This window comes from Gossypium hirsutum, chromosome A10, assembly GCF_007990345.1.
Source record: "Gossypium hirsutum isolate 1008001.06 chromosome A10, Gossypium_hirsutum_v2.1, whole genome shotgun sequence".
NCBI lineage: Eukaryota > Viridiplantae > Streptophyta > Magnoliopsida > Malvales > Malvaceae > Gossypium > Gossypium hirsutum.
In genome coordinates this window covers 107,612,990-107,685,078 of record NC_053433.1, presented here as the reverse complement: position 1 = coordinate 107,685,078, position 72,089 = coordinate 107,612,990, and the positions used below count along the sequence as shown (strand labels likewise).

The 72,089-nt window shown below is 34.7% G+C and overlaps 1 protein-coding gene, 1 long non-coding RNA gene and 1 other non-coding gene across 3 annotated transcripts; 1 reads left to right on the top strand and 2 right to left on the bottom strand.

Annotated features, from left to right (window-relative positions):
• Nucleotides 1–36,988: 36,988 nt before the first annotated feature.
• Nucleotides 36,989–39,662, top strand: LOC121207643 (uncharacterized). Its single transcript, XR_005902730.1, has 3 exons — nucleotides 36,989–37,249; nucleotides 37,368–37,463; nucleotides 39,580–39,662. It is a non-coding gene; the product is annotated as an uncharacterized lncRNA (long non-coding RNA).
• Nucleotides 39,663–52,168: 12,506 nt separating this feature from the next.
• Nucleotides 52,169–54,091, bottom strand: LOC107895385 (caffeic acid 3-O-methyltransferase). The gene is made up of 4 exons (XM_041078003.1): nucleotides 53,638–54,091; nucleotides 52,781–53,091; nucleotides 52,639–52,703; nucleotides 52,169–52,553 (listed from the first exon to the last, which is right to left on the bottom strand). The coding sequence occupies exons 1-4, from the start codon at nucleotides 54,063–54,065 to the stop codon at nucleotides 52,257–52,259; spliced, it is 1,101 nt and encodes a 366-aa protein (XP_040933937.1). The 5' UTR covers nucleotides 54,066–54,091; the 3' UTR covers nucleotides 52,169–52,256.
• A 4,941-nt stretch (nucleotides 54,092–59,032) lies between these two features.
• Nucleotides 59,033–59,139, bottom strand: LOC121209050 (small nucleolar RNA R71). Its single transcript, XR_005904168.1, has one exon. It is a non-coding gene; the product is annotated as a small nucleolar RNA R71 (small nucleolar RNA).
• Between the last annotated feature and the right edge of the window lie 12,950 nt (nucleotides 59,140–72,089).

The following is a 72,089-nucleotide window of genomic DNA, read 5'->3' as shown; positions in this document are numbered from 1 at the left end:
AGAGAATATGAATAGTTATAAGCATTATGTAAAAAAAAATGATCAAAACATATAATGAGATTGTTCAAAAAAATTTAATAAAAAAATCTAAAATATTAAATATAAAAATAAAAATAATATATTTTAAAAAATAAAATGAACACAACTAAAATGAATTTGAACTAATTATTTACAAATATATATAGACTTATACAAAATTTTAAACTCATAATTTAAACTAAATTAAACACTAAATAAATATAAAACACAGACTAATGTTATACAACTATTCGAACCGGATATATGAACACCTTGATTTCAGCGAGGGCTTTGAAGATGCATGGGGTGGTACTAATTCGAACAAAATCAGCCCGACATTTGCTGGAAGGGTCTTACCTCATCTTTAAATTTCACTCCATCAAAAGAATCTTCATCTTCTTTAGACCAGCAGTGGCCGGCATTAACTTCCTGACTTGCTTATGGTTAGATTTTGGTCCGATTTGGTAGTCAAGACGGTACCAGTTGGCATATCGTTTTTATCTTTGTATTGTTATGTATTTGTATAGTATATTTTGATATATTATTTAGGGTTTATTAATATTTTTAAATATTCTTTTTATATATATATTTAGGGTCTATTTTTTAGTTTATTGATCAATTATATATACATTTAATTTTTTTACGTATATATTTAATCTAAATTTTATTTTTATATATACATAAAAATGTATCTCAATTATATCTATAAATATATGTGTAAATATAAGTCTTAAAATTATTAATTAGGTCTAGTAGTTTAATTTAATAAGTATTAATTTTAAACTTAATTTTGGCAACCAAAACAAACAGTTATGCACTCACGCAAATTGATATTAACTGAAACGAGCTGAAACATACTGAAATAGTCAAAACTCCCACCCCATTATATCACTCACTCCTCTTGCATGTCATGTGCTCACTAAATATTAGGGTAAACCTTCTTATTAATTATCCGATTATTAACGTGTTTTTTTTATTTTAATCATCCAATTATAATAATTTATCGAAGTTATTTTTTGAGTCATTACTTTGTTAACTCTTTAATGGTGTGGTATTTTCTAATTAGTATAATAATAAATATGACATTAACGTTTACACTTTTTTTTTATTAATTTGACTTGATTGAAATTAAAACTTATAAAAAGTTTTAGAAAATAAAAAAATATAGAAAAAAGTTCAAATGCATTGTAAAGAGGTTTTTACCAAAATTTTCCTATTTTCCATATAATATTTTTTGTTTTCAAATTTGCAATTCTTCTTCCCTCAGTTATAAGTCTGCCTCTTTTTTTTTTCTTTTTTTTTAATTTCCAGCAAAGCTATATATATATTTATATTTATTAACATTTTTATTCACCCCGAAAATACAAAAAGATGCCTTAAAAAAAGAAAATTCTAAAAGATTTTTGAAAAGAAAAAGAACTTTGACGGAAAATAGAGCCTTCACCTTTGCAGCCCAAAGACACAAAACTCAATTAATCAAACCATCCACCAATTTTTATTGCTGAAAAAAACAGAGACAGAATTAACAAAATTGTTTCTTTTGACCAAAAAATTAATATTTGAAGACATACAATATTCCTTGACTCAAAATAATTAAATTGACAAAATATGTAACCTCTTCAACTTGGCTTGGATGTCAGGCCCAAAGCTAAAAGATTATATTAGCCACTAAAATGGCTCATATTTCAATATACTAAAAAAATGAATTAAATGTCATGCATACTTATATATAAAAAAAATTCAAAACCTTATTCTCATGCCAATTCAAAATAAAAATAAAAAAACCACAATCTCTGAATAATAAAAATATCAAGTAATAAATTTAAAATATTTTAATAAACAAAAACGAGTTGAGACCCTCCGGATGTCGTGTCCGTGTCCTAACTTGGTGAGTTATCTGTAGAGATGGAAATAAAAGGGAAGTGGGCTATGAAGCTCAGTGTGAGTTTTATCACAAGAAAATCAGTGTGGCATAATAAACCAAACATACATATTAACAATTTCCAGTACAATAGCATTCGTATAGTATAATATGTTTATGAGTGTCGATGCAATGCAATTTCAATTTTAATTTAACAGTAAAAGGTACTACACCCCAAACTCGGCCTAGACATTTTGATCGAATCTTGAGGAATTACATTAACTTGTTTAAAATTTTTTAATTTAATCAACTTAGTTGTGCATTTTGAAAACATAAAATTTGGCAGAACTCCCACAAATGTTTAGAAAACCTTTAGTCCAAAAACAATTATTTCGAACCTAGAATTGAAATCAAATTCATTTGCTTTGAAAGTATCAATTTTGGGCAAATCAATTTTAGTTAATGCTAATATTTGTTAAAAATTATTTATTTATTTATAGAAAAACACCTAGGTGATTATTTATTTATACAACGGAAAACTTTCAAAGTTATAGTTTTGAAATCCAAATTTTAATTTGTTAACCTGTGCAACTTTTTTTTCCCAGTTTTTACATTTGAAAATATCAAATCTCGATGAACAAAATAAAAACTAAATCAAAGCCCAAAAATAAATTACAATTAAAAAAGTCTAAAAAAATTACTAATATAAATTAGTCTATTTAATTAGTCGAGAAAACAATCCGAACACAATTAGCACGACATTTGCTCGAAGGGTCGTACCTCATCTTTAAATTTCATTCCATCAAAAGGATCTTCATAATGGCCGGCATTAACTTCCTTACATGCTTATGGTTAGATTTTGGGTATATCGCTTTTATCAATGCATTGTTATGTATTTGTATCGGTATGTTTTGAGATATTATTTAGGGTTTATCAATATTTTTAAATTTTTTTTTCACATATATATTTAAGTCTAATTTTTAGTTTATTAATCAATTATATATACATTTAAATATTTTTTTACTTGTATATTTAATTTAATTTTTAGTTTCTTAATAAATTATATATTTTTTAAAAAATTATATATTATATATACATGCAAACATATCTCAATTACATCTATAAATATATATGTGTAAATATAAGTTTTAAAATTAGGGTTTATTTGACTCACTTGAACTAACCCAATTCATGGAATATGTGGAGAATCCTATCTACTTAAAGCCTTGGTGGCCCAATGAAGCACTTAAGAAAAATTAGGGCTATTTTTATAAATATGAAAATTAATCTTATAAGATTTGTAATATGATAAGATTTGATTTTGTAATTGAAGACTTTATCAATCCCTTAAAAATCTCAAATTATAAATTGACTTAATCTCGATCGTTGAGATACAGTAAAGTATACCGTGGAGCTCAAAAATATATAGTGGCATTCCACTCATTTGTAATCATTGCATACTTGGGTAATAGAACATTTTGAGAGCATTTATTCAAACAGTTTGCGTGCTTTGGCTTTATTACGGTTTGTTTGTTCTTTTTTTCTTATTTTATCTTTGCGTTGCTTTTATTTATTTTCAGTACTTTGGATAATATCTATTGTGAAATTTCACTTTACGAAGTCTAGGTCGACTTAGACGAATTTAAAACCAAAATTTTTGCGTCAACACTTACATCTTATTGTAAATTGCGTCTGGAGGCTTAGAGATAGGGTACATATTGTTGGAAGAACTGGTAATTTCTCTACCTTGCAGTTTAAGGATCTAAATGATAGGAATTATGTACTGGATGAAGGTCTTTGGTCTTTGGAGGGTGAATTTTTCATGGTCCATTCATGGAGGCCTAATAAAAAGTTGAGTAATAATATGTTTGTTTGAGTCACTATTTGGATACAACTTTGGGGACTACGCTTAGAATACCAATGTCCTTTTTGTGGCTGCTAGAATGGTACGGGTTGTAGGGGGATCCTGGAGATCGATTGGCAAGATGTTGACTCCCAGAAATATCTGCTTTATGCGAGTGCGTGTGGAGGTATGTCCATGGTGTTCGTTATTACCTGGCTGTGCATTGCAAATGGATAATGGAGTGACAATTTGGGTCACTTTTAGGTACGAGCCGGTCTGCACGTTGTGCATGCATTGTGGGATTATAGGGCACTCGAGATTTAATTGTTCATATCAATATTAGGAGGTGGAAAGAATGGTGTCAAACCAAATGGAGGATATTAATTCTCAATGTGGCTATGAATTGGGGTTTCATAATCAAGAGACCCATTTTCATTGCACTATGTGCGAATCAAGTATTAGAGGACAACTGTGTTCCACTTATATTGATTATACTCCCAAGTATCAAGCTCGTACATCATCGTCGAATCCATTTATGGACCTTCAATATAGCTTTTAGTAGGAACAGAACATGGAAACAGGTGAAGTTCAAAGCCCATTACATCAAGCAGACTCGGAGCTAGGCCACTATATCTTCCCATCCGAGTTTTCAAAATATTCAAGAAAAATCCAATGGAAGGTGTCGTAACCATTTTTTTTGAAAAAACGGGAATCGACTTAGATTTTTGGAAATGAAAACGAATAGAGGAGTCGCCACCAATCTTTTTTGATGAGGTGTGATCGGATCACCTTAAATTAATCATTTTAATAAAAGTTAAGATTTACTAAAACGATAATTTTTGGTCTACGAAAATCAGAAAATGAGTTCGGGAGTTGGTTACGCACGAGGAAGGATTAGCACCCTCGATACGCCCAAAATTGGTACCTAGTTGATTAATTAGTGTCTTAGTGTCGAAAATTTGAAAACTTGAAAGAATTTAAAATACGATCCCTCTTTGTAAAGAGAATGCTCAAATGTTAAAGACCTTCTCGTCTCACAATATAAAATGTCACATCCAGTAAGTTAGGACACGACATCTTGAATTTTCGAGAGCGAGCTTTCCGTTTATATAAAAATTCATGTATTTCAAAAGGTTATTCAGTTAGTTAAGGTGAACGAGGAAAATTGAAACCCAGTAAGTTAGGGCACGTTTCCTCGAATTTCCAAACACCGAATATTGCCTTTACTTGCAAAAATCTTATTTCGAGGTAACAAAATGCCATACCCGGTAAGTTAGGGCACAACACCTCGTATCTCCGAGAATAAGCATTTTTCAAAACTCATGTCGCGATTTAAAAGAGTATTCCGTTATTTAGGTTAAAGGAGAAAAATCGAAACCCAGTAAGTTAGGGCACGATTGTCTCAAATTACCAAATACGAAATATTACTTTTATGAAAGAATTATTATTGGGTTGGATATAATGATAATAATAATAATATTAAAGCAAAGTAAATAATAATACTATATATATAAATATATATATATGTATATAATAGAAATACACACTACTATATAATAATAATAAATATAGAAATATAAAAAGGCAAATATAATAAAATATTAAATTAAAGTAATAAAAAACAATACTATATATAAATATATATATACATAAAAATATACACTAATATATAATAATAATAGTAATAGCAAAAATAATGAAAATATGAGCAATATTAATAATATATTAGAATACAAAAGTAAAGTAATAACAATAGGGGTGATAATAATAATAATAATAATAATACAAACAATAATACATATATATATATAATAATATTAGTCAGAAATAAAAAATAATAGAAGTAACAATAATGATAGTAATAATATAAATAAATATGGAGAGGGTATATATAATACAATAATAATATAAATAATAATATATACATGAGAAATAATAATAATAATAATAATAATATAAATAATAGTAATAATAATAAAATAAAAAAAATAAAACAAAGCTCTCAACTCTCTCCCTCCTTCTCCATTCAGGCCATGGTCCAGTCAGTACCCAGGCGCCGGACCGGCACCGTCTTTGCCGCCGTCGCCAGCCACCGTGTGCGGTGGCCAGAATTTAAAAAATGTATTATTTTTTGTTTTCTTTTTTATTTCTATATCTAAATATATGTATACTATTTTTGAAAGAAAAGAAAAAAAGAAAAAATGTTTATATGTACAAAAAAAGTGAAAATAAAAAGGAAAAAAGAAATAAAAACCTTAACGCGTTTGAATCTTTTCTTCTTCAATACTCGCTTTTTTTTCAGATTTGCTTGTAAACCTTTTGCTTTTACATTCTTCTCTTTTTTTGTATCAAAAAAACCTTTCAAAAATAAAATTCTTTCCTCCTCTTTTTTTCTTACAATGGACTTTTGGTTTTGCTTTTATAGCCATCTTACATACATTTCTTATCATTCTATGTCTCTTCTCCATTTGATGGTGTGGGGGCAAGTGGGAGACAAGGTGGTGGAGTAGGTGCAAGTGGGAGGCAAGGTGGTGGAGTAGGTGCAAGTGGGAGGCAAGGTGGCTAGGGTTTTGTCTTTTTTTTAAAAAAACAGTTTAGGTTGTATTGGGCTAGGGTTTTTATTATTTGGGCTTAGTTTTGGGTCTGATTTTGTAATTGGGTTTGTGAATTGGGTAGGATTTAGGTTTGATTTTAATTTGTTGGGCCGGGAAAATTTGAGCCTCTACAGCTGCCCCTCTTTGCTCATTGTCGTGTAACGAGAATGGAGCAAAGACTTAAAAAGGGCCAAATTTACCTGGTCTCACCCGGTCTCGACTTCTTCTGTGCTTTATTTCTTCATGTAGCCTCACTTCAGTCTATTACATCTTGATGCTCCGATCCATTCCACTGTAACTTCAGAAAAATAAGTCTTGTGACTTCAATCTTCTCTGCCGAAACTTCAAGGAGATCTGCTGTGGCTTTTAATAGCTCCAAGCCATTTCAAGGAGAAGAGATCCGCTGAAACTTCAAGGAGGTACGAATAGTGGCTTCGACCCTCTCCAGTGCCATTTCAGGGAGAAGAAAGTTGTAATTTTCAGCTTGGTACCCTATTGCTTAGGGGTTTAAGGCCCATCGTCTTCGATCTGTTTCCCTACTGCTTAGGGTGTTAAGATCTGTAAATTTAGCCTGTTACCCTACTGTTTAGGGGTTAAGGCTTGTCACCTTCGATCTATTTCCCTACTGGTTAGGGGGTTAAGATCTGTAAATTGAACTTGTTACCCTACTGCTTAGGGGTTTAAGGCCCATCATCTTCGATCAGTTTCCCTACTACTTAGGGGGTTAAGATCTGTAAATTTAGCCTGCTACCCTACTGCTTAGGGGGTTAAGGCCATCGCCTTCGATCTGCTCCACTACTGCTTAGGGGGTTAAGATCTGCAAATTCAACCTGTTACCCTACTGCTTAGGGGTTTAAGGCCCATCATCTTCGATCTGTTTCCCTACTGCTTAGGGGGTTAATATCTGTAAATTTAGCCTGCTACTCTATTGCTTAGGGGGTTAAGGCCATCGCCTTCGATCTGCTCCACTACTACTTAGGGGGATAAGATCTGTAAATTCAGCCTGTTACCCTACTGCTTAGGGGTTTAAGACCCTTCGTCTTCGATCTGCTCCACTACTACTTAGGGAGATAAGATCTGCAATTTGGTATGTTACCTTACTGCTTAGGGGTTTAAGACCCTTCGTCTTCGATCTGTTTCTCTACTGCTTAGGGGGTTAAGATCTGGAAATTCAGCCTGTTACCCTACTGCTTAGGGGGTTAAGGTCCATCGCATTCGATCTATTTCCCTACTGCTTAGGGGGTTAAGATCTGTAAATTCAGTCTGCTCCACTACAACTTCAGGGAGATGAGACTTGCTGGATTTGATTTGTTCCACTGCAACTTCAAGGAGACAAGATCTGTAATTTTTGGGCTATTACCCTACTACTTAGGGGGTTAAGGCTCGTCTTTGATTTGCTCCACTACTGCTTAGGGAGACAAGATCTGTGAATTCACTGATTTTAGAGACATGACCTGTAGAATCAGTTCCATGTATTTATGCTTATGTCAAAGAATTAGGATGCTATGATCAAAATGAATCAAATGTTCCTAATTAGATGCATTATGAATGATCTATGAATGTATGGATGCAACATGTTGTGAGCGTGAGTCCCTTTTAGGTTGCTATTGCTCTTTGTTCATCAAGGTTCTTTCACTAAAATGGTACACTGTCTTCTTATTCAGCTCAAATTTTGAACAGAAAACCTGAAGACGTAGTCCCAATTTAAACTTTTTCTTCTCAGATGCTTCCAATCTTTAAGTTTGGTTAGTTCTAAATAATAGTCCTGTTTCAGGTTCTTGTACTATTTAGAAACTTTCAGAGTAATATGCAGAACTCTTTTTACGAAAATGGCTTTAGTCTATTAATCATCATTTCAATGCAAAATGCTTGAAAAGGATCATAATAATGACAAACTAAAAAACATTTGAATGGAATATATTAATCACAGTCAACAAACATTGTTGGAATACAAAATGAATAAAAGGGAATAGGTGCCCCAGATATCGCAGCATGAGCTTCTCTGTACTGACTTCTTGAGGACTCCTTTTTGCCCAATATGTGTTTAGGGGATCTAGAGTACTTTTGCAGATGCCCCAAAAATGTAACATCTCTCCTCCTTGTTAATTTAGGTATCATAAGACCATCGCATGGCCCACCTTTGATCAAAATTTGAATTGCCCTTTACGGGTTTTCAATTCAAAATCCCTTTGGTCTCAATGTGCTCTTTGCGAGTTTTCACCCTGGCCTCTCCCTTTTTTTTTTAGGCGAAGTATTTTTTAACCGAACTGAATTCACAGGATTGGGTAAAATCTTGCCATCCATTTCAGCCAATATCGCCAGAAAAGGCTTTCTTCACCACATAAGGCCCTTCCCAATTCGGCCTCCATTTTCGTCTGAAGTCCTTTTGTATGGGCAGGATCTTTTTCAGTACTAGGTCTCCCTCGTGGAACTCTCTGGGACAAACCTTTTTGTTGTAAGCTCGCATCATTCGCTTTTGGTACATTTGACCATGGCAAATAGCCCGTAGCCTCTTTTCTTCAATCAAATTCAACTGATTGTATCGGGACTGGATCCATTCTGCTTCATCCAACTTTACTTCTGACAAACTCTGAGGGAAGGAATCTCGACCTCAATAGGTAAAACTGCCTCCATTCCACAGACTAATGAGAAAGGCGTTACCCCAGTAGAAGTTCTGATAGACGTTTGATAAGCATACAGGGCGAATGGTAGCTTCTCATGCCAATCTTTATAAGTTTCTGTCATCTTTCCTACAATCTTCTTGATGTTCTTATTGGCTGCTTCGACTGCACCGTTCATCTTCGGGCGATACGGTGACGAGTTGTGGTGTCTGATCTTGAACTGACTGCAGACATCCGCTATCATGCTGTTGTTTGAATTCAATGCGTTGTCAGATATGATCCTTTCTGGCATTCCATATCGACAGATGATTTCCTTTTTCAAGAACTTGCTAACTGCTGATTTAGTGACATTGGCATATGAAGCGGCCTCCACCCATTTGGTGAAATAATCGATGACCACAAAGATGAAATGATGCCCATTTGAAGCTTTTGGTGAAATTGGCCCAATCACATCCATGCCCCACATCGAGAAAGGCCATGGAAAAGTCATGACATGCAGAGGTGAGGGAGGTACATTAATCTTGTCTCCATAGATTTAGCACTTATGATATCTTTTGGCATAGTTAATACAGTCTCCTTCCATGGTGGACCAAAAATAACCGAACCTCATAATTTGCCTGGCCATTGTAAAACCATTAGCATGTGTCCCGCAGACGCCCTCATGGACTTCTTCCAAGATTTTCTTAGCCTCAATGGCGTCTACACATCTTAATAGTATCTGATCCTTCCTTCTTTTGTATAGGATCTCCCCATCTAAGACATAGTCACTGGCCAGTCTTCTCAACGTTCTCTTGTCGTTCTCAGTAGCTTGGTCGGGGTACTCACGATTCTTCACATATCGTAGGATATCGTGGTACCAAGGGTGATCATCATTTTCCTCTTCTTCTTCAAGGTTGTAATAATGAGCCGGGGCCTCGTAAATGCTCATTTGGATTGGTTTCACATCCTCTGGTTGGTTCACCTTAATCATAGAAGCTAAAGTTGCTAAGGCGTCAACCATCTAATTTTCTTCTCGTGGGAGGTAGTAGAAGACAATATCATCAAACTCTTTAATTAACTCAAGGATCAACCTCCGGTAATTGATCAATTTGGGGTTTCTTGTCTCCCATTCACCTTTGAGTTGATAAATCACTAGGGCAGAATCTCTATATACTTCTAACACCTTGATTTTACGTTCTATGGCCGCACGTATTCCCATGATGCATGCTTCGTATTCTGCCATATTGTTCGTGCAGTCAAAATCCAATTTACTAGTGAAGGGATAATGATCTCCGTTTGGGGAGACCAGGACTGCCCTGATTCCATTGCCTACGGCATTTGATGCTCCGTCAAAGTTTAACTTCCAAGGATGACCTTCTTGAGGGTCTTCTTCAGTGGTTTCTATGTACATTAGATCTTCATTTGGGAAGTTAAAGTTTAGAGGCTCGTAGTCCTCTAGGGCTCTGCTGGCTAGAAAATCTGCTATCGTACTCCCTTTTACGGCCTTTTGGTTCACATAGACTATATCGAATTTAGAAAGTAGAATTTGCCATCGGGCCATTCTCCCGTTCAAGGCAGTCGACTCCATCAAGAACTTCAGAGGGTCCATTTTAGAGATTAGCCAAGTTATGTGATACAACATGTATTGTCTCAGTCTTCGAGTTGTCTAGATTAAGGCACAACACAACTTTTCAATGAACGAGTATCTCGTCTCGCACTCAGTGAACTTTTTACTGAGGTAATATATCACTCTTTCTTTCCTTCCCGATTCATCGTGTTGGCCAAGCACGCATCCCATAGAATTTTCAAATACCGTCAAATACAGTATCAGTGGCTTATCTGGACTAGGTGGTGTCAACACTGGGGCATTAGACAAATACTGCTTAACTTTATCGAAAGTTTTCTGGCATTCCTCGTCTTAAACACTAGGGTTGTGTTTCTTAAGGAGACGAAATATAGGGTCACATTTCTCGGTTAGTTGTGAAATAAACCGAGCGATGTAATTTAGTCTTCCTAGGAATCCCCGAACTTCCTTCTGAGTACGTGGTGGAGCTAACTCTTGTATGGCTTTGACTTTATCTGGGTCAATCTCAATCTCTTTTTCACTGACCACGAATCCTAACAGTTTTCCTGACCTAGCCCCGAAGGTACATTTTGCTGGATTAAGTTTCAACTGGAATTTTTTCAATCTCAAAAATAATTTCCTCAAGACTTGCACATGCTCTTCTTTAGTCTGAGATTTGGCGATCATGTCGTCGACGTAGACTTCAATTTCTTTATGCATCATATCATGGAATAGGGTTACCATGGCTCTCTGATATGTTGCTCCCGCATTTTTCAATTCGAACGGCATCACCTTATAGCAAAAGGTTCCCCACATGGTCACGAATGTGGTTTTATTAATGTCTTCAGGATGCATCTTGATCTGATTGTACCCCGAGAAACCATCCATGAAGGAGAAGAGTGAGTAGCCTGCCATGTTATCCACTAAGGTGTCAATATGAGGCAACGGAAAATTATCCTTCGGGTTGGCTTTGTTTAAGTCTCTATAGTCTACACACATTCGTACTTTTCCATCTTTTTTAGGGACGGGGATGATGTTGGCTACCCATTCCGAGTATTTAACTACTTGTAAGAAACCAGCATCAAATTGCTTCTTAACCTCCTCCTTTATTTTCAACAAAATATCTGGCTGCATTCTTCGAAGCTTTTGCTAAACTGGCTTGCATTCTTCTTTAATGGGGAGCCTATGTACCACAATGTCAGTACTTAGCCCAGGCATATCCTGATATGACCATGCAAAGACATCATTGAACTCTTGAAGTAACTCAATAAGGCCCCGTTTTGTCTCTGTGGTAATGCAAGCTCCGATCTTTACTTCTTTCCTTCCTAGTTCATCTCCCAAGTTCACGTCTTCTACGGTCTCTTTGTGGGGTAGAATCTATTTCTCCTTGTGTTCTACCATCCTTAACAAATCAGGGGATAAGTTACAGTCTTCGTCATCTTCAAAGTCCTGAGATCCCTCTAGGCACATATCTCGCTCGAAAGGAGACTCTGAATTAGTAGCAACGTCACTCATATCATTGATATCTGGAGACCTATTGTAGGTGCGAAGGAAGATACAAAGAACAAGAGAATCTAAGAACAATGATATGTATGGTATGATCATGAATGAAAGAGTCAAAAAGATGCATTTTATTGAAATAAGGATTTCGAACATAAGCCTATTTCACAAAAGGACACTTGTTACTCCTAGGCCTAGAGCAATAAGTGTGTTTTGGACATTACTCTGAGTTAGTTCTAAAGACTACAAGAATGTCTTCCACAGTCCAATTATTAAGAACGCTTCCCGGCTCATAGGGGCAAATGCCCGACAAATTCTCTACCCCAGTTCCTTCTTCATATGTGGCGTTGATGTCCAAACTCTCCATTATTCCTTCGACGATTTCCTTTCCCGACGTCTTCCGCTCGGAGTGAATGACCCCTCCAGACACAACAGTCTTCGATATATGGGGGAAGATCATTGGTTCCCATTCGATTTCTCCCCCGCTCAATCGCGCTCTCCTTCTTTCTTACTTCTTCTCAAGTTCCTTCTTTCTTTGTTTCATGTTCGGCTTAAACCCTAACCCAAAACAGTCTTGTTTGTCCTTCATCACTGGTACATTAATCATTCCCTGGAGGTATCTCCCGAGTCCTCTTCCGGGTAGAGTCCCTTTTTCAACAATTAGCCGTAGTCCCATTCTTGTAGTCTCAGATAACCTAAGCATTGGAATCTTATTTCCTTCGGTGATGAACATCGCGTTCACAAACTCTAAAGATCGAAAAGAGCACTCGATTGCTTCATTATTTGCCTCCAGATATGGGGCGTCACTGGTTATTGCTGCGATGATGTCCTCTTCAGCATTGATCGTTACTAACCGACCTTCAGTCACTAATTTCAACTTCTGATGTAGCAATGAAGGGACTGCCCCTATTGAGTGTATCCATGGCCTCCCCAATAGGCAATTATACGAAGGCTTAATGTCCATGACCAGGAAATCTACTTTGTACGTGCTCAGCCCGATTAAGAGGGGTACTTCAATTCTCCCAATTACCTTCCTTTCCGTGCCATCAAATGCTCTCACTACACTTTGGCATGTCTTCATATGAGAACTATCCACTGGCAACCTACTCAGCGTAGACAGGGGTAGGACATTCAGTGCAGACCCATTGTCAATCAATATCCCCGGTAATGTGTATCCTTTACAGCGAGTCGTGATATGCAAAGCTTTAGTCGATCCTCGGCCCCCTGGCAGAACCTCATCGTCATTGAAGAATATGAAGTTTTCGGCACTTATATTATTGACTAAGTGGTCCAGTTTGTTTACAGAGATATCGTTAGCAACATAAGTTTCATTTAGCACCTTCATCAATGCGCTGCGATGGGTTTCAGAGCTTAAAAGTAAGGCCAGTACTGATATACGCGCTGGCTGTTTGTGCAACTGTTCTACGACACTATATTCGCTGTGCTTTAGAAATTTTAAGAATTCCTTGGCTTCTTTTTCAGTCACTGATTCATTAACAGTTGGTTCAGACCCCGCCGGCTTCTCTTTCTTTTGATCAATTGCTAATGATTTTTCTTTAACCTGCTCGACTTTTGTATTTGAGGTATAACGCCTTCCGCTGCACGTATAAAAACCTTCGTCTTGAACTTCCTCTGATGCATTAATCGGGGTCTCCTCTCTCGGGAATGTCACATTGCAGCTATAGTTCCACGGTACCATTTTGCTATCTTTATAAGGAAAAGCAATGGGCTTTTAGATCACGACCTTTGGCGCAACTCGTGCCCCGGCTTCATTCATTCTCGGACGTGATATGATAACCACTGGGTGGTTGACTTTGTAAACATCCTTCATCGATCCCTCTTCGGAGGCATACACATCTGTTTCTTCTGGGCTCCCGACATATTCGAAGAATTCCAGCTCCTTATTATCCACCAATCCTTGTATTAAAGCCCTGAATTCGCTGCATTTCTGAATGATCATTTTGATCATAGAACTCGCAATAATTCTTCGCTTCTTGAGGTCTGACCCTTGAATTCTGTGCTATCAACCCTCTTTCCACCATTTTCTTCCATAGTTCTTTCAACGGGGTATTCACTTCGACAACATTTGCCTTAATTTCTTTCCCCGAACTCTCGGTTGCTGCATTAATTCCCTTATCCCCATGGTTAGGTAATGGATTCTCTGTACTGGATGTATCATCAAATTTTACAATCCCCATGTTGATGAGTCTTTCAACCAATTTCTTGAAAGTGGTGCAGTTTTCTATCGAGTGTCCTGTGGCTCCCGCATGGTATTCGCATTGGGCATTTGCGTCATACCATTTGGGGTATGGAGGTTGCATTGGCTTTAGATAGAAGGGAGACACGGCATGTGCATTAAATAAACTTTGGTATAACTCCTTGTACGTCATTGGAATGGGCGTAAATTAGAGTTTCTCCCTATTTTGTTTTGTGTTAGGCTCTTGTCTGGGTGGGCCCTACTGTCCAGTAGTTGTCGACCTTGGTTGGCTTACGGTGATCGATTTCGAATATGAGCTCACATTATTCACCTCGTGCTCTTTCTTTCTCGGCGCTGACCTCTTAGCGTTTTCCCCAGCCTCTATTTTCCCACATCTTATGGCATTTTCTATCATTTCTTCAGACATTACTATGTCCGAAAAACTCTTGGTTGCGCTAGCCAGCATGTGGTTAATAAAAGGTGCCTTCAGGGTATTGATGAAGAGCATAGTACTTTTCTTTTCCAACAGAGGGGGTTGGACTTATGTGGCCACCTCTCTCCATTGCTCGGCATACTACCTAAAGCTCTCATTATGTTTTTTCTCCATATTCTGTAAAGTGATTCTATCAGGGGCTATGTCTACCACATGACTATACTGCTTCATGAAGGGTTGTGCTAAATCTTTCCATGAACTGATCTGGGCGCGACTCAGTTGGTTGTACCATCTAGAAGCGGCCCCAACCAGACTTTCTTTGAAGCAGTGAATTAATAGTTGGTCATTATTGACATGGCCTGCCATTCGTCTGCAGAACATAGTGATGTGAGCTTCGGGACAGCTAGTCCCATTGTATTTCTCAAATTCCGGAGTTTTGAACTTGGGAGGGAGTACCAGGTCTGGAACCAAACTTAATTCCTTAGCGTCGATTCCACCACAATAATCGGTGCTTTCCATTTCTTTAAATTTTTCTTCCAACCATCTACACCTTTCTTCAAGCTCTCTCGGGAGTTCTACCCTTGTCTTTTTAGCTTCTGTTACTTCATTGAGATTGAGGACCACAGGGTTGGTTGGGTTGTCCCCCGGATTAGAGCCTGAGCCGTCCTGATAATTCATCGGTGCCGAAACACCAGCCTGAAATGGTTGGGGCCTAATTGTGACCGATGGCCTTCTTGGGTACATATCAGGTTGTGCCTGAACGTCCGCTGGGGCAAAACCCGGAGGGTAGGTAGGATCTTCATTATCATCTCCCGCATTGATCAATGGGCTTTTTTCTTTTTCTAACCCGCCAGCCAATAAACGCGTTAGTTGGTCCATCATGCTTTTCTGGGACTCCAACATCTGGTCCCTCATATCTTGCTAGATTTTGGCAAGCTGTTCTTGTATACGTGTTTGTAATTGATCATTCATCTCTTTTTGCATTTGTTCCAATCTCTCTAACCTTTGATCCATTGCTCTTGTTCTTCCCATTGTACCGTAACGATGTTCCAGGGCAACTGCCATGATTTTTAGGGTTTTTTTAGGAAAAGCCTAATGCAAATAATGCAATGCAATGCAAATGCATGAAATGAATGCAAAAGAAAGGAAGGCATTGATTCTGAATTCAATGTCATTAGAACAGCTTTTCTAGAAAACAAATTCCTTTACATAAAACGAACTACATATACGGCCTTTCTCTCATATTCCAAGCGAAGACACCTATCTTCCTCTTCACATCCGGATCTTATGGTCGAGTCTTGCAAATTCCCTAAGAGATGTCTATATTAACTCCTTTTTGCTTGATCTAGGCCGCGACTCATTGATCACTTGTCTCTGTGATACTCGTCAGCTCTTTTAAGACGTGACGACTCTTGAACAATCTTTGACAGCTTGTATCCTCAGGCAATGAAGCAAAGTCTTGTATTTCTTCACGAACTATCAGCCTTCTTTCATTGTGTTTACTTGGACCATACTTAGATAACCATGTTATAATCCACTTTATTAAAAAAATTCGTTTTCTTATGACAAACTGTTCTATTTAGCAATTAAATATGAATCAACACCTCCTTCCTATAATGATGTAATGCAATGCAATTGTAAAACAAAACAAAAATAAAACACGTTAGTACAGGATAAATAAATAACAAATAAAGCAATTGGGGTGACCACTAGGGGTTTGGAGTGGCTTTACCTAGGGTTGGCTCCTAGGTCTCTCTATATGTGGTTTGGTTCTAGAGTAAGGGTACCTGAACCAGTAGATTCTTTGATCCTCACCCATTATAGGTTCTTATGGACCGAGTTCAGTTCAGGGGAATACATTTCTTTATGGCTGCACGAAGATGAAAATCTCACGAAAACATAGGTACGGATGTATCCCGAAAGTGATCTGCTATCCTGCACGGAGGTGAAAACCTCTCGAAGGAATAGTTTCTCACTCCCACTTAAAGAGTGTGACCACAACGGTCATGCAATGCAATGTGCGAGGATATATGCATAAAAACTTGAAGCGATTAAAGAAAATGAGAATAAAATGATGAAAACCGTACGGAAAACGGGTGAAATACAATGAAGGGATCATATATCAAAACCAAATTCTCAATTTTCGACAACAAGACAAAAGTTAATCAACTTGTGGCTTGACTCTCATATTTGGTGTCCCCAGTGGAGTCGCCAAGCTGTCGTAACCATTTTTTAAAAAAAACGGGAATCAACTTAGATTTTTGGAAATGAAAACGAATAGAGGAGTCGCCACCAATCTTTTTTGATGAGGTGTGATTGGATCACCTTAAATTAATTATTTTAATAAAAGTTAAGATTTACTAAAACGATAATTTTTGGTCTACGAAAATCAGAAAATGAGTTCGGGAGTTGGTTACGCACGAGGAAGGATTACCACTCTCAATACACCCAAAATTGGTACCTAGTTGATTAATTAGTGTCTTAGTGTCGAAAATTTGAAAACTTGAACGAATTTAAAATACGATCCCTCTTTGTAAAGAGAATGCTCAAATGTTAAAGACCTTCTCGTCTCACAATATAAAATGTCACATCCAGCAAGTTAGGACACGACATCTTGAATTTTCGAGAGCGAGCTTTCCTTTTATATAAAAATTCGTGTATTTCAAAAGGTTATTCAGTTAGTTAAGGTGAACGAGGAAAATCGAAACCCAGTAAGTTAGGGCACGTTTTCTCGAATTTCCGAACACCGAATATTGCCTTTACTTGCAAAAATCTTATTTCGAGGTAACAAAATGCCATACCCGGTAAGTTAGGGCACAACACCTCGTATCTCTGAGAATAAACATTTTTCAAAACTCATGTTGCGATTTAAAAGAGTATTCCGTTATTTAGGTTAAAGGAGAAAAATCGAAACCCAGTAAGTTAGGGCACGATTGTCTCGAATTACCAAGTACGGAATATTACTTTTATGAAAGAATTATTATTGGGTTGGATATAATGATAATAATAATAATAATATTAAAGTAAAGTAAATAATAATACTATATATATAAATATAAATATATATGTATGTATATAATAGAAATACACACTACTATATAATAATAATAAATATAGAAATATAAAAAGGAAAATATAATAAAAATATTAAATTAAAGTAATAAAAAACAATACTATATATAAATATATATATACATAATAATAATAATAATAATAATAATAATAATATGAGTAATATTAATAATATATTAGAATACAAAAGTAAAGTAATAACAATAGGGGTGATAATAATAATAATAATAATACAAACAATAATACATATATATAATAATATTAGTCAGAAATAAAAAATAATAGAAGTAACAATAATGATAGTAATAATATAAATAAATATGGATAGGGTATATATAATATAATAATAATATATACATGAGAAATAATAATAATATAAATAATAGTAATAAAAAAATAAAAAAATAAAACAAAGCTCTCAACTCTCTCCCTCTCTCTCCATTCCGGCCATGGTCCGGTCAGTAACCAGGGGCCGGATCGGCGCCATCCGCCGTCTTTGCCGCCGTCGTCGGCCACCGCAAATTTAAAAAATGTATTATTTTTTTCTTTTTTATTTCTTTATCTAAATATATGTATACTATTTTTGAAAGAAAAGAAAAAAAGAAAAAAAAATTATATGTACAAAAAAAAGTGAAAATAAAAAGGAAAAAAGAAATAAAAACCTTAACACGTTTGAATTTTTTCTTCTTCAATACTCGCTTTTTTTATTTCAGATTTGCTTGCAAACCTTTTGCTTTTACATTCTTCTCTTTTTTTTTGTATCAAAAAAACCTTTCAAAAATACAATTCTTTCTTCCTCTTTTTTTCTTACAATGGACTTTTGGTTTTGCTTTTATAGCCATCTTACATACATTTCTTATCATTCTATGTCTCTTCTCCATTTGATGGTGTAGGTGCAAGTGGGAGACAAGGTGGTGGAGTAGGTGCAAGTGGGAGGCAAGGTGGTGGAGTAGGTGCAAGTGGGAGGCAAGGTGGTTAGGGTTTTGTCTTTAAAAAAAACAAAGTTTAGGTTGTATTGGGCTAGGGTTTTTATTATTTGGGCTTAGTTTTGGGTTTGATTTTGTAATTGAGTTTGTGAATTGGGTAGGATTTAGGTTTGATTTTAATTTGTTGGACCGGACAAATTTGGGCCTCTACAGAAGGGATGCCTTATAATGTAGAATTGCCAGATGAGGAATTACAAAATGCTCACTGCAGTATTAGAAATCTGATCAATGAAGCTCTACTTTCCCAATAGACTGATAATGATAGACTTAACGAACAAAAGAGGCAATTGTACCATAATGATCCGAATTTTGATGGTGTCTGAAAATTCAGTTTTAGGATCGAATTTATTAAATTGAATTAATAAAAAATTAGAATCGAATGATTTCGTATCAAGTATGGAAATTTAGGATTGAATTATTAAGTGATACTAAGTTAAAATGGTTATTAAAAATAGTACATAGACTAAAATTTTTTAGTAACCAAAACAAATGAGAATTGATTTAAAATTCAGTGGGGCCTTAAGTGATAATTATGCCAAGGATGTGATAGCAATTAAACCAATATTAAGTTGGTTTAGATAATTAAAATGATGACGGCGGTCAAACTCCATTAAGCTATCTATATCATACTTTTAACTATTGATTATTAATTATTTTTATTAACTAAAGCTAATATTGATAATTAGATGGTGGGAGGAAAGAGAAATATCGTTTCCTTTTTCATCTCCATTCGGCCAAGGGAAAAATTTTAAGTTTTATACCCACTGTTGCCGACCCTATTTGTGTCAAGGAAGTTAGTATTTATTTAAATTTTTGAGGAAATATTAGTTTATAGAAGTGGATTAATAAAACCCCCAAGTGCTAGATTTGTTAATTAATCTGTAACGCCCCAAAAATTGGGCCCAGAAGAGTTGGGCTTTGAGTCTGGGATTCGGATAGAAGAAAACTTGAATATTGAGAAGTTTTGAATATTACTAGTGTTTAAAAATATATATATTGATAAAATATTTATGTTAGTACTAATATTTTAATTTTTATGAAAATTATTATCATTATAATTATTAGATACAAATATATTTATAAAATTATTGTTGTTAATTTAGTGTTTAAATTAACATATTATTAGAAAATTTTACAGTATCTATTTTTATTGATTTATGGAAATTATAATTATTATTATTAGGAAAAATATATATATTATCATATTTGAAATTTTCATTATTATGGTTATTATTATTATTTTAGTTTTTAAATAAAATATGAATGGCTTATAGTATGAGAAAAAGTCCAGGCCCAGCCTTTAGCGAAATTTTCAAATTTTGCCTCTTAAGAGAATCTGGGCAGTAGGCCTTATTAAAAACTTGGGCTGAGTTTTCGCATAGAGGAGCACTTGGCCTAGTGGCTAAGCATGCTAGGTAGTGGGAAGGAGAGTCGGGGTTCGACTCCCAACATGTGCAAAAGAGTTTTATTTTTTCTTTATATCAGGGAACGACACAGGAAAGTGTTACATAAAGTTGGGGTTAAAAGGTTACACAAAAGGGAAGCTCGGCCCAGTTGTAGAGGCGCTGGGAGTGTGGTATATTGCCTAGGTTCGAGGGTTGGCACATGCAAAGGCTTGTTTTTATTTTAATAAGCCAGATCGCACTAAAGTAAGGTTTAAGAATAACTGCGACCGAGCTATGTCACAAGAAGTGCCTGTGGCTCAGTGGCTGTAGCGTGCTGGGCATATAGAGATGGCGCGGGTTCGAGTCTGTATGCAGGCGAATTCTGTTTAATTTTTAAAGTGGGTCAGAACTGAAGTAGGTAAGGTTTATAATTAATTGTGACCATAGACTAGTAAGAAAGAAAGCATGGTGCAGTGGCCGGTAGCAAGGTTTGGGTTTTTTGCTGCACGCATGGGGAAGGAGTTGGAGTCTGACCAGGACCCCTAGCAGTGCGCTGAAGCGGTGCAAGCAGGTGGATAAGGCTGCTCTGATCGGTTGGGGAGTTTGAATGAAATTCAAACTCCAAACTTGGCCAAAAATCAAGGAGCAAATTAGGGAATTGAAATTTAAAAAGAATTCCTATGCCGAAATGCACTCATTCGGCCATAGCTAAAGAGTGCCGAATATTTTAGGCCTTTAGGATTTTTTTTTCCTTCTTCTATTTTTTATTCTTTTCTATCCTTCTCTCATCTCTTCCCCTCTTCTCTTTTCTTTCTCCTCTTAATTCTCATCCTATCTTTTTGCCGAACCTAAATCCTTCATATTCTTCTTCTTTTCTCTCTTAAATCCTCAACAAACTGGTTAGCCAAATTTCCATTGAAGCCGAACCTCGTATCTTTTCTTTCAAAACCGAAATCTTACTACTTTGAGGTACTACAAAGGACGAACCCTTGGTTGAGTATTTTCCCTTCTTGTGCGGTAGTTGGATCTACAATCGATTGGGAGTAGTGTCATAACAATATAGGTAAACGCTCGAATCTTTCTTTCGTTATTCATGAATTAAGGTAAAAGCCGAAAAACCCCTATATGCAAAGGGTGCCTGTTGGTTGTACTCAAAGGGTTTAGTGGTGATATCTGATTTGTTTTCCTATAGTGTGGATTAAAGGCTACTAATCGAGGGCTTGGATATTTGGAACGACCAGAGTTAGATCTATTCCATTTTTTCGGCAAAGGTAAGAACACTAGTGCCTAAAGTGTTAATGGTCGATTTTTAGTAAGGAATTTTGCGGATAAGTTGCTATGGATTCATAGTTAACGTATTAGTAATTGATTGTAGGCAGTTCGTGTGTGGAACTCGTCAACGTTTTGTCACAAACAGGTGTGTAAACGACACCCACTCATAGACTAGATCGGCAAAAGCCGAAAAGCCGGCATTTATGAACTTGCGAGCGTGCGAGCGCTTGTGAGGTGGTTTGGTTGTTAATTTTGATAATCGCAAGCAATATGATTGCAGAGTGCGTAATTTCGTGCACTTCGATATATTTGGGCTTAATGGGCCGAAAATAGGTTCGTGGGCCAACGGGCCCGATTCGGTAAAAACGCTCGGTAAGTGCTTCTGTTAATGTGTTAATGGTTAGAATATGTATGTAAACTCTAGAATAGTAAATTTTATTAAACTACCCCTAAGTATGAAAATTACCGTTTTACCCCTAGGTGCTAAATGACCGTTATACCCCTAGGGTTAATTTTGACTAAAATACATGATATTCTGATTCTGTTTGTTATATGCCATGACATGTATATCTGTTGCATGGGGTTGGGTTTTGTTATAGAGGAAGAACCCGTTCTAGTGGCTGTGCCACATATTCTGATATAAGCAGCTTTGCTGCGGATTATAGTTAGTGCCGCAATTAGTGCTAACACTATAAGTGTAGGGATGGACGGAGGCAAGTGCAGGGTTGGATGGGGTTATCATGCATTAATCATATGAGACTGTTTTATTATGGGCCAACTGTATTAAAATGGGCCCAACTGTGTCAATATGGACAAGGCCCAATATATCTCGACTTGTAATAGGGCTACGGCCCAGATTGATACTGATATGGGCTAGGCCCAGTATACTCTGTTACTGTAAGAGGCTATGGCCCAGATTAATATTGATATGGGCTAAGGCCTAGTTAACACTAAATTATGAATAGGGCTTAGGCCCAGTAAAGCTTGAACTGATTTGGGCTCTGGTTGGGATACTTTACACACTGAGTTTTCCAAACTCACCCCCCTTTTTCCCATCTTTGTAGGTGAGCCTTAGATCGATGGACTTGGAGCTGGGCGGGATTCAGAGTGGCCACGAAGATTAAGTTTTGTTTTCTTTAAAATAAGTTTTGCATTTATTATTTTGATTATTTTATTCTGGTTAAAGTTGTAATAAGGCCGCTCTTTTTATTATTTTTAATATTTTGGGTTATTAAATTGGTTAGCTCTAGGGCGCGTTTTATAAAAGTTACTTATTTTCAAAATATCACGATTACCGAGCAAAGCTTTCGCAACGTAAATGTTTTCAAAGGAAATAAATATTTTAAATAGACTTAAACTTAATTTGTTGTTCGTGGACAAGCAATATGCTTTAAGTGTGGCAATGGATGTGTGCATGTCTAGGATTGGATCCATGAAGAGCTTGGTACTTAAGCAGTCCAATAGACTCACCACCTCTTTTCTGGCTTCCTACTTGGTGCACAGCTTCCATTCACTTTAAGCCATAACAAAGAAGGTTTGATTTCTCGATACTTAACTGTTTTTAAAATAACATGTTTCTGCCACTACAAAGGTTTATAAGTTTTCAAAGTTTCCCCATAAGATTTTACAAGGTTGTTAACAATGTTTTGATTATTACAATGAATCACGTTTTGGAAAAAAAATAAGGCTAAAGTTTTATACAAGTTTAAACGGTAAAAGTTTCTAAACATCAAGAAGGGTTTTCAATGAAAACATGGTTTTCGAAAAACACTTCAATGTGACACGCCGGATTCGGTCGTAACTTCTGGGCCGGGTTTGGGGTGTTACATAATCAATTTTTAATCCAAGCTCTCTTGTAGAAAGCTTGGAGAATCTTGAATATTTAGAGTTTAATTACATGCATGTTTGATTTTAGCTAAAAACATGATAGAAATGTGGTAAATGATAGTGAATCAAGTTTGAATTAAGTTACAATTGTTTAATAAATTGTGTTTTAATAAGGATTAAATTGTAAGGGATGAAAACTTTTAGATTTAATAATAAATAATGATTGTAAGAGGTCTCTGTACTATATTTATAAAGCTGGATTTAAATTTGATCGGGTGAATTGTGAGATACGAACATTTCGAAGGTTGGAGCTATAAGGGACTAAAATGAATAAAATGCATTCATGTTTAATTATCATGTTTCTATGTTCAAATTATATATCTAACGGATTTTTGTATTCGAATTTACCGTACATAACTTAAGATGAAGTCGAGACATCGAAAAGTAAAAGGAAAGGAAAACCATCAACGAATAGTTAATCTAGTTTGTGCTATCATAATTCGAGTTCGCTAGATAATATTATATGTTTATATTAATTCGTTAAATGTTCGAAAATGGAAAACTGCGTATGACATTATGCTTGAAAGGTACATATATACCTGAATATGTGAGTTGTGATCATTTATTGAATTGATTGTATTTATATATGTTTGTTTGATGACATCGATACTTAATAATGAGATATTACCCTATTAACATTGTTGGATAGAGTCACAAGTATAGTTGACATGTCATATGGTTCGTATTGATAAGTGAGAGATTTAGTGCTACACGCATACATATCATGATAGTTCTCTAATACCCTAGGGGTAGAGAATGTATCACCAACTCAAACACCTTAGGGGTACGAGCATATTCTAGTGTGGTTGGTGGGATCGGTGCATTTATTCCCGATTAGCACTTAGGTGCGTATTTGGTGTGATGGTGGATTTGTTCGAGGATCCGTCCTTGAATTTTATTTCTGCTAATAGGGATTAAAATGTAATATAGTTTGCTTGATACATGTGTACTTGAAATGTATAAAAATGTGGATATGGTATGAGGTTTTAATATGTTAAACTAGATGCAAATACCCTGAGGACACATCGGAATATGTATCGTGTAAATGAATAAATCAACGAATATGAATAAGAAGGAATGATAAATCATTATGAAACCTCTAAGGATCTAATGAATTATAGGTGTATATGTATCGATGATATTGATGTTGAAATAATTGATGGGTAAATTGATTAATCTTGTTACTTAGTTTTTATTTGAATTTATTGTGTTTATAATTAAATTCGAATTATGTTAGCACCACTAAGTATACATTACTCAGCATACGGTTATGTTTATTTTCATGCGTAGTCTTGATAGATCAAAGGTTGTTAAGCATCCAACTCGAAAACCAACTCGTCATTTTGTATGTATATATGTTTTGGGTATTACGGCATGTACTTAGGTTGGCTTCAACTTATTGTTTAAGTTAGTATTTTAGTACTATTGGTAACTTTAACTATAAGGTTTTTATGGTTGGATTTTATCCTATAATTATTAGTTATTTATGCTTGACTATATAAGTTTGAATGTGTGCAAATTAATATATTATGTATTGATGCATTGAATGCTATGATTTGGTGATGTTTCAATGTGGTTTTTTGTGCCAAATTGATGGTTTCATATTGAGGTAAGTTTTAGGTAAATTTCAATGCAAAATGGTAAGATTTTGTATACTTGTGAATTTTAGGTCATTTGACCAAAAAATCTCGAGATAATAAGATTATGCCTTAAGACCGTTAAAACAAATGTTATCATGTTATGCATTCAAATACTTAATATCTCGAGACATGTCAAGTTTGTCTCGAGACAAGTGTACATCGAAACTAAATAATTTTTTTCTTGTATCAGGTCTCGAGACAAGAACACCTGTCTTGAGACATCCAAACATCAAAGTTAAAATAAGAAAACAAGAGAGGTTAGTCTCGAGATATGAGGGACCTTGTCTCAAGACGCAACATCTAGTGTTTTGAGACATGATGACATTGAAGTTAAAATTCTCCAAAAATAAAATAAGGGTTGTCTTAAGACAAAGTCCTCTAAATTTGACCTAATATAATCTCGTAATTAGATTAAATAGATTATTTTATATTATGAATGTATATGTACGAATATGATAAATGATTTAATTGTTATGATTGATAAATATGAATTTAACTCTATAAATTTTATGTCAAAGTTAGCCTAAATTGCTTCGACAACATAATGTAATATTACATATTTGAATCTGACATCAGGTTGAGTGTGGGTGTCACATGTATAATATGCTACACAGGATTCATGAAGGGCACTTTCGGGCTAATAGGTATCAGAATTGTTATCTATTTCAGGTAACTGCTATTCGACCTGAAAACAATGTACGTCGATGGATACATCTCCTAGATGAAGAGTGTCGTAACCATTTTTTTTGAAAAACGGGAATCGACTTGGACTTTGAAAATGAAAATGAATAGAGGAGAGTCGCCACCAATCCTTTTTGATGAGGTGTGATCGGGTCACCTCGTAAAAGTGGTTGTTTTTAATAAATGATTTATTTAAACAACGATTTTGGTCTACGCAAATCAAGAAAATAGGTTCGGGGAGTCGGTTACGCACAAGGAAGGATTAGCACCCTCGATACGCCCAAAATTGGTACCTAGTTGATTAATTAGTGTCCTAGTGTTGAAGATTTGAAAACTTGAAAGAATTTGAAATACGATCTCTCTTTGTATTAATGCTAATTTGAAAATGATCGAATAAATTAAAACGAATGTTAAGGACTCTTTCATCTCGAAGTAATAAAATATCGTACCCAGTAAGTTAGGACACGACATCTCGAACTTTGAGACTGAGCTTGCATTTTATTTAAGATTAATGTATTTTAACTTCTTTTAAAAGGATATTCGGTTAGTTAGGGTGAACGAGGAAAATCGAAACCCAGTAAGTTAGGGCACGCTTCCTCGAATTTCCGAGCATCGAATATTGTCTTTATTTGCGAAAAATCTTATTTCGAGGTAACAAAATGTCATACTCGGTAAGTTAGGGCACAACACCTCGTATCTCCGGGAATAAGCATTTTTCAAAACTCGTATTGCGATTTAAAATAGTATTCCGTATTTAGGTTAAATGAGAAAAATCGAAACCCAGTAAGTTAGGGCACGATTGTCTCGAATTACCAAATACGGGATAATTACTTTTATGAAAGAATTATCATTGGGTTGGATAAAACCTAAATAAAGAATGCATAACAAATAAAAATCGATAACCATAACAAGATAAACATAAACACAAATGTAAATGATAACGATAAAAACAAAGATAAAATAAATGCGTCAAACGAAAAATAAGAAAGGGAAATAATAAATAAGCTAAATGTTTGAAAATAAAAACTTAGTCGTAAAATAATGAAGATTATGAGAGTCTATTTAATAAAGTAGTAATAGTGATGATAATGATAAGAAAAATATAACGATAGTAAAATACAATATTAGTACCTAAATATTAATATAGACATAATGCCTAAAGCGTAATAATAGCAAAAATATGTATGAATAAGAAATATAAATAACTAAGTAATGAGAAAATAGAAAAATAATAATAATAATGATAGTAAGAAAGAAAAATTAGTGATAAGAATAATATGTCAAATAATAAAAATTAATAATAATAATAATATTTGTAACAATAATTTTGAAAAACAATAATGTAATAAGATGGTAATAAAAAAAAGAATAACAATATGTTAGATAGTAAGTAATAAAAAATAATAACAGTAATAAAAAATGATAATAGTGAAATACTAATAACAATATATACTAATAATAGCAATAATATGAAGAATGAGAAATAACAGTACACGAACAGTAATGGATTGCTATGATAATGGTAAATATTGATAATAATAATAATAATAATAATAATAATAATAATAATAATAATAATAGTAATAATAATAGTAATAAAAAGTAGAGCAACAAATAATAATAATACGTTAATAAAAATAATAAGAATATGTTAGTAATAATAAATTAATGGACTAATAATAAAATGAATAAATAAATAAACATAAAAATAAAGTATAATTATAATAGCTATATTAACAAAAAAGAATCATAATAATAATAACAATAATGATAACAATAATAATAATAATAATATATTGATAATAAGTAATAATAAAAAGAATAAAAAATAATAGTGATAACAACAATATAAACAATATATACATGAAAAATACTGATAATAGTACAAATAATAACAAGAATAATAAAATTAACTAATTTAACAGTAAAATAGCTAAACAATTAAAAAAGGATTAAATTGAATTTAAAGTAGAAATTTTGGGGCGAATTCAAAATAAAAAAGACAAGGGAGGACCAAATTGTACACACGCTCGATATGAAGGGACGAAAAAAGAAAATATCCCTGTCCCCCTAAACGCAACGTTTTACGCAGGACCAAAATGAAACAAGAATCAAATTACCGGGCAAAATTAAAAACAATGGAAAACTTAATCACAAAATGGTGAAAAGCGGAAGGACTTGTAGAGAAATTACCCCCAAAAACAAAAACACGCGGATCCTCCTAGCGGGTCGAGTCAACACGCGGATCCCAGGCTTAAAACGACGTCGTTTTAACGTCTGAACCTCAAACCCAAAACTACGTCGTTTTAAAAGGGTATAAAAGCTAAATTTTTTTAAAAATTTTCATTCCTCCTCATTCTTCAAAATAAAACAAAAGAGAGAGCTCCCTTTTTCTCTGCAGCAGGGCATCATCGGCCTAGATTTCCGGCCATCGGCCACCACGTCGACTGCCGTTCGCCGGAGCAATGGCCTCTGCAGAAAACAAAGAGGAAGAAAGGAAATTTTTTTTAAGAGAGGAGAAGAAATGAACTTTTTAAAAAAAATTGGGTTTATATAGGCCACCAAAACGACGTCGTTTTGGGACTAGCCTTAAACGCCCAAAACGACATCGTTTTGCCCTGGATCGGGTCAACCCGACCCTACCCACTCAGGATCCGCGTGTTTTTGCTCTTAGGAGCTAATTCCGCGCGCGGTCCTTCCGCTTTTTTTATGATTTTCAATCAGGTTTTTTTTATTTTAATTTGGCACTATAATTTGTTGCACTTTCCAATTTGGTCCTCAATGCTGCTGCGCGTTTTAGTTGGAGGGGTTTATTTCGTTTTTAGTCCCTCCACTATTTGTACGCTTTGAAATAGGTCATTTTCTCCTCTTTTTTATTTCAAATTTCCCCCCGAACTCTGTTTTGAATTCGATTTTAGTCCTTTTTATTTATTTTCATTACTTTATTATTGAATTAATTACTTTTAATATTCTTATTCTTATTATTTTTATATTATTATTATTATTATTATTATTATTATTATTATTATTATTACTATTATTCTTTATTGTCATTGTTATTATTTTTATTTTTATTGCTATTATTTTTATTATTAATATTACTATTGTTATATTCACTATTATTATTACTGTTATATTTTTATTATTAGGTTATTATTATAATTATTATTAACTTATTTTATTACTATTATCATACATATATTATTATTTATATTATTGTTATTATTACTATTATTAAATATTCTTATTATTGCTATTATTTTTGCTCCTTTTATTATTGTCTATTATCAATATTATTACTTTTATTATTATTATTATTACTTGTCAGTATCTTCATCACTAACTATACATTATTATTACTACTTACTATTTTACCATTATTATCTAATATATTATCAATATCATTATTGTTATTTTTATAGTGTAACTTAATATATTAATATTGTTATTCTTATTTTCGTCTTATTATTATTATTAATATTGTTACTTCATCATGGAAGGAGTATGTGTATCATGGGGAAATAGTAAAACGTCGTTGCAAAAAGTTAGCTCTAAGAAACACTTTATGGAGTGATTTAAATATGGGGAGGAGATTCTATGGTTGTTTAGATTTTCTTTGTAAGTGAAGAAGAATTTTATTTGCTAATTCAACTTAATTTGGATGATTTCAAAAAATTACCTAGGTTAAGGGTTTATGATTTAAAATTTTTTGTTATCATTCATTTGAGGTTTGTTTGTAGGATTGTGGTTGTGGTTTCTTCAAGTGGTACGATAGAAAAATGTTTAATCATGCGACTAAATTACTACGTCAATTGTGTGACAATGAATGAAATCTTTCAGAGGAGAATTTAGCACTTAGAAAGAAAGTTATGGATTTGGTTGTATTTGATGGTAGCCATAATGGTGTCAGTAGTACTGTTGACACTGAGGTTGAAGAAGGTAGACCAGTTTGTGGTGTTGAAGGAAAACTAGCATTAAGGAACAAAATGATGACCATGAAACAAAAAATGAAAGTTATCAAGAAGGAGAAGTCAATGTATAAGATATTATTTTCTTGCTCTATGTTATGTATTGTTATACATCACCATAGGTTTTTTTGTTAGTAGTAGTGATAAGAAGCATATGCAACTAGCAGTTGGAAATGTTGATTGAATGTAAAATTTTCCAACATATCTCTATGTTATGTTGTTTATGTAATTTGGAACCTTGATATACATTATGCTTGGAACTAATGACCAGTTTTGGTTGTTGTTTATGTAATTTAATTTAACTTAGTAAATAATGCAATGAAAAGAAACATAAGACTCAAAAATATCCCTCATTTAATCATATGATTTCTCCATTACAATTAGGATAAAATGTACATTACAAAATCTTTCCATAGGTAATGATTTAACCTATACACCATTCATGCTATAGAGCCAAAAACAAGTTTGGTGTAACAAGTGTAACATACTACTATAAGTGAGCTATACCTAGCTACATCAACCAAAAAAAAAAAAAAGAAAACCAACATCTTGGTTATTAATACAACAAAATAACATTCACCCTTGGTGTATTCCAAAGGCAGAAGGTTGTAGGCTCAAAATGTGGCAAAGCATAGGAGATTATAGAAATTGGCAACTATTTCTTCGATGATTTACTCATGTTTCCTGCAACTGATTCTTGTGTTCCCAAATGATTAAGAGGAGCCTTTCTCTTGTCGAAGAAGATTGTCCACTACCATCCTTACATGAACCTGTCACCATGCTCCTTGTGGTTCTACTAAACTGCAAGAGTGTTTTAAGTTGATCAAAATAATATACATTGTTGTTGGTTGGAAGATCAATAGTAAAAGGAAGAAAACTCACATAAAATGTTTGATTCCCAGTATTCAAGTTTGTATACAACCCTATTCCATGTAACTGTAATAGCCCAAAATTGGGTCTAGTTGGAACAGAGGTTTCGGGACCACAAAATCTGAGATAAAAATAATTATTTTATGATTATTTTGAGGTTTATCATATGATTTCCTGATTGTGTGCAAATTTCGTGAAGAAATTCTATGCATAAAGTGCTCAATTTGAAGTTAGGGACTAAATTGAATAAGTTGCAAAACTTGCATTCTAGAAGTTTCTAGTATGAAATTGCTTTGAAATATTAATTAGGAGGTCTTAAATAGAAATTTTACCAATTTCTAAGTGATGGACAAAAATTAGACATGGATGGAATTTTTGAAAGTTTAGTAAGGAAGGGCATTTTGGTCATTTGGTAATTAAAAGAAATAAAAAGGGAAAATAAAGCTAAAATTTACTCATCCTTTTATGGAGGCCGAAATTAGCATGGGGGAAGCCATGGCTAGGGTTTTCAAACTTTCCAAGCTCAATAGTTAGTCTTTTATAACCCCGTTTTTCAAGTTCTTCACGTTTTTGGAATCCCGGTAATTTGATTAAGCTTATTCTAGCAATAATTTAAGCTAGAGTTCATATTTAGAAAATGCCCATAGGTGAAATGTGTTTATTTTGCTGTTTTATAATAGAATATGAGTTCTTAAATTATGTTAGACAAATTGTGCTACTCGATTTTGAGTGAAAACGAGTAAAAGGGCTTAATCAGTAAAAATACCTAATAGTCATAAGTATATGTTAGAGTGAGAATTTGATGTTTTCATAGAAGGGAAAAGTGATCAGCATGTCATAAAACATAAGAATAAGGGATGAGGTTTAATTCCTGAGCCTAGGGGCAAAATTGTAAATATGCAAAAGTTTAGTGGCAAAATTGTAATTTTTCCAAAGTTTGAGTTAAGGACTGTTTTGAATAGTACATTAATTAAATAAGTAAAATATGATGTTTTAGATCCTGGAAAATGAGATTTGAACCTAGAATGAGAGAAAAATCGAAAATTAGGAAAGTTGGTAAAATGGCCGTTTTAGTATCGAGGTAAGTTCATATGTATAATAAGTATTAATTTATGCATGTTTCAATGTAAAATTGATATATTTATTATAATTTTCGAGGTGTTGAAAGTATGTAAGTTGGTATGATAATAATACAGCAATAATGCTATAATTTATATTTGAAAGTTAAATTTAGTGAATTAATTTAATTATATTAAATTAAATGATTATGGCGCCAAGTTTATGAATTGATTTAAAAATATGTCTATGGTACATGAAGTGCATTGAATTATCATACATAAATGTGATTTCTATGATTAGGGATATTATGGGAAATTGTAAGTTCATATGATTTTTAATAAGGCAATGTGTAATTTAATGTTATTGCCTTGATATTAAATGAGATGTAAGTTTATATGTAAGTAATACATCAATATTACTTGTATTATGATATTTTATAATAATATTGGAAATATGTTTGTGGATAATTACTTGATTGGTGAAATTGTTGGAAAAGAGAGAGAGATCCCGGTTGAACCTTCGGAAAGATTGGATGATACAGATAGTATGTAGCTAGGTCACATGTATGGTGCTGAGTGCACCTCATGTGTACAAGAGAGCTACAAGACATTATGATGTAACCAGGTCGCATGGGTGATACTATGTGTACACCATGTAGACAAGAGAGATACAGGATATATGTAGCTAGCTCGCATGCGTGGCTCCAGGTGAAGGACACCATGTAGACAAGAGAGCTACGAGATAAATTGGCTAGGTCACATGGGTGGTACTGAGTGTTCACCATGTGTACAAGAGAGCCGAACTCTACGATGGGTGGAGCTATGTGCTGAAACCACTAAGTATCGAGGATTGATCCGAAGTGTTCAACGGGAGACTCTCTATGTATTGCTTTGTGAGTTTTGTGATGAATAAGTGCATGAACTTGGTTATGTGAATGATGTGTTCATTAAGTGACCAGGATGTGGTAAGGTTATAAACAAGTAAGTTATACATGAGGATGATTTTATGGTGACCTTGTGATCATGGGCCTATACTTGTGATGTATGAAATGTGGTGAAAATGATTTGTGTTATGTATGTTAAAATGATGTTAATATAAAGAAAGTGTGAAAGAGTGAATTAGCAATAAAACTGTTATGGACACTAGCAGTGACGAGAATTTGAAAAATCACAAAAAATAGTATAAATTAAATCAAGACTAAATGAGATATTAAATTAAAGCTTAATGAGTCTATTTTCATATAAAAGAAACAGAGCAAGAAAAGGAGTTCTATATTTTGATATATTTATGTTTTTGTGAGACTGGTTTAGAATGATTACGTGATCCCCTGTTCTGACTTTAGAAAATCACAAAAATTTGGATAAAAATAATTAGAGGCTTAAAATTATATTTTTAAATTCCCTAATGAGTCTATTTTCAATATAAATCAACAAGAACATTATCCGATTTCTGTATTGTGAGATAATTAATTTTTAGTGAAGAGAGGTTAGAACTGTCAGAATGTGAAACAGGGGAAATTTTAATGAATAAACTGTACTAATTGGCTAAACCAAAAATTATGAAAATTTTATGGTGCAAAAATATGTGAGTCTAGTTTCATGGGAAATTTACGGATCTTAATTTGGAGCTCTGTAGCTCGAATTATAAATAAGTAAGTGAGTATGACTTGTGTGGACAGTTTGATGTGAGCATTTATTAGTAAATTGTGAAATCGTACTTACAAGAATGCTATATACATTAAGGATGAGGAATGGAGAGGAGGAGGAGGAAAATAAATATATGTGGAATACATGGAAACTATGGTATATGAAATATTGATATAATGAAATAAAATATATGTGTTTATAAGAAAACAGAAAGAGATTAAGGTTGACCAAAGCTTGGAAAATAGCCTAGGTATATTCCATACAGGCAAAGACACGACCATGTGTCTCAGCCGTGTATGGAACATGACTTTGGGACACGGGCATGTGGAGCCTTAAAGCATGAAATTTTCAAGATTTTTGTAAGTTCTCGGTTTAGTCCCGAACCCTTTCTAAAGTATGTTTTGGGCTTCGTAGACTTAAATAAGGGACTATGTGCAAGTGAATGAACGTTTTGAAATATGAATGAAATTTTATGGCCCGTATTTTAGTTTAATGTTTGTATGTTTGTCCGGTAATGTTCGTACCTTATCCCGGCCTCGAGTACGGGTAAGGGGTGTTACAGTAACAGTCCTTTCTTGGGTTGCCTTCCCTTCGATTTATCTAAGGTAGTTGACTTTTTAATGGGATATTTCCTCTTTTGTTTGGGTGGTTGTGCATCTTGCTACAAAACGTGGACCATAACGAAAGTGGTTAGAAAAAATAAATTTACTCAATATATTTAAGTGAAGAACAACATTGTACCTGTTAAGCATGTTCGTTTCCTTGTGTGCAAGACCGTTTGTTATGGCCATGTTGGCCACATTGAGTACATGTCATGATTAGGCCTTTCCCACTCAAGTAGCCAGGCTTCAATTTCTTCGGTTCATCTTTGGCTATCTTCCTATTCTTTTTGGGCTTACCAAGCATCCTCCTTTCAATAAAAGGTAACATTGGCTCAATGCCAATTTTTGCCCAATCGTGTGGCTCATTTATGGGCTGCATTGAAAATGAGTAAGCTTTCTTATAGGTTTCTACGTAATAACATTCATGCAGATAGTCATCTAGTTGAAGCCCTAGTTGATACATGGCGGTACACGCATGGGCACATGGAATCCCACTAATCTGCCAACTTCTACAACTACATATCCTTTAACTTAGGTCTACTGCATATTGATTCATTTTCTTATCTCACATCCATTTTCACCATTCCATATCAATTACCACTCTATACAATCCTTCTTGCTGGCATCAAACTTAGCTTTCACCAATGAACCATAATTTTTCTTCCACCCATTACATAGCTTCCTTTTTTTGTGCTAGCCAAAATTCTCCATGGACAGTTAGGAGAAGCAATACATTTCACAGCAACCCATTTCGATTCATTCTTAAGAAAATTTAGTTGTCTTCTACATCCTTTAGACTAATTTTGAATTGCAATCTTAAACAATTTTCTATCCTTAAACAACATTCTCAAACTAAATTTTAACGAATCTGATCGGTCATTGTATAAGGGAAACTTTTTTCTCCTTCTCTCACCATCTTCATGTTCTTCATCTTCATTTGACCCAACCAAGTTGCCATGTTCATTTGAGTCTCATACCTCAGTCTTATTCCCATCCAGCACTGCCTCAGACTCAACATCTCCACTAACTGCAGCAGCAACATTGTCCACTTCAACTAACATTGCAAAATCATTAGCAATTTCATCACCAACAGATGATCCAAAACCACTATCAATATATTCTCCAACAGTTGATCCTAAACTCATCTGTCCACCATTTTCCTCACCACCATACTCATCTGCCTCAAACTACGTAGCAGTCACACCCTCCTCATCGCCTTCTACCCCTTCAACATCACCCTTCCCAATAACTTGTACCCCATCTACATCACCCTCCCCATCAGCTTCTACCCTTCCGATCAGCTTGTACCCCTTCTATATCACCCTCCACATCAGCTTCTACTCCTTCAACATCACCCTCCCTGTTAGCTTGTACCTCTTCTACATCACCCTCATCATCAATTTCTACTCCTTTAACATCACACTCCCTATCAACTTGTACCCCTTCTACATCACCCTCATCATCAATTTCTACTCCTTTAACATCACCCTTCCCATCAACTTGTACCCCTTCAACATTACCCTCCCCATTAGCTTGTACCCCTACAACATCACTCTCCCCATCAGTTTCTACTCCTTCAACATCACTCTCCCTATCAGTTTCTACTCCTTCAACATCACTCTCCCTAGCAGTCATAGTAATATATCGTCTACAATGATAGGGTTATCCACCTCATGTTCAACATATAGGTTAATCTCCTTAAACTTAACCCAAAATTCCAGCATAGCTATTATGGTAATGTCATCATAAATCACCTTTAAACTATTTTGCAACCCTACTGTACTAGGCTCATGAAAATATATTAACATGACAGTGTGAAACCCTAACTCAATTTTCACTATTTTACATAATTCAAAATAGGATATTGTGTTTGGGTCCTCTTTAATCCTAATCACTTCCCCACCTACATATCTAACATATGGATCTTTTACAAAGTGCCCACCCTATGCAAAATAAGGTAATATTCCTCATCCCACGACATCTACAAGCATAAACAAACAATTTACTTAGAAAAACTGACAAAAAAAAAACAAAATTTACTACAACATAGGGACCACTTCTTTGAATACAATAGTAAACACTAAAACATTACTAAAAGTAAACAATACAACATAGTAAGCATCCACCCTTTTCGATATTCAAACATATTTCAAAAGCTTTTTGCTTGGAATTATTGATTTTCTATGCAGTTCGGTCCCTACATCTTATACCACACTATCACATCAGAAATCGACAACACTAAAAATTTTTAACCACCACTACTATTAAAAAACCCATTTTTTATGGCAATTGAAATTGCAGTAGACAACAACCCTATATTGTCATCGTAAACCCTTCGATTTTGGCTATTTAAACTATACCAAATTAAAAATAAAACAATAACCATACCATTTTCCCAAAAAAACCCAATCAAAAATCACCTACCTTTCAATTTGGGTTATAGAGTCTACCCTAATTGTATCATGAGATTTCTTTTGCAATTGAAATCTTTTTCTATTAAAGGTTTCTTGAAGACTGGAGATTGTTAAAGCTTTTTTTTTATCATAAGAGTTTTAGGGATTCCATGATTTAAGAATTATAGTTTTAGAGATTTCACGATTTGGAAATTACAGTTTTATGTTACAGTAGGTTTTAATTTTAGGGTTATTTTTTTCAAATTAATTTTTTCTTTTTAATTTTATATTTAATTCTTTTTTTGAGGTCATCTTCATCCTCGCACGCCACATAGGAGCTTTGTTGATCGACGTTTGACTAACGGTCAACTAACATTTCTCGTTAAAATTGGGCAGATTTGTGAAAAAATTGTACCTTGAGGGCCTCAATAAAAAAATGTCAATGGCACAAAACAAAAAAACCCATAACCTTTGAGGGTATTTTCTACAATTATGCCTTAATTTTAATAGGGTTTTGAAATTGTAATGATTTTATAATAAGGGATAAATTGAATTTCTTTTCAAATATTGAGTGTTAAATTGAATTTTTCCTAGGTAGTGATTGAAAATTGAAAATTTGGATTTGGATTTGGATTTGGATTTATATTTAGATTTTAAAATTTTTGTTTTGAAATTTATAATTTATGATTTTATTATTTTCAAATTCTTGACTTAGGAATTAAAATATCTGAAATTTAAGGCTCCATTTGTTTTCTAGTAAAACATTTTCCATAAAATACTTTCCTTGTTTTACGGTGTTTGTTTGATGGAAAATGAAGTCCCATGTAAATCATTCTCCAAACATGGGAAACTGGGGCTTAGTTTAAGGAAAATGTCTTACCCCTTTTTTTTCGGTAAGACATTTTCCAATCTTTCTCTCTTCACATCCTAGCAAAGAAAAAGCCTCTTCCCCTTCCCCTTCATTGCGACCTCGACCCAGTGCTTTTTGTCGGTGTCTTCCCCCTTTTTCGCATCTTCTTCAAAACTATGGTCCTAACCCAGTCGTCCCCATAGCCTATAAGGAAGAATTCCATGAAACGATGGATTACTTTTGAGCCATCTACAAAGCTGATGAACGCTCTCCTCATGCCCTTCGCCTCACTCGACAAGCCATCCATCTTAATCATGGAAATTACACTGTGAATTTTTATATATGCATTTGTTTTTGTTGTTTCTTCTTTTAATGGCCTCTTTTTCGATGCTCAAAATCTATAAATCTTTATTGTTTATGATGCTAATGAAGGTTTGGCATTTTAGGTGACTCGTGCTCAAAGCACTTAATGTTGATTTGGACGAGGATTTGGATTTTCTTCAATGGATTGATAATTCTAACTCTAAGAACTATCAATTATAGTAAGTTTTATCTTTCAATTTAATTCATTCCTTTTTTTCATACATGAAGAATTTTTTTTTGTCTTGATTGGCATTTTAGATGTTCATAATGATTGGTCTTTGGGTGTTGAAGGATCACATCATACTTTTGTATCTATATTTCAATATATGAAAAATGCAAGTGTCAAAGTATTATTTGGAAAATGAAAAGTCCCCCCTGTTTGCAATTTATAATTTGTACACAAGCACTGAGATCATAACTTCAAAATCTAATAAGTAAAACAATGACTTGTTGTAAATTTGATTTCAACTGTGTTTTTTCTTTTAAATAATTTTATTTATTCCTGCGAGTTTTTGATGTTTTCAATTATATGCTTTCACTTTCATTCATAGCTTAGCAAACATGCATGTTATGTTTTAATCTTTTAATTGTATACTTAATACAATATCGAAATAGTCATTGAATCTTGATAAAAGACAAGTTTAGAAAGAATTCATTCTCCTATCATGTTGTTCAAATTGTTGATCAGATATGTAGCACTTACAATGGGATCAAACTTGAAAATCTTATAAGTGAAACTATCGCTTCTCAAAAAAATTTTAGGTTTTAAATGAATTTTCAGAATCTTGTGATTTTATTTGTTCCATGCATGATTTTTAGAATCCTATACTTGATCATTGGATATTCTGCTTTGAAGTGTTCAATATAATCTTTCATGGTTGAGCTTGATTAGTAGTTTTAACATTTTCTTGTGCTATCAGTTCACTTGTTGTAACAATGGGATAGACATATCTTTGTTAGATGTCAGTTGTTCCTAAGTTGTTATTTCTGTTGCTTATTTCTTTCTATTGTTTATGATTTTTTTAGTTGAATGATTTGCTATCTTTTTTGTTATAATTTAGGTTGATGTTTCCTGCGGTAATGTTGGATGTAGGAAAAATTGGAAAGAGGTATGACATGGGTTAGTGCACTAGGGATATAAGTAAAACCGACTACAACAATTGCTTAGATACTCAGCTAATGACATTTAGAACCATAATTAGAAATAAGAGAGGATGGTAAGTGTATGGATCAATTTGCGATATGTGGTACCGTGATTACCAGTTCTATTCAAACTTTTCCATCACTGCAAATAATGGTGAGTTACCATCAACTTCGATCATTGTTATGTTCGTTTCAAGTGTACACCACTTTAATAACCCAATTTTAGTGGTGTCAGAAATAGTGATTTCAAGACCACAATTTCGATGAGAGAATACATATTTTATTATCTATTTAGAGTCTATGGGATTGTATTAGGGTTGTATTAAAGTTCCGTTAAGAAATTTTGAGGTTTATATAGTTAATTAATTCAAAAGGACTAAATCATAAAAGTTACAAAAGTGGATTTCTATTAGTCAAAAGGATTAAATGCCTATGGAAAGGTAAATTAAGGGATCTAGTAGGTAATTATTCCATTCATATTTATGGTGGATAAAGATGGACATGATTGAGTTATTTTATAAGTTATATCGTAAGGGTAAATAAGTAATTTAATAAATAAATGCTTAAACATGAGAGAATTAGCTATCATCTTTCTTATTTCATCTTGCTATTGTCAAAATTCCATTGTTAAGTTAAAGAAATATTCGGCCAAGCACCTTTTGATGCATAGTATGTGATTTTGATTTTGTTTTTAGTTATTTTTATGTTTTCGAGCTCGTTTTAGCTTAAACTACTTAGCTCAGGGGTTAGTTTGCAGAACTTTTAAAGATTGAGGGACTTTTCATGATTGTTTTTGAATGTTTTTTATGTTAATTGATATATTATTACTCTTGGTTGTTAAACAAAAGCGTTTTGTTAAAGGATTTTTATTGAATTTAGGGTTTAAAGACTTATTCAAGAAAATAGTAAAACTTTATGGTAACATTATGAAATGATGGTTTAAGTGGGTTGATATGAGTCTTTAAGAGGTTCATTTAGCATGTATAGAGGGTAAAAAAATAGTATTTTTACAAGTTTCGAGCTTAATGACTAATTTATGAAAAAGTTAAAATAGGAAGGTAAATTTGTAATTTTACGATAATGTGAATTATAGATTGAATGGAATGCTTGTAGTTAATTGAAGTACTTAATTGAATGAAATTATCTATTTAGATCAAGGTAAAGAACAGTCAAACTTAAATTGAGGAAAGGCGAAAGCTTTGGATTAATCTCCAACTCTACTTCTACGACTATAGTTATCGAGGTAAGTTCGTATGAATTATAATTGTATTAATGATAGTTAAATTGATTATCTGCCATATTATGTTAGTAATAAACAGACTTGACTATACATATATTAATGTGTTGAGTAATTGACAGATAAGTAATCCAGTTTCAACCTTAAGAATTCTTAAGATACGAATGACATTTCATTAGGGATTTCATGTTTCGGGTACTAGCCTTGAATGTCCTACCGATGGTTGAGGTCCTGCATTTCTTGCGGATTCTCCATAGCTCGTGTGAGAAACATCATGTAGCTAACATTCTGACCCATAGCTCGTGTGAGTAAGCCCACTTCAAGCTCATGTGAGCACTATTAAAAAGGAAGAGTTACGGTTATAAGGAAAGGCACACTATGTGTGAGTATTCCTGAGTATCCAATGTAATTCTATATGGTTCAACAAGTAAGTAAAGGAAATGGCATGGTATGTATACAATTGGGTATTGGTTCATGATCTTATGGAAATGTTAATGTGATAAATGATGTGTACATGAAAATCTATTTATGATATGGTTGAACTTATATGTATCATGTATGAACTTACTAAATTGTGAGTTTGATGGTACTAATATAGGATTTTATTAAGCTTATGGTCTTGGTAATGATGTTATGCTTATTCTATATATTGTGCTTAAGAATGGTAAGTTATGCTTGAGTTTATACAGACTTACTAAGCACTAGTTGCTTACGTAGTTATTTTCCTTTGTTTCGTGGATTATCGAAAGCTCGGTCCGTTGAAAGCTTGTCGAAGATCTATCACACTATCCAATAATCATTTCGGTAGTTTTGAGTTATTTTTTGCCAAGGTTATAAATGGCATGTATAGGACCTTTTATAATGGCAATTCTTGAATGTGTTAAGGGTGAATTTGGTTTATATATGCTTTTAGAGTTTATGTTTTGTTTGATAGACTTTTAATACCTTGACAAATTTAAGTTATTTTGGCCACTTTTAGGTACTTGTAATATATTATCCTTTTTGGTATGTTTGTGATGATATGTAAATGGTTATAAGTGATGTCATTTGGCAGTTAAAGGAACTAGGTTTTGTGCTTGAGATGTGATTATATTGCTTTGTTATGGTTAATGATGTTTTGGTATAAATGTGGTGCCTTTGAATGGCATATTGGTTAGGTGAAATAGGTTGACTGAATTGGTATGTTTTTATGTGATTGAAAGGTGTTTAGGTCTTTTGAATGTATGCACAGATGGAATGTTTGGTTGCGTATATTTTGGTCTTGAAATGGCTTGATTTTAGGGTCAAATTACAGAGCACACGGCCTAGGGCACGGGCTGTCACATGGCCGTGTGACACACACGACCGTGTGCTACTTGTTATTTTTTGTGTAAATTTCACACGGCCTATGACACGGCCTGTAACGCCCCGATTTTTTGGCTTGGAAGTATTGGGCCTTGAGTCTGGGTTCGGGTAGAAGACGGCTCGAATAATTTGGATGTTATTATTATTTTTATTATTATTTCGTATGTCTAGTTTAGTAATTAAATAAATTATGAAAGGTTTATGGTGTGGAAAAAAGGGTCTAAGGCTCGGTCCATAGCTTTATCAAAATTCTTAAATTTTGCCTCTTAAGGGAATCCGGGCTGGAGACCTTATTAATAATTTGGGCTGAGTTTTAGCACAAGCAGGCATCTGGCCTAGTGGCTAAGGACGCTAGGAGGGCATGGGAGGTTCCTGGGTTCAAGGCACGGCGCGCGCAAATTGGGTGTTTGTTATGGTTAATAATATTCAGGTTGCGGTTGGAATAGGAGTTAAAAGGAGTTGCGAGCATAATCCAACACAAGGAGCTCCTGTGGCGCAGTGGTAGTAGCATGCTGGGCACACGGAGAGGGCGTAGATTTGAGTCCTTGCGTGAGCGAATTCCGTTTTATTTTTAAAGCGGGCCAGAACTGAAGCAGGTAAGGGTTATAAATTAATTGAGAGAGGATTATGTCATGAAAGGAACTTCGGTGCAGTGGCAAGCAGCTTGTGTGTGGGTTTAGAAGGTCGCGAGTTCGAGATGTACAGCAGGATAAGTTTCCTTTTTATTTCGCAAGTAACCAGAGCTTCAGCAGGTAAGGGTTATAATTAATTGTTACCCTACATTAGTAAAGAAGGAAGCATGGTGTATTGGCCAGCATCACGGGCGAAGGCGCAAGGACGGATGGAGGTCTAGGGTTCGAGCCTTACCTAGCGCACAGAAGGCTTGGGTTTTTGCTGCATGCGTGGGGAAGGAGTTGAGGTCTGATCAGGACTTCTGGCAGCATGCTGAAGCGGTGCAAGGGGTGGATGAGGATGCTGCTAATCAGTGGAAGAGTTTGAGCTGATCAGGGGATTGGGTAAGGATGAGATAAAGGAGGAAATTTAGGAGTTGAACAAGGAGCTTGGTGTTGGCTGAATGTTGGACTCTTGAGAAGCAACAGTTGGCCGGCCAATGGTCTTTAGTATATTCGGCTAGGTCTATGTGCCATTATTTTTTTTTTCTTTGTTTCTTTGTCGAATATTATTTCCCTTCTCCCCTCTCTTTCATTCATCTTTTCTTTTCTTTTCTCCATAGCCGAACCCATACTCTCCTCTCTCTGTCTCTTCCCTTATTTTCCTTTCTTTATTATTTCGCAGTAGTCGAATCTCATCATAGCCGAACCTCTATTCTTTTCTTCCTTAAAAAGCCGAAACCCTCATACCTGTAGTATAGGAAGCCGAATCTTTGGCTACTTGAATCTGCTTCTTCTTGTAACTACGGTGGATTGGAGTTAAGATCATAGATAGGAGCACTTTTCTGGGCCGAACAACGATTGGTAAGTTGTCGAATAACTTCCGTTAATTATTTATGATTTAAGATAAAAGCCGAAACCCCTTAAGGGTGGCTAGCATTTGGACTACGGGCGTTGGTGCCTCTTTCTTTTTCATTGTGTAAGCGTTAGCATGGTCAATGGAGCGTGCAGTGAAGGGTTTGAAGACTGATTCGGATTGGATCTCTAGATCTAATCCATATTTCGACAAAAAGGTAAGAACTCTAGGGTCTAAGGGAATGTTGGCCGAATATGGTAAGGGGGAGATAGTACGTAGCTTGTTTTCAGTTTGTAGACTGACGTTTAGTAACTCAATTGTAGGCAACTCGTGAGTGGATCTCGCCAGCGTACCGCTACAAGTCAGGTGTGTAAATGACACCCACTCATAGACTAGATCGGCAAAAGCCGAAATGCCGAAATGCCGAAAAGCCGGCATCTTGTGAACTTGCGAGCGTGCGAGCGCTTGTGAGGTGGTTTGTTTGTTAATTTTGGTAATCACAAGCGGTATGATTGTAGAGTGCGCAAATTCATGCACTTCGGTATATTTGGGCTTAATGGGCCGAAAACAGGTTAATGGGCCAACGGGCCCAATTCGGTAAAAACGCTCGGTAAGTGTTTCTGTTAATGCGTTAATGACTGTAACATGTAAGTAAACCCTAAAATAGTTAAATTTACTAAAATACCCTTAAGTATGAAAATTACCACTATACCCCTAGGTGCAAAATTACCATTATACCCCTAGGGTTAGTTTTGACTGAGATGCATGATATTCTGATTCTGTTTGTTGTATGCCATGACATGTATATCTGTTTCATGGGATATGGGTTATATTGATGGAGGAAGCGTTCTGGTGGCTATGCCACAAATATCTGTTTCTGGTGGCTCTGCCACAAATATCTGATTCTGGTGGCACTGCCACAAATATCTGTATCTGGTGACTCTGTCACAAAATCTATTCTGGCAGCCATGCTGCAAACTTGTGATGTGTAGCGGATGGGTGGGTCGAGTAGTCTCCTTACATGGTGTAAGGTTGGCACGGGGGTGTATACGGATGGATATGGGTTGGGTTTTCTGCATACATGATATATTTGTTCTGTTTTTGTTATGGGCCTATGGACTTCATTCTGAATTCTGTATAGGGCTAAGGCCTAACTTAATCTGTTTCTGTGGTTTGAACTGATCTGGACTATGGTTGGGTTATTTTACACACTGAGTTTTCCAAACTCACCCCTTAATTTTATCCATGCAAGTAACCCTCAACCATAATGGACTTGGAGCTGTGAGGGATTCGGAGTGGCCACATGTTTTGCAAGCTTGATTTTCTTCTTATGACTTGATTAGTTTTTATTTACTTTAATTATTTTGGGTTTAAGTTGTAATAAGGCTGCTTTAATTATTTTTAATTGCTTTAGTATGATTATTAGCTTAGGCATGATATTGATTTAAATGTTTGGAATTGAATAGCTCTAGGGCACGTTTTAAAGAAATTACCTGAATTCAAAATATCGTGAAACAAGACAAAGCTTCCATAACGAAAACGTTTTCAAAAATTAATAAGTGCTTTCAAAGGCTTAAAACGAAGTGGATTTTCCTGAACAATCATTCAGTTCAAGTGTGGCAATGGTCGTGTGCATGTCTAGGAGTGGATCCATGGAGAGCTTGGTACTTAAGCAGTCTGATAGACTCACCTCTTCTTTTCTGGTATCCTACCTGGTGCACAGCTTCCATTCACTTTAACCTATAACGAAGATATTCTTTAAACACTAAGAAAGATTTTAGATAAAACATGAGTTTTACAGCAACATTTCAATATGACACGCCGGATTCGGCTGTAACGTCTGGGCCGGGTTTGGGGTGTTACACAGCCGTGTTTCACAAGTCAAAGAGTTACACAATCTGGCACATGGCCTGCGAGACGACCAATTGGCCTAACTCAATGAGTTACACGATCTGACACACGACCTGTGACGTAGTTGTATGACCTAACTCAGTAAGTTACACAATTTAAAACACGGGCTAGGATACAACCGTGTGTCCCTTTGTTTGATTGTTACACGATTTAGGCTGTCACATGGGCTGGCCACACGGCCGTGTGGCCCCTGTTTTCAAAATTTTCAACTTTTTCCCAAATTTTTTGATTTATTTTTATTTAGTCCTGAATCATTTCTAAACTGATTTTAGAGCCTCGAAGGCCCGGTTCAAGGCCCAAATGTACATGTATGCTAAGGTTATAATGAGTTTTAGGTAATTATTGTTAAATGACATTATTGATATGTTTTGATATTAATTGTTTAGATTTGTATGGTAATGCTCCGTAACCCTAATCTAGCGGCGGACACGGGTTAAAGGTGTTACAACCGCAAAAATTTTACTAACTACTAAAATACTTGAGATTATTTTGATACAAATGAAATTGAACCCTTTCTTTAATGCTAAAACAAGTGTTAGGAGATTGTCCTTTCAAGGAGTTGCAACTAGCATAACAATGGCAGACCTAGTGTTTATATTTTTGCCATAATCATTCATTGGCTATTCAATCATGGTCGGCAGCCAACATGGTTATTTTGACTGATGCAGAAGGGTCCACTAAAACCAGATTTACATATTCTTGTGTAATCTACTTTCTTAGATCAAGGAATTTCTTTTTGTCATTGATTTTTTTCTCTTTGAATCTTTTCTTTGGCACTGGTTCTTAATATTTAATTTGATGTATTTATTTATAAATAAATTATAGCAATATATGTAAAAACAATGTAAAATAAAAATCTAATGGATATAAAATAAACTCAATTAAACAATGAAAAGACGACAAATTCTTAAATGTATGTTTTTTCATTTAAAGCAGTTTTTATGAAATATTTTTCAAAAATCTGCCAAACAACAGAAAATATTTTACACAAATTCATCCAAACACCAGGAAATATTAGATTTTCCAGAAAAATAAGTCATTTTTTCAAAAATCATTTTTCGAAAACCATTTTCAGTCCAACAAACGGACCTTGAGATTTCAATTAATTCAAATTCATTGTTTGAATAATTCAAATTTAGATTTAGCATTCAGCTAATTCTAAGTTTTGAAAACATTTTATTTTTAAGATTTAATTATATAGGAAGATTTTGAACATTGTTGTTTGAATCGAGCTAGATCGACCGGTTGAATCGGGAACCGACTAGGGTACCAATTTGGAGAAAAGCATTAGGCCGGTTGACCTAGAAATTGGTACAAACTGATTGATTGGGCGGTTGAATCGATTGAATCAAAAATTTTAATGATTTATTTAATAGAACCGGGCAAATTGGTCAGATCATACTAGTCAAATTGATTGAACCGGTTGGACCATCAAATTGGTGGCTTAATTATGGAAATTATAAATTAATATTTAGGGGTTTATAAATTAAAATTTTGGAAATTATGATTAAATTAAATTTTTGAATATTTATAATGTATTAAATTAAATGCATGAAGCTTCCTCACTGTTTGTAGAATTGGACCAAATTGGAGGGTAGGACCAATTGGATTGAGAATTGGTTGGGGTACCAATTCAAAATAAAGGGTCAGATTGGTTGACTTGTGAACTGATCAGATCAACCAAACCAATGGTTGAACCAGTTGAACCGTTTTTTATATTTTTTAAAATATTTTTAATAATTTATTCAGTCAAACTGGTTGAATCGTTAATCAATGATTTGACCAATGCCCTACCGGTTCAATTTTTTTTTCAGTAGAAGAGAATAAAACTAAGTGATTACATTGAATAGTCAACCCCTTGTATAGACATTCATATCATCACGCAGAACTCCTTGTATTGAACTTGTTGAGTCCATAAATACTAATAGACTTGGCGTACCATTATTCGCGTACTTAGCCATTTAATCAGCAGTCATATTTTGAGACCTTTAGATATGACGAATTCTTATTTTCTAATTTCGTTCAAAGAGGCAACTAATTAAACGTAACTCTATCAATCTACTAGAAGTAACTCCACTAGCTAGCAGTCTCTACTAAAAGAGCCTGAAATTAAAATTAATTAATTATTGTTTGGGATTTCAAAAAAGTGTGAAAGAAAAGAGAACAAAAAAGTTCTCATTGTTTTTAATTAAAATTCCAAATTTGAGTCCATAATTAGAGTTAAAGTCCAAGTTCAATCCCAAACCAAGGGAGCCCAAATCTTTGGTTTTCTTAGTTTATTTAGGCTCGTTTCTAAGCTCAGTCCAATATTCGATTCTAATGTGTCGTCGTTTAGGTGGTGTGGGGTTAAAGTGCATTCAATGCATTTAACCACTAGCTAATATGTATTGATTATATTTTATATTATATTTATTATTTAATTTAAATTTTCATACTGAAGCTCGATTAAGTTTGCATGTATTCAAATTTAAGGTCGAATTTGACTAAATAATTAACCTTAGGATTAGTAATAGAGCAATACTGTAACTTAACAATTATATTTAAAAATATATATGAAAAATAAAAAGTGAGATTACGCTCACAAGTCATTTTAGCCTCTCTCTTTTTTCTTAGACAATTGATTACATGAAAAGGTGTTGGGATCACCCAACCCATACCAGTTCAGACAAGTAATCAAAAGTAGCCAAACTATGCCAAAACAGAGCACAAACAACCAGAAAAATAGCAAACTCCAAAATAGATTACCAATATGCTCTAAACAAGGTTTTCCTCGACAAACCTGCTTTAGCCAAGGCTTCCACCGTTCCATTCTTACATTGATTTGTGACTTCAATCGTAATCTCAACCATTCACCTTAAACTTCCTTCAATATTAGCGAACAAATTCCTAAACGACCATGACCGAAGACAACTATATTTCAACCAATCTAAAACAATAATTGAATCGCATTCTATGATTAAAGGGACCTGCTCCTTCTAAATCAACTCTATAACCATCTTTGCAGCCTCTTTAATTGCCATTAGAACCGCCATTTCCAAGCCCCCCACTGCACATCTACTAGAAAATAAAGCTGAAACCACCCCCTTATCATCCCTCAACACTCCTCCACAAGCCGCTATCTCATTTATAACAACCCCTGTCACATTGAATTTTATCCTACCCATGGGAGAAGGATCCCAAACCAAGTCCGGAGTCCTTTTCGATCTTCCACCCATACAACATTTCACCGGCCAGCTCCTCCAATCACTTTTCAAAAAGATACATTCATTATGGACAGCCCTTGCCCACATTAACGCTCTCATTGTAGAATGAAACAATAAATCATCAAAATTGTAACCAACCTTTCAAACACTTTACCATTCCGACATAGCCACACAGTCCAACAAGACGCGGCAATCGCCACTAACCATAAGCTTTTTTGCAAACCTATCAGGGGCATGTTCCAGCACAAAGTAAAGAACTCACCAAAATTCACCACATTCTTCCAATCAAAACTTCACCAATTAAAAAAACGAGACCAAAAACTATTAATAAAAGGACATAGAAAAACAAATGATTAACATTTTTTGTAACTCAGTCACACCAAGGATAGCCACTAGATAACGGATCCAGCTGTATCCCCCACCTAATCAAAAAATCTTTCGTTGGTACACGATTAATTGCCAACATCCACATAAAATTACACACTCTTAGTGGAACCTTCAATTTCCAAATTCTATCGAACGGAAAATCAATAGCACTCGTTCCATCAACAGACAACAAGTATGATAACTTCTTCACTGAGAACTGCCCCCACTATCGTGAATCCACAATATATGATCCTCCACATCCACGTTCAATTCTAAAGTCCCCACCAATGACTTCAATTTATCCACCATGCAACTCTCTTTATCTAACTACTTTCTCGAAAAATCTCTATCCCACTGTACCTCTTCAAATCTATTATTCGTGGCCACTTCATAAACCAAACTATTCTTAACCGTTGCTAGTCTAAAGAGTCTCGGAAATTCCACTTTTAGTGATAAGTTCCTGCACCACACATCCTCCCAAAATAACACCGATTTCCCATTTCCAATCACCCATCTAAAACAATTCTACCCAATCCATTTAGACACCTTCTCACTTTTGGAATTTTCCACAATACCATGCCAAACTACTGATATTTCCTTTGTCTTGGTCATCTTCAATCTCCAGTTTTGCTTTGACGAACCATACTTTGATTTTATCACCTTCCTCTACAAAGAATTCTTTTCCATAGCGAATCTCCAACCCCATTTTGCCATAAGAGCGCGGTTTTTTACCTTGAGATTAACCACACCAGCTGCTCCCAACTTTCTCGATAGACGCACTCTATCCCATCTTACCCTCGCCATTTTTCTTGTAATTTCTGATACTTCCCATAAGTACTGTCTTCTGGTTCTGTCAATGCTATTAATCACAGTAGCCGATGCTTGAAGTAAGGACATAAAATAGATAGGAAGGGAAGACAGAACTGAGTTAATTAGCAGTACTCTTGTAGCGACAGCGTCTTACACTTCCAACCTACCAACCTCTTTCTAAATGTTTCCACAATAGGCTCCCAAGTAGCAATTTTTCTAGGATCAACACCTAACGGAATCCCAAGGTAATTAAGAGGTAACGTTCCAATCTTGCATCGACAAAGGGCAGTCATACGCCAACAAAATTCCTCGTTTAGATTCTTATATAAAACATACATCGATCTGTTCTAGTTTTACAAATCATCCTTTTAAGAGAACTTTTTTTCACTTCCGACGAAAAACCACTGGACCCCCATCGGACGTCTACTGGATCATTAAAACTTCATCATTGCCTTTCTTCAAGTCTCATAATATCCTCCACCACTTCTTGATCATCTCCCCGAACACTGAAGTCGAGTTTTTTTGCCAATTTCCCAAGCTTTCCTTGCCTCTCTGATATCACCCTTTTCCTATTGCAGATATCTGAATCCGACAACGACACATTCACGACCGCATCTTCTTTGTCCACTTTTCCTTTTCCTCTTTGTTTTTTCATTGCCCTATCTCTCTTCCTCTTCTCCTTTATCGAAAGAACTTTGTCCTGAATGTCAAGCATGAATTGGACCTTCCTACCATTTGATTTCCGGTTCTTGCGATTCGACAATACTAAATTATTCTCCACTGTATCACTTTCTCCTTTTGAGTTTTAGAAATGCTCCTTTCTGCTACGTTAGATGAATTTTTTACAATTTCTAAATTTGCTTCAAGGCCCAACACAGCCTTATGGATTAATTGATTTCTATTATCTTCTTGGACTCCCATCTCAATGCCCACTCCTATTTCACCCAAAGAAAAGCCCATATTTATCACACCAGCACTAGCATGATTACTTGACCCATGGAAGCCCCTTTCACCCTCCTCATTTTCGGCCCTTACTGCATCAAATAACTCTTCTTCCAAACTAAACACGTTCTGATGCAGGGACTGGCTTCCAACTTTGTCATTTGGTTTCTCAATGAACATAGCATTGATTGCCTCCTCTTCTCAACCACGTTCCTCACCTGATAGCTTATCCGACCTAAGGCCTAGCACCAATTCGAATTCTGACACGATGTACTCAGACCTATCCTGCTCAATATTCTTCCCATTGCCTCCATTGTTACCCATCAAGGACCTGCTCACATCTTCAACTTCAGACAACCCCTGTTCTACCACTCTAATGGGAAACCTGGAACTCCCCACCTCTAGAAAATTCAAATCGTCAACCTTTTCTGGTTTCATGACACTCACCAGCATTGGCATACTAGCAAAACAACTCGCCTTGTTTGGGTTCTTGCCCAGTGAGATTAAATCACCCTATACCCTTGCTAGTCTTTTAAAAGACTCGTAATTCCAGCAGTGTAACGGAACTCCAGCCACATCTATCCATGCTACCCTCTCTTCCACCATTAATTCCGACCAAGGTTCGATTGAAACAAAGAACTCTCGCAAATAACCCCCAATCGTTCTGTTTCAAAAATCCCAAACAGCTCCTCGTCTGGTATGTCGACCAAGAAGAATCTACCTTGGATTCTTCTGATTCTAATCTCCCCTAATCCTGCCTTTATGATTCTTTCTTGTAGGTTCTTAATATTGCAGCAGGTAGCTGTCTCACCCACCACACATCTTTGTAATTTCCATAACCGTTCCTCCTCAACGTGTCCCTTAAACGCAATAAAATTTTTCTCTGTTCTGACGTTGTCATTCTCTGTATTCGTCATTCCAAACTAACTCTTCAAAGAACATATGCCTCTTTCCACTCTATCTTCATCTTTCAATTTTTCATATTCCTTTTTTTTTTTCCATTTTTCCATTGCTCCCCATAACCACGTTGTCTTCTTCTCGTCTTTTCTTCTTCCATATTTGTCTCTCCTTCCTTTGAACTTAGCTAAGTCCACCCATATTCTATTTCCAATAATCACAAAACCATTTAATCTATTTATCGCCCTTCTTGCATTCGTCATATTGCTTAATCTCACAAACCCAAATCTTTTACCTTCCTTACTCCTTTTCGCTCGTATAAAAGCAACTAAAACTTCCCCATGAAATCTAAACATCACCCATAATCCCTTCCAATGAATTGACAATGGGATATTTAGCACAAAAACAGTTATCAAAGACAACTCTTTTCCATATTATAAAGCTTAAATTGGACTTAAACAACGATAGTTTGAACTCAACTGATAAATAAAAAAATAATTTTTTTAAATTAAATTTAAATAGTTTATGAACACTAATATCTCATTTACACCTATTAATTGAATTGAAAATTGCTAGTTGAACTACTTATACTTTATCCAAAAATAATGACTTATTTATGTGTAAAACAAAGTTTGGGTTTCTTTATCCAAAAATTTTGGCCATTTTTATTAAGATTTTGGGCATTTTCAATTCAATTCTTGGGTGATTCTACAATTCAATTTTTATTCTATTTTTACTTACCATGATTTTATAATGATAACAGTTTTATTAATTTCTTTTGTTCCTGATTTCTTGTGAGTATGAATTTTTCTAATTTTTTTCTACTTTTCATGTTTTTTTTATGAATGTTTACCTTATTTTGATTTTAAATTTTTCTTAATAATTGAATGAATCAATTAAACTCAAAGTCAAACTTAATTCGACTTTTTTATTCCTTAATTTTATAAAAAATAAAAATAAAAAATTTGAAATAGATTTATCAAATCAAACCAACTAAAAACAAATTAAAAAAGATAATGATCATCAAAGTCCAATCATTCGGTTCATAACATTACAAAAAGTAAAAGTATAATGATGTTTTTAGCTCTCCAACTTAAAAAAAAATTATCTTAGTCATTCACCTCAAAATAGATGGATATACACGTGGATTGAAATGTCTTCAAGAGAATGATTCGGCGTTCTTGCAGAGTGGAACCATGCAGTAGCAGGCACGAGATAGATCTTCCAAAGAATAAGGTTTTTTTCGAATAAGCCAATTCATTTGGGATCCTGCAGATCCACTCTTTTTCCTATTCAAATATCAGCCCTTTATCTTCGTGTTTTCACCGTTAGTATTAATTATTTTTTTAAAATTTTAAAAATTATATTTTTAATTTTTTATATTTCTAAATAATTGTGATGATATTTAGTTTTTGTAAATAGTTTTTATTCTTTTTTAAAAAAAATTAAAATTTTTAAAAAATAATAAATGTTGGCGAGTCACCCATTTAGCAATTTATGTGTATGCAACGTCAGCAAAGTAAAAAAAAAATTTAACTTTTTCATTTATTTTTAGGTAATTTAACAAAAAAAACGCAATACACATCGTATCACCATGAAAATTAATCCAAATTCCAAACCTAACAATAATAAGATTGTACTAATTAAATTCATTATTTATGGAGTTCCATAACAGCCACCACATTGAAAACAAGGCACTTGAGTTGAAAGCTTGAAAATCCAGCATCCATGGCCATGGACTTGAACTGCTTTTCAGCCCTTTGCTTTGCACCAAATTGCGTAGCCATATAGAGATCCATTTGATAAATAAACTTAGCTGCATTGCTTCCCTCTGCTTCCTCAAACATCATGTAACTTATTACTATCACCTTCCCTTTCTCTTCCAATGCTTCGTAGCAGTTTTTTAGGAGTTTTAAGCAATGCTCATCATCCCAGTTGTGAAGCACTTCCTATCATAAAACACAAAGAAATTAAAAGTAATACAATCGTAAAGTTTTGAATCCATCTGATTCCTATATAAACATGCATATCTACCTTCATCATTATGGTATCTGCTTTGGGAACAGTTGAGAACATATCTCCTCCTACATGCTCAATGCCTGCATGATATCAAAGATCAACTTGCGAGCCAACTTAATTCAATTCACATGAGTTTAAAGTAGGGTTATATAATTACCAGGGAATGATGGGGCTTCTTGTACAACATGAGGCAATTCATAGTTAATGCCTTTAATGGAAGGGTATTTGGAGATGATCATGTTGAGTGTAACCCCATATCCACCCCCAACGTCTACCAAAGTAGTTACCCCTTGGAATCCATTGTATCTCTCAAGTATTTTCTTCATTATTATCTTAGAAAGATTTGTCATTGCGGTGTCATGTCTCTTCGCATTTTCTGGATTTAAGCTTTTATATTGATATGCTGGCATACCATGCACTTTCTCAAAGAGATTCCCACCTTCAAGGACCAGATCTTTGAACCGTAGCCTATATATATAATAAAGGATTCAAGTATACATGTGAAAGTTAAAAAGGAATTTTACGTACTTTAATGATTCTTTTTACAATCAATATTTTTAATAATTCAATTTGTTTGCATCTAAACGATTGTACAATTTCTCCATATTTTGACTCAAATTATAGAATTAAAATTTGATGTGTGAGTTGAACTTAAATTATAATTTTTATTGTTAATTTATAATGAATTATTCTTTAAGTAAATCTTACAAACGTAACAAATGTTTTGAATTACATAAATAATTTTTACGTGTATTGTTGTCATAATTGTTTCTTTAACTATAACTTAACATACAATTAAGAAGCATATATAATACAAATATAATTATTAAATTCGTTAATATAATTATACTTTATCAAACATTTAAATTCTCAAATCGATTTAAAATATATAAATTGAATTTGATTATAGTTAAAATTTTATATTATAATTATATCTAAAATATTTTAGATATCGGAATTCAAACCAAATTAAAATCAAATAATTATGAAAGAGAGTATTATAACTCAACGTACCAGACTTCAATGTCGGCCTTGTTGCTAGTAAAAGCAGCCAAAGATCCATTATGTTCGTCATTAACAAAAGCTTTACCAGCCGAAGTAACTCCATACACTCTTTCACCATCTTCTCCATTACCCGCACCGGTATCTAGCTTTCGCGAAACGCAAGTAACTAAACCATGGCAAGCGAGGAGCCGAAGCATGCGATCGATAAGGGAAGGAGCGTTGGGATTCTTCGCACGAATCTCCGACGCAATCTGGTTCGAAGAAAGCTTCACATCAGGACCTGCCTTCGTTAATATATCGAAGACACCGAGCTGAACTGCGGCATCCAAAACATAAGAAACCATGTGGGAGCTTCGTAAATACCAAGCATAACCGAATGCTTCTTCTTCTTCGGACATGGCGTACGATGAACTCAACTGATTCACGAGTGAATTCATTTCTTCTTCGTTTGGTTGATACTGGAAGAAGCTCTTTTACCCTAATTTATATTATAGTCTGTAGATGTGATCAAATATAAAGGCCAACTAAAAGGACAAAGTTAGTGAAAGACAATGTCCGAGATTCCAGCACCACGCTTGAAGACAATTAATTGGCTGAAAAAATAAAAGGGTGTATTTCCTCAGTATCATGATGTCATCCGTAGCCGGTTGAAGCCTCCGGTCAATGATTGTGTGCCCTGGAATTTTATATCCAAATTGGTGCATTTGACATCTTTAAACACCATTCTGATTAAGACGAAGCAGTGCCAGACGAACAAAACAATCCATTGTATTACTTCCTTATACTTCCATGCCCCACCAGATTACAAGACACAAATTTATAAAAGAAAATTTGAATTAGCGGTCTGGTAAAATTATCGACTTTTGAACTCACTATTTCAATGGATCCAATTATTGATTGAATAATGATTAAAAAAAATTATAAATTCGATTTAATTAATTGAATCATCATTATTTTATCTAGGTTTCTAATTTTTATCCATTCACAATTATTTATTTTATATTTAGTTTTATGCCATCAATTGATTTAATTCGATGATGACATCACTAATCAAATTCCTAGCCTCGATTCCCTTGTTAAGATTTATCCTATGGTCACGCAATATAATTAAACTATTGTCGCTATCCTTGACTATGGTCACTCAATATAATTAAACTATTGTTGCCACCCTTGGCTTGGATATCTTTACTTAAGTTGTGCACATGCACATCTTACCTTACCTAACTCAAGGGTCTAAGAGTGTTTAGATTAAAATTTTTAAAACTATAGTATTTTAGAATTTATCGATTCAAATACTTTATTTAGATATAAAATTGATTTAGGAAAAAATAGGTTATTGAAATTTTGCAAATCACAAAATAATTATAAAAGAAGAATAATTATATTAAAAATAAATAATATAAAAATATTCAATGTGGATATTTTTATATTTATAAGAAATTATAAATAATTTTAAGAAAAATGATTTTTAAAGTATAAGTTTTTATCTTATAGTGAGATCATGCGTACTAAATCCAATAAAATTAAATGGAACTTTGAAAAATCACTCTTTAGGCAAGGGCGAAGCCAGAACAATTTTTTAAGGGGGTTGAATGAAATTTTAATTTATTGTAGTATATATCTTTATAATTTTTAAAGGATTAAATTGAATTTTTATAATTTTAGGGGACCAAAGTGCAGTTTTACCTTTTACTAAATTAAAATTTTAAAAATTTTTAAAGGGCCTAAATAGCAATTTTCTATTTTAGGGGGGTCGAGTCCCCTGCTAGCCCCCCTCTAGATTCACCTCTGTCTTTAGGTAGAGTTTGTAAAAGGAAATTGAGTTACTAAAATTCCCTTTTAAAGTTATTCACAAATTTTGAAATTTTCCAATATATTTACCCAAACAAGTAAATTCATTTTTAGAATTTTGAAAACCTTTGTAAAAATGACATCTCTCCTATAAATTTCTCATCCAAACACACCCCAAGAGTTTTAGGCTTACATCCTCAAACTCCTTATTTCGATGGTACGTCACTGTCATGAGCATGCCACCATGAAATCTGGTTGTGTATAAAACGTCACACTTGTATACTAAGAGAAATTTATTGAACAATTCCATTTGTCTGATGCCCAAGCTTCCTACTGTTCTCGTAGTGCAAAGCATATTCCTGTTACAAATATGGTGTTTCCATCCACTTACAGCATTTCCCCATTAGAAGCATAAGATAATTTCGTCCATCTTTTGGAAAATTCCCGATACTAGTGTCCAACAATGAGTATATAGAGAGGAGCTTGTGGTGGTGACAAAGAGGTCGATTCGCCTGTAATAGTTGTAAAGCCAAAATAGGAAGAAGAGGAAGAAAATGAGAGAAAGGAGAAAAGAGAAAGGAGAGAAGATTATAGAGTGCTTAAGGTGCAAGGCTTAAGGGAGTAAAAAGAGAGAAGAACCCTCCTACATTGTGTGCTGGGTATATATTATTGGATCTGATGTCCTAAGTGCAGCATTTTGGTCAATATACACTTGTAATTTTTCGAACATATTGGTTAATAAAACAAATTCATTGATTACAATTAATATACTTTGTATTATTGTCCTCAAATGGTTTTTGCACCCAAAGTAAAATGAAAGAAAATGTTGGTTATTGGTTGTCTAATGTTTAACTAATACTAAGCGGTTTAACTAATACTAAGCGGTATCATGTGGTCGAATCGTAATACGAAAAGATAACTTGTATTAGTAGACGAACCTAAACATATCTTTAGCCTAATCGAAAATAAGCAAACTGATTGAAAGACTAATATGTCATCTATCAAGTCTAAATAGGCAGATGTCTTGTCTTGGGCAATGAAGCAGATGACTCTCAAAAGATAAAGACATAGAATGACTGACTAGACTGACAGTACATCGGACAAGACTCAAGCAGAATAGATCTTGAATCCATTTATGGATTTATTCACTTGTGATGTTCATAGTATGGCATACCTAAATCCTAAGTGGATGAAAAATTATGTATGTGTGACTCGTATACTTTAATGTAAGTAAAAGCCTGAGACCAAATAGATAATGAATCGAAATTTGGTGCATTAGGCGTACAATTTCTGCAGTATGTAGTGCCGTTCACAACAGTCGAATTCATAGCCCAAAACATGGGTAAATGATATCTTCTCATTGGCATTACATGGTTAATGAAAAGTAAACGTGGTCACGGGTCGTCCGTCTTTGTGATGGATGACTTGATCACTATTTGATAGTGATTGACTTTTCATGAAAGAAGATGTAATGGTTATCATGGGATAAAATAGGATCATATTGGAAGAACGAATATTATCCCAAAGAGATCAAGGATATCTTATAAGGGTGATAAACCTCAAAAGTAACATATTTTAATCCCATGCTTGGCATATTTTTAGATGATTTATCATAAGATTTAGTGAATTTGATGCTCCTAATCCTTTAATTTCGTGTTTTATATCCAGATAAGCATAGAAAAGCGACAAGTGCAAGAAAAAGGCTAAAAACGGACAAAATAGGTTTATTTTAGTGTTGCACATGGCCAGACACTTCCACATGGGTAATCCACACGCCCGTATGAACATACACGGGCAGACCACACGCCCGTGTGCCATAGCCGTGTCGACTTAAAACCATATCAAAATTGCACACGACCTGAGCACCATTACAGGGCGTGCCACACGGTCGTATCCCTGTCGAGACCTATTTTAATTCTACTCAAAAAAGACTAATTTTGGGCTATTTTAGGGATTCCAAGGTCTATTTAAACACACTAGGAGAGGATCTAGGGGGGACAGAAAGTAGAATTCAGAAAAATACTCGAAGACAGCCATTGGAATCAACTCGGAGGCAGGATTTACTTCAAGACTAAATATTGCCATTCAATTTCTACTGAAGTTTTTGGGTTTCTTTATGTTTTGCTGTTTTCCCAATTTTGAGATGTTTTCCTTCATTGTTATGAACTAAATTCCCTAAATACCTAGGGAAGATGAAACCTAAGACGAATCTTATTATCTTTTGAATTATATGATGAATACTTGTTATTATTCTTAATTATGAGTTTTAATCCTTGTTTTAATATTTCAAGATGTTAATTTAGGTTTTGATGTGCTTATCAGTGGAGCAAAAATCCCTATTTAAGAGTTGATCTTCCATAATTAAGCAGAGTTGATTGCAATCCTAGAGATAGGACAACATAAATCTATCGGATTAGAGTCAAATCTAATAAGGGAATCCATAGATAGAGTTATTGCGACAATAGGGGTTTTAATTTGAAAGAGATTTCAATTAATCAACCTAGAGTCAGTTGTTTTTAGTCTCGAGAGAGATATTAACATAAGCTAGGGATTTCTACGGATTAACTCAAGTGAATAAATTGTCTAATTCAGAAGTAATAAGTAAAGTCTAAGTGGATTCTTCCTTGGGTATTGTCCTCTCCATCGATTTTCCAAAAGTATTTTCCAACTTTCATCCCTATTGTGTTCTTAGTTAATTTGATAGTTAATCTTAGTTTAAAAATATTCCTTTAAGTCTTAGGCTAGATAATAAAAAGATAGTAATTACTAGTATTTTTAGTCCTTGTGAATACGATATTTTCGATCTCACCATAACCATACTACTGTTCGATAGGTGCGCTTGCCTTAGTCGAATTTTTAGTCAGTTTAGTGACCATCAAGTTTTTGGCGTCGTTGCCGGGGACTAAAATATTAGGAACGCTTGGTTTTTATTACTTTAGCCATTTTATTTTTATTGCAATTTATTTTTTTTTAATTTACTAATTTTTCTTTTATTTGCTTTTGGCAGGTTCTTATAGTTTATGACTAGAAGAAATCCGTCAGGACCTTTACTTTTTTATAGCAAAATTGAAAGCACAGTTCACAAAAATTATAGAGAAATAAGGCGAAGTTTACAGTACATAGAGGAAGAGCACGAGGACGACACCAATAATATCGAGGAGTTAGCTGAAAATCAAAATAATCTGCTGCCTCATGTGGTTGCCACAAATCCAGTGAATCAGAATCCTACTCCTCGTACTATACTCCTCGTACTGTGTACGACTATGCTAAGCCTAATTTAGCGGGGGCTAAATCGAGTATTGTTAGACCTGCAATTGCTGCAAATAATTTTGAACTGAAACCTAACATTATACAAATGATTCAACAGTTTGTTCAAATTGATGGTTTGCAGGATGAAGACCCAAATACTCATTTGGCCAACTTCTTAGAGTTCTGCGATACTTTCAAAATAAATGGCATTTCTAATGATGCCATTCGTCTTCAGTTATTTCCCTTTTCACTAAGGAACAAAGCTAAACAGTGGTTGAACTCGTTACCACGAGGTTCCATCACTACTTGGGAACAAATGACTGAAAATTTTTTACTAAAGTATTTTTCGCCGGCTAAAACGGCAAAGTTGAGGAATGATATCTTTTCTTTTGTGAAGATGGATTTAGAAACTCTTTACGATGCATGGGAGAGGTATAATGACTTATTGAGAAGATGCCCTCACCATGGGTTACCCTTATGGCTACAGGTTCAAACTTTTTACAACAGTTTGAACCCCTCAACTAGACAGTTAATCGATGTAGCCGTCGGTGGAACTCTAAATAACAAAACACCTAAGGAGGCTTATGAGTTTATAGAGGAGATGTCACTGAATAACTATTAGTGGCAAGTCATGAGAACAAAGCCAATGAAATCATCCGGTGTTTTCAACCTAGATGCAGTCACCATGTTATCAAACCAGGTAAAACTCTTGAATAAAAAGATTGACGGCCTATGTGGTTCTATATAGGTACATCCGGTGATACAGTGCGACATGAGTAGAGGTGGAATGAGCAATTCAAAATATTTACCTTTCAACCCCAACATGGAGAACGAGCAAATAAACTATATGGATAATAATCCTCGACCTCAAAATAATCCTTATAGTAACACTTACAATGCAGGTTGGAGGAACCACCCAAACTTCTCATAGGGAGGCCACCACCCCCTCATGGCTTCCAACAACAACCTTACTAGCAAGAGAAAAAGTTGAACCTTTAAGAGATGATGATGAAGTTTATTTCAGTGGCAGAAACCTATTTCCAAAACACTGAAACTGCACTTAAAAATCAACAAGCATCGATTCAAGGGCTCTAGAATCAAATAGGACAGCTAGCTAAAATGATTTCAGAGAGACCATAAGAGAGCCTGCCTAGTAGCACCGAACCCAACCCAAAAGAGCACGTGAAAGCAGTTACCCTAAGGAGTGAGAAAGTGTTAACTGAATCTAAAAGGAAGCTGCCACAATAAGCTGATAAGAAAGAGGATGAGGAGGTAAAACCCGAAATCAGTGAAAAACCAATGCTAAGGGAATATAAACCACCAATCCCATATCCAGCAAAGTTGAAGAAAGACCGCATGGATGCACAATTCGGTAAATTTCTTGAACTTTTTAAACAATTGCATATTAACTTACCTTTTGTTGAAGCTATCTCGCAGATGCCTACATATGCAAATTTTTTGAAAGAGCTTCTAACAAATAAAAGGAAGTTTGAAGAGTTGTCTATAGTAGAACTCAAAGAGGAGTGTTCGGCCATACTCCAAAATAAACCGCCAACCAAACTAAAAGATCCAGGAAGTTTTACTATTCCCTGTTTAATTGGTAGTTTAAATATTGAGAAGGCACTAGCTGATTTAGGCGCTAGCATTAATTTGATGCCTTACAAAAACTTCAAGTAACTTGGCCTTGGGGAACCAAAACCTACTAGGATGAGTATTCAACTAGCTGATAGATCTGTTAAATATCCTAGGGGTATTATTGAAGATGTACTAGTAAAAGTAGATAAATTTATATTCCCTGCTGATTTTGTTATGCTTGACATGGATGAGGATGTTGAAGTGCCTTTAGTTTTAGGTCGCCCATTTTTAGCCACTACTAGGGCTGTTATTGATGTGGGTGATAGTAAACTTGTGCTTAGGGTAGGTGACGAAGAGATTATTTTTAAAATTTATGATGCCATGAGATTTTCTAGAGAACAAGATGACTCTTACTATTTTATGGATTTTATTGATCATACTACTCAAGATTTTGTACAAGAAATCATTCATAAGAACACGTTGGAACTGTGTCTTGCCCAATGAGAGTAGGTAAATGACGATGATGCTGCGTTAGGTAAGACAAAAGCTGAATTAAATTCTAATGAGTCCTCACTGAGACAGAAGAGCTATGAGGGTATTGAGGTAAACAATGAATTAAAATTAAAACCCTCTATTGAAGAACCTCCTAAATTGGAATCGAAACAATTACCAAATCATCTAGAATATGCGTTTCTTGGAAATAATTCCACATTACCAGTTATTATTACTTCAGATTTGCAGCCAATCGAAAAGGACGAGTTACTTCAAGTGTTGAAGGAGCACAAAAGAGCTATAGCTTGGAAGATTTCTGACATAAGAGGGATCAGTCCTTCTTTTTGCACACATAAAATTTTAATGAAGCATGAATATAAACCTTGTGTGCAAGCTCAAAGCCTACTGAATCCTAACATGAAAGAAGTCGTAAAAGTTGAGGTAATTAAACTTCTAGATGCTGGAGTTATTTATCCTATTTCTGACAGTTCTTGGGTGAGTCCTGTGCAGGTTGTCCCTAAGAAAGGAGGCATGACTGTTGTGGCTAAAGAAAAGAATGAGTTGATCCCAACACGAACAATCACAGGATGGAGAGTTTGCATTGACTATAGGAAGTTAAACGATGCCAATGAGAAAAAACCACTTTCCCTTACCATTCATTGATTAGATGCTGGAAAGATTGTCTAGGCATATGTATTATTGCTTCCTAGATGGACTCTCTGGTTACTTCCAAATCCCAATAGCTCTTGAGGACTAAGAGAAAATGACATTTACATGTCCATAATATGCATTTGCTTATCGACGAATGCCTTTTGGATTATGTAATGCCCTGCTATTTTTCAGCGATGTATGTTGGCCATTTTTGATGAACTCGTAGAAAACATCATGGAGGTGTTTATGGATGACTTCTCGATATTCGGTAACTCTTTCCATCTTTTCCTTAAAAATTTAAAATGAGTTCTAATAAGATGTGAGGAAACGAACCTTGTACTAAATTGGGAAAAATGTCACTTCATGGTCCGTGAAGGGATTGTGTTTGGCCACAAAATTTCTAGCAAAGGGATCGAGGTTGACAAAGCAAAAATTGAAACTATTGAGAAATTGCCTCCCCTAGTTCAGTTAAGGATATCCGAAGCTTTTTAGGACATGTTGAATTTTATAGAAGATTTATTAAGGATTTTTCTAAATAGCTAAGCCTTTAACGAATTTACTAGAAAGAGATGTGTGTTTCAATTTCAATTAGGAATGTTTAGAAGCATTTAATACTCTTAAGGATAAATTAATTAATGCTCCAATTGTAGTTGCACCTGATTAGAATTTACCCTTTGAATTAATGTGTGATGTAAGTGATTTTGCAGTAGGTATGGTTCTTGGACAGTGAAAAGACAAGCATTTTCAACCGATCTATTATGCTAGCAAGACATTGGCAGCTGCACAAGAAAATTATACAACAACTGAGAAAGAATTGTTGGTTGTGGTTTTTGCTTTCGATAAATTTAGACCATATTTAATATTATCTAAAGTTGTCATTTACACTGACCATTCAGCTCTCCGATATCTCCTCACTAAATCAGATGCAAAACCTGGACTAATAAGATAGATTTTATTGTCGCAGGAATTTGACTTGGAAATTCAAAATAAGAAAGGAGCTAAAAATATCGCAGCTGATCATCTTTCCAGGCTTGAAAAGTCAAGTACCAAAAAGCTCGATGAAGTTGAAATAAATGACTCGTTCCTTGAAGAATAACTCTTTGCTATATCTGACTTTGAGATACCTTGGTTTGCAGACAATGCAAATTATTTAGCTGCTAACATTACACTAAAAGGGTTGACACATTAGCAAAAGAAGCGATTCTTTACTGATGTGAAAAACTACTTTTGGAAAGATTATTTTCTTTTTCGTATATGTGTAGATCAAGTTATTATAAGATGCATTACAAAGTCAGAAGCAATTAAAATCTTGGAACATTGCCACTCAAGACCGATTGGAGGACATTATAGTGGAACTAGGATCGCGCATAAAATGCTCGAATCAGGTTTTTATTGGCCCACACTATTCAAATACACCAACAGGTATGTTACTTCTTGTAATAAATGCTAGAGAACAAGTAATATCTCTAAACGAGATGAAATGCCTCAAACATATATGTTCTCATATGAAATATTTGATATTTAGGGTATCGACTTTATGGGCCCATTCCCTAGCTCATTTGGGAATAAATACATCTTAGTAGCCGTTGATTATATGACCAAATGGGTGGTAGCCCAAGCTTTACCTACTAATGATGCTAGAGTGGTGGTGAGGTTCCTTAAGAAATTCTTCCCTTATTTTGGAACACCTAGAGCAATTATCAATGATAGGGGTACTCATTTTTGCAATGCTCAATTTGATAAAACCCTTAAGTAATAAGGAGTTTACCACAGAACAGCTATCTCTTACCATCCTCAAACCATTGGACAAGTCGAAGTAGCAAACCGAGAGCTTAAACGTACCCTAAAGAAGACTGTAGAGTCAAATAGGAAGGATTGGACAATGAAAGTAGATGATGCTTTATGGGCCTATAGAACTGCTTTTAAGACCCCCATAGGAACATCTCCTTACACACTTGTTTATGGGAAAAGTTGTCATCTACCGTTTGAACTAGAACACAAGGCATTCTGGGCTCTAAAGTTTATAAACTTTGATCTCAAACTTGCAGGTGAGAAAAGGTTGATGCAGTTGAACGAGCTAGATGAGTGGCGAGCTAATGCATATGAGAATTCACGATTATACAAGGAAACAACCAAGCACCGCCATGATGATCGTTGAAAGCAACACAAGTAATTTGAAGCTGGAGATCTTGTTCTGCTATACAACTCAAGGCTTAAATTGTTTCCTGGAAAGCTAAAATCACGATGGTCAGGTCTATTCGTAGTCCAAATCGTTTTTCCATATTGCACAGCAGAGGTAAATCATCCAACCCATGGCACCTTCAAGGTAAACGGACATCGTCTCAAATTTTATAATGGTAAGGATTTTAAAGATAATATAGAGGAGCTATGGCTCCGCGAACTTGCCTAAATATGCCCACATGGTAAAGTCGAGCTTAGACTTTAAATAAGCGCTCCTCGAGAAGCAACCCGAACACTAACCCCACTAAATAAGTTATTTTTCTTTCATTTTTCATAGTTTAAATGCAGGTATTTTTGACACACATGGCCTGACACACGGGCATGTCCTACGTCGTGTACTCACCACGGGTTGAAGACATGGGCACGTCTTGAGCCGTGTAAACTCTTAAAGCCTTAGTGTTGATATTTGACAGTGGCGAACACAACCTGGACACATGGGCATGTCCATGGCCGTGTTAAAATAGGACACGCATTTTCCCAAGACAAAGTGACACACAGGATACGATAAATAGCCATGGCTGTACGATACGGCCGTGCGAACCGCACGACTAAGGGACACGGGCGTGTCCCAGACTGTGGTGAAACTACACTCCAATTTCTCAAAAATTGGCAGAGGTACGGAATACGTTAAATCACCACGGCCGTGCGAGGCAGCCGTATAACCTACATGGTCATTAAACACGGGCATGCCTGAGGCCGTGTGGGAATTTAAATACACACTGAAATTTTCAACAAGTTAGAATAGAAAACAGGCAGACCCCACGGTCGTGCTCAAAAGCCGTGGGTAATCTTGACTACAGAACACGAGCATGGAGAGTATAACACAGGCATGGGAGTAGTGAACCAGCCAGCACACGGCCATGCGATGCGACCGTGTGCGCCACACGGCCTGGACACACAGGTGTGGCCACAGCTCGTGGGCAACACTGACTTAAATCATCAGACCACATGCACAAACTAAGACACGGGCGTGGTGGAACTCACACAGGCGTAGGACACGGGCGTGGCAGAACTCACACGGGCATGGGATATGGGCGTGTGGCCCAAAACGGGGCCTGCACGATTGTAGCCCCCTTTTTAATTAAAAACCCTAACCCTAAAATATCCCTATTTAAACCTACTATTTACACCCATCCTCTTAACTATTCACCTCCTTGCCGCTGCAGCCCTACCCCCTACTCTGGCCACCAGTCTCTGACGAACCACCGGTGATTGATTCCCTCACACACGAAATCCCATCTCACCATTCACCATTCTTCAACCCCTTTACTATTGTGTGAGGGAACTGACTTATATGGAGCTCACTTTGGAACTGTGCCCAACATTCCACCTCTAGATAGTCATGGCAAAGTTCGACGACCCAGGTACAGTTCAATTCCGACTTGGCGGTCTAGTGCGTCAACTAAGTGTCTTAGAGTTCGGCGAGGCATTGGGACTTTATACCTACGAATTTTTGGAGGCTGAGGATTTTCCCCATCTTCACCGTCAGATTCATTATTCATCCCCATCCTGTTGGGAGGATCTTTCACCTACAGTAAGAGCCCATGATCCCAGTCATTCGAAGGCACCAGCTCTCTCTCCACCCCTACGATACATTCACGCACTACTTGCTCACACCTTAACAGGGCGACGAGAGAGCACTGGAGTCGTTAATACTCACGAAGCATACTTTCTATGGAGCATAAAGTAAGGGTATGTTTTTTATCTCGCATACTTCATCACCCTCGCCTTTCGCTATCAGACCAAAGGACACAAAAAGGGAGTCATCTGCATCGGCCCTTACGTGACTCATCTAGCTCGACACTTTAGGCTCCTGAACACATTGGCGCAATCCTCATCATTCACACTCATCGGTCAGATATCCCCACAGGGCATCTCAAGTTGCTCCACATGAGGATGATAGAGCATCGTCGTGGGCTCGATCCTCTTCAATACCGATTAGCATGAGCTACCGATCAGGATGACCCCAAGGATATTACTGATGATATCCCTTCCTTTCATGAGAACCCACCTTCTCAGCCACCACCGAGTCATAAACTAGTTCATGCGGCTGCTTCATTAACAGAAATTTCTGACCATCTGACTCGATTCGAACGATATTGCACTCAGTGATTCAATAGTATAAAGGCGACTTTGCAGCAGATTTGCCAGTATTTCCACATTTCGCCTCCAACACCACCACCTCACGATCCAGCTACCGATAAGGACTTTGGAGTATATTATTTCACTTTGTTTTTTTTCCTTTTTGTTTTTATTTTTATTTTTATTTTTTCATGTTCTAAAAGACTTTTATTAGTATATTTTTGAACCCCTTAATTATATGGCAGTTTCTTTATGAGTAACTATAACAACCCCATTAATATAACTCCCTAAAACGCTACTGGTGATATCGTAGTTTCAAAAGGTTCAGTCATTGGTGCTACTCAGGAATATACAAACAATCCTATGGGGAAAGATAATCCACGACTGTCATGTCCTGCTTGACCACGACTATAGCCACCACGACACCGACCACCATGATAACCTATTCGCTTGGCACTGTAATTGTGAAACCCAACCTCTAACACCACCTTCACCTCTGCCTAGTTACACATGCACTTCATTTCCAAAGTTTATAAAGTCGCTTTCGCTATTCCAAGCACTACATCTAAATTCAGAGCAATCTCGTTTCTCCCCCTCTTTATGATATTATGCTTTTATTGTTATTATCTATCTTTGTACATTGAGGATAATGTACATCTTAAGTGTGAGGAGGTTATTTATATGATTATCAGGAAATCCTTGAATTTTATCTTGTTCAAATGGTTTTCTCATATTACTATTAGAATGAATTTTGATTGATTTATGATTTTTATTGATATGTTTTGGATTAAAATATAGGTAATTACGCATTGATTATTTAAACTTTAGGACAATAGAGAATCAAGCATGATAAGTTGAAATTTTGAGAATTAAAATTGTTAGATTGTTTCCTTAAATTGAGGTATTATCTTGAAGTTCTAAATTTATAGGATTGACATTAAAAACCCATAATTTTTGTGAGATTTTAAGCTTTTCAGAGCATATATCTTTCTTGCTCACTTTTATTAATGGTTATGACTGAGTCAATACTAATTTGTTATTCTAGAACTTGCATCGATTATCCATGTCGAGACCACACCTTTGACTTGATATACTAAGAAGATGAAGGCACTTAGGTTTTAACCTACTTACTCCATAAAAAGCCTACCCACATAATTAACCTTTAGTGAACCCCTTTGAGCCTTGAGCATCATTTCTTGATTTCTCTTTAACGATAACCCACAACTTAACTCTTTTTGATTCATTAAGAATTTCTCTCTTTTTATTGACTCCCTTTTATCGAGATTTGATTTGATTAGTTACCTAACTATGTTTGTTCATTTCAGATTGCTGAATTATTTCTCATTATGTACTTTCTATTCTTATTCTTAAAATATATATATATACATATATGTTGATTATTATTAGTTCTTTGTTTTGAGCTTAAATATTTAATTCCATATTCTGAGAAGAAGCTCATGTTGACCTTTAATATTAATGTAATTATTTAGTGTGAGTTTATTTGTCTAGTTAGGTAATTTATCAATTCAATCTCGATTCTAACCTTCTTTTTCAGTTTTTTTCCACACCTTCAACCCAGGCCCCATTACAACCCTGCTAAAGACATTTTGATTTATGTATCATCTCATTTATAGTGGTGGAGATTTGATTTTCATGCAAGCCTATGTTAATGACCTTTCTGTTTGACTAATGATTGCTCCATTGTTGAACCTTAAACACTTTGAGTAAAATGAGTGAATCTTTAATGAGGATGTCAACTCTTGTCGATTTGGAATTAAAGGTAATTACTTAGATAAAGGGAAATACCTATCATTTTATGATTAAAATGTTCAACTTGGATTGTTTGAAACTTTGATGTTCTCTTAGTTGAATCCTCAATGTATGATCTTTTTTGGATTATTTTGAAACATTATTTCATAAGAATTATAAGTTGAGAAGAATTAATTTTAATTGTGAGTTGAGGATTTTGCTTGAGGACAAGCAAATGCTTAAGTGTGGGGATATTTGATAAACCTCAAAAGTAACATATTTTAATCCTATGCTTGGCATATTTTTAGATGATTTATCATAAGATTTAGTGAATTTGATGCTCCTAATCCTTTAATTTCGTGTTTTATATCTAGATGAGCATAGGAAAGCGAAAAGTGCAAAAAAAAGGCTAAAAACGGACAAAATAGATTTATTTTAGTATTGCACAGGGCCAGACACTTCTACACGGATAATCCACACGCCTGTGTGAACATACATAGGCAGACCACACGCCCGTGTGCCATGGTTGTGTCGACTTAAAACCATATCAGAATTGTATACGGCCTGAGCACCATCACACGAGCATGCCACACGGCCGTGTCCCTGTCGAGACCTATTTTAATTCTACTCAGAAAAGGCTAATTTTGGGCTATTTTGGGGATTCCAAGGTTTATTTAAACACACTAGGAGAGGATCTAGGGGAGTCGAAGAGTAGAAGTCAAAAAAATACTCGAAGACAGCCATTAGAATTAGCTCGGAGGCAGGATTTACTTCAAGACTAAAGATCGCCATTCAAATTCTACCGAAGTTTTTGGGTTTCTTTATATTTTGCTATTTTCCCAATTTTGAGATGTTTCCCCCCATTGTTATGAACTAAATTCCCAAAATACCTAGGGAAGATGAAACCTAAGACGAATCTTATTATCTTTTGAATTATATGATAAATATTTGTTCTTATTCTTGATTATGAGTTTTAATCCTTATTTTAATATTTCAGGATATTAATTCAGGTTTTGATGTGCTTATTCAGTGGAGAAAAAGTCCTTGTTTAAGAGTTGATCTTCCATAATTAAGCAAAGTTGATTGCAATCCTAGAGATAAGACGACATAAATCTGCCAAATTAGAGTCAAATCTAATAAGGGAATCCATAGATCGAGTTAATACGACAATAGGGGTTTTAATTTGAAAGAGATTTCAATTAATCAACCTAGAGTCAGTTGTTTTTAGTCTCGAGTGAGATATTAACATAAGCTAGGGATTTCTACGGATTAAGTCAAGTGAATAAATCGTCTAGTTTAGAAGTAATAAGTGAAGTCTAGGTGGATTCTTCCTTGGGTATTGTCCTCTCCATCGGTTTTCCAAAAGTATTTTCAAACTTTCATCTCTGTCGTGTTCTTAGTTAATTTGATAGTTAATCTTAGTTTAAAAACATCCCTTTAAGTCTTAGGCTAGATAATAAAAAGATAGTAATAACTAGTACTTTTAGTCCTTGTGGATACGATATTTCCTGTCTCACCATAACTATACTACTGTTCGATAGGTGCGCTTACCTTAGTCAAATTTTAAGCCAATTTAGCGACCATCAGAGGGTAACACACTTGTAGTAAAGTTATTGGATAAGAATTAAGTAATTGCTTTCGTAATGGTATGTCGTTAAGGAGAGCTCAGTCACGATACTATAGTGGAATGATTTCATGACTAAATGAGTTTATAATTAATAGGCAAAAAGCCAGAACTTAATTGTAAATCATCTGAACCCTAATTACATATGTCAAATCGGTCTCTCTGCTAGCTCGTTGAAACCAGAAATGAACTACGAGTTGGAATAGAAATGAACAGAATAAATAGAAACAGAGAATTGAAAAACATTCAGGAACGATTATGGTTTTTTTTTTCAAAATGGAAAATGGAAGAATGGAATCATTTGGAAATGAATGTAGGTTTTGAAAAGTAGAAATGGAAATGATTCATTTGCAATTCTATATGAATTACTTAAAAATGATTGGTAGAATGAGTCCAATAGGTGGCCTAATGGAGATTCCTATGGTTAGCTAGTGTTGAATAGCCAATCAAATGGTACAAGAAAGATGGCTATCTGTGGGTGCCTCTTAGGCTACTTCTCATGTTACCACGTGTCTTAGATCAAGTATGGGTATAACAATTACCCCTTGGTTGAGAAGTATGTTACAAAGCAACCTAGCCTAAGGCTATCTGAAGCCAGTCTTAATGGGAGGCACCAGCCACAAATGAATTAGCAGATGGTTCAGAATGCCAAAGGTTACTTTTTGCACATGTTGATGATGCTTTTAGAGGTGAAGGGTTGTATTGAAGGTTCTAGAACTTCTGAAATAAATAAAAAGCTGAACAACTATTCTCATGGAAAAAAAACTAATGATGAAAGACATCGTTTCATAGGACACGTGTCTGGGTGGTATTGGTTGTGAAGGGTTGGATCGTTTGTGCAATGAAACTCACCATTTTGAAAGGGGTCTATATATAATTTTTTTTCTTTAACCAACAGGAAATTTTGTTGCTTCAAAGTTTCTAGGTGTTTTTGTGTTCTTTTTACAATATTTCTTCAAATTACTCAAGTGTCCCCTCTCTCTCTCTCTCTTATTCTCGTCCCTACTATTTGCTCATTCTTGCTTTTGTCTTTGAAGGTTGAGGTATTTAGGGTAAGATTTCACCTTTTTGTATACATTTTCATTTTCTATTTTGTATTTCTCTACCAGTTATGGCTGGAAACAACTGTAATGACCCGAATTCCAGTAGTGTTGAAAATGATGGTTTTGAAACCCCATTATCCGATGATCGAGTCCGTAACTATTGTTTATTAATATTTCTGAGTTGATTATAATGTTTTATTAAAACTTGATCTAGTAAGTTTTGCCTAATTAGACAGTTAGTTAAAGTCAGTAGTTTGACCTTAGAATTAAGTGGTTTTGGCAAATGAGGTATAGGGCCCTCATTCTGTAAATTGAGTCCATAAATATTATCATTAAATATTTAGAAAGTTTTTTATAGGTAAATTGAAATTTGATCCAGACATTTTACTATTCGGATAGTTAATTAAGGAAAAAGGACTAAATCGTAAAAACTGTAAAAGTTAATCACTATGATTTTTATTAACAAAAATGACTTAATTAAAATTTTGTTCAAGGGTCTAAGGGATAATTAGACCACTTTATTAAGATAATGGACGGTTAGTGTCTTGTTTTAAAGTTTTTATGTATTAAAATGTTATTAATATAATTATAATGTGTTAAAATAAATAATAAAACAAACATATTAGTAGGAAGAAAGAAAGAAATCCAATTCATTTTCTCTTCACCTTCTTCCCATGGTCATAGCTTGAAGAAAGAAATGGGAGTTGGGTTTTCAAGCTTTAACCCTTTGATTGTAAGTCGATTTTAGTATGTTTCTTGTAATTTTTATCTTTTTTAGATCATTGTAGTTTAATCTAGCTAGCCCGTGTGTTGATTTTTTAAAACTGTTAGAGATTTGAGACATTTCCATTGTTGAATGTTAAAGTTTCTGGTGTAAAAATGGTTGCATGTCAAGCTTAGATGTTAAATAAAACTGATTTGTAAAGTAAAAAATGTTAATTTTGTGTATAGGGACTAAAATGAAAATATTTAGATATTAGTAAGAAATTTCTATAATTATTGAATTTAGAGGGCTATTTAGGGATGGAATTGAAATCAGATTATAAAACAAAGATTGAATTTGAAAGATATAGTTATTTCAATTGTAGGGACTAAATTGAATAAAATACAAAAGTTTAGGAGACATTTGAAAAATGAAATTGAATTAATATATGGTTATATTAGGATATTTTAATATGCTTGAATTGATAAATTGAAATAAATTGTTATATAGATCAAGATTTGAGCTATTCGAAAGATAATCACAAAAAAGCCAAATTTGATAATTAATCCCTAAAGCTTCAATTTGTTTGTTGATCCAATTAGGCAAGTTCATCTGGGACTTACTTTATCAATTGAAGATATATTTTTTATATTATTTTGTTTTATTAAATATTGTTTTGACATCAAAAGGATTAAATCAAAAAATATGAAGTATCTATATATAAATTAGATATTGAACAGGTGGCAATAGATTAATCATATGAAATAAATACTATGGAATTGAATGAAATTAATGAAATGTTTATTTCAACGATGAAAGACTAAACTATTTAAAATGGAAAAATAATGTACTTTGATACAAGTAGGGAAAAAACAAAATCATCGACAAATAGTTGGAGATTACAGTTTGTATTTTATAATCTGAACTACTTTGTAAATTGATGCATATTAACTTGTTTGTGTATGGTGAGAACATAAGGTGAAACACTTTGTGATAATGAGATGTTTTGGGAATGATTTCAATTTATTGATGTTCATGAGGACTAGATTGAATAATGTGAAAATGTGTATATTTATATAAGTATGAAATTGAATATATATATTGAGATGGTTGATGCTGCCATGTGTTTTGATAAATGAAATCATGATAAAAATTGATGTGAATTGAGATGTGGTGATTGTTATTAAGATGGCAAATGGATGTTCAATGGAAGAAAAATGTGAAATAAAATTACTGTTTGTGAAATGAGTTGAACAATGAT

What these genes read in the sequence shown, in the direction of transcription:
- LOC107895385 (XM_041078003.1), bottom strand. Translation starts at nt 54,065, where the DNA reads ATGAATTCACTCGTGAATCAGTTGAGTTCATCGTACGCCATGTCCGAA. An exon ending in AAGGCCGACATTGAAGTCTG is followed by an intron (nt 53,092 to 53,637) that starts GTACGTTGAGTT and finishes TTATATATATAG; the next exon opens with GCTACGGTTCAAAGATCTGG. An exon ending in AGAAGCCCCATCATTCCCTG is followed by an intron (nt 52,704 to 52,780) that starts GTAATTATATAA and finishes GATATCATGCAG; the next exon opens with GCATTGAGCATGTAGGAGGA.